Genomic DNA, 60,948 nt, shown 5'->3' with positions numbered 1-60,948 from the left:
GGAAGGAGTAAAACAAACAGGGAAAGAAGACTATCAAAAATAACCAGCAATCCCTGCACCAGCCAGCAGCCAAAAAAACAAAAACAAACAAAAAAACAGGCAGATTATAAAACAATCATATAAAACTGTAATTATAAAATGACAAGTTTTTTTAAAACTATATTTTTAAAACAATCCTTAAACTAAAAAATATTATCATTGGAATTAATATAGTTGAAGAGAGTATTAGTAAACTGAAAAACTGATATAGAGAAATTTCTCCAAATACAGAACAAGACAAGGAGATGAAAAATAGGAGATGTTAAGCAACATGGAGGAGAGAATGGAACAGTGATATTTTGCCAGGCTCCCATTAACAAACAAAATTTATCCGAGATGGTTCAAATAGACTTTAATGAAAGAAATAATCACAGAGGTATGGGCAGAGCTAAATGAGACCAATAACGAATGTTGAGGCACCCAGAGACTAGCAATGGTGGGAAAGCATTCCACCCGTAGGGCTGAAGAGGCAAATTTAGGAAATAGTGTTACCAGAGCCCAGTGAAAGTTGTAACTATGGAGAAGGGGCCATTTGGCAGGAAATGTGATCAGAAAGGGGCACAGCTGTTGCCCCAGACACAGTAGTAAACGGAGAGCATGAAAAAACATCCTCCTCTACCCCTCCAATTTCCTGCTGGTGGTTTTCATTGGCTAATCCCAACTGGAAACCAGAGAGTAAGCAACCTGGGTAATGCAGTCCACATCCAAGCAGCCAGCATCCAAAAGCACAGAGCGGGACAAAGACGTCGAGGATCTGGAGGCAAACGGAGGTTAACCACTTTGTTCTTGATCATGGATTTCAAGGCTTCCAGTCCTGGCAGTACATGTGTACTGTTCGAAGTTCTAAACACTTGGAGCATTTTCTTTCCCAACCATTTTTCAGTGGCACTCCTGATGGGTCTCTCACACTGCAGCAGTCCATTTCTATCTGGGGAACATATTATTGTTCAGAACCATCTATAACTCAGGCCTCAGATTTTTCTTCCTCTGTCAACTGGCCATAAAGAAATCCCCATGATGCCATAGGTGGGATCTGAGGGACAGGTAACAATGCAGCAGAACTACATGCCATGGAGGAGCCACCTGCTCATGCCTTCAGAACTGCTTGAGCTTGATACTGTATACACCATACCACTTCCACTTGCTGACAACACTCAACATGTTAGCCACACAATGGACTAGTTCATAATGGATGTACTGCTGTTCCTGCTACATGAAAGTAGCTTCCAGAAGCACCTGCTAACTAATATAAACCGAAAAAGCATTTTCTAGATTAATAGCTACTTCCCAAATGCCAAGAGCCATGTTGATTTTCTCCAGTAAGGATAGTACATTTGGAACAGTAGCAGCAATTGATTAAATTTACTATACTCTCTAAATGGATCTCGTTCTCTAAGACCTGTTTACTTTTTGCACAGGCCAAATAAGCAAGTTAAATGGAACAATAACAGCAGATTGCCTGGGTGGCACATTCTATCACCATTTGCCAAATATTCTGGATCCTTCCTTATGGAAGAATCATACTTCCTAGCCCCATTCAGTCTTTCCCATGTGACGTGCCTTAGCAAATGAAATGTGAACAGAAGTGACATGTATCATTTCTGGACAGAAGCTTTGAGAGCTGACGTTTGCTTTGCCATGATGTATTTTTCCTCTCCATAAGATTAGCAATGTTCCAGATAGAGGCTGCTCCACAGCCTGGATCCTGGAGTGAAGACAAAATGGAAAATAGCTTCAGTCAAATATGTAGTCAAACATGTAAACAGACATGTAGTGTGAGCAAGAAATTAACTTTTCTTGTTGTATGCCACTGACATATTTGATGTCACCAAAGTACAACCTGACCGAACCTAGCATGTAGTGTCCAGAGATTAGCATCAGTTTCAGAGTCAGTGTTCCGCAATCCCAAGACACTCCAAAGTATCTTCTTTTGCCATGGGTCTCTTAGAGTTTGAGGAAAGATTTCAGTATATATTGTACCGGTGTCAAAGAGCTCCAGGTTTGTGAAGTTGTTCAGATCTTGGAACTGGATGAGAAGCCATAACTCTATTTGATGACTCAAATTAGAACTCTGCTTACTTGATAATTTCCAATTATGTAGATTAAACTATATTTCAGTAGCTGACCATCTATTTCATTCCTAGGGACACACCAAAGATCCTCACAAGTCAAAGCACTCTTTCCCCTGTGGCCCTGCTGCTTATTAGAGCAACTGTGGCCAGTATGTCTCTGGTGTTAAACACTGTCCCTTGGTCTCTGAATCCCGGAAGCCCATTTAAATGGCAGCATTTCTTATCATCACCCCAGCATGCAGAGGATAACCATCACAGTTTCTGAAGGAAGTTAAGGCTCCCTCAGCACATTTCTTAATACCACACTGAAGGGAGTGTCCTCTGGGCTCTCCTGGGGGACACAGTCAGAGGAAGAATATTTTATAATCTTGGTATGGAGACCCACATTTTGTTATCGACAGGTCAGGCTCTGTAGAGGTAGAGATAACCCCCAACCTTTTTGGTAAACAATACCAGATACTTAGGACTTTCTGTTACCAGGTGCTTGAGACTTTCCGTCGCCAGAAGATTAGGACTTTCCGCTGCCAGGGGGAAGGGACTTTCCAAAGAGCCCAAAGTTCACCCAGTTCCAGGAGGGGCCTAACCGCAAAAGCGGTGGGCTATTAGTCAATTCCCCAGTTCCTCATCTGTGTACCACCCCACTGAAGGCCACCAATGAAATTAAAAGTTACCCCAGATGGCCAATAAGCTGTGCACAACTCACCCTGTTGCCAAAGTCTGCCTACCAAACTGTATAAAAAATGCTTGAGTTAAGAGCTCGGGGCCGCTTCTGTCCTGAAAACAGAGTGACCCCAGCATGCTGGAATAAAAACCTCTTGCTTGATTGCTCCGGTCTCAGTCTCATGGTCTTTGTGAGGTGAACCATCCTGGTGTGTGTGGGATTTGTGCATGGTGCACGGGTCTTACAGCTCGGCTTGCCCTCTCGCCTTAAACAAATGACCTAAATGTCCAAAAGTTGATGCAAGGATTGGAAGGTTTATTCAGATTACCAGTACTCAACTAAATGTCTAACCAAGCAAACAAACAAAGAGAAAAGAGGAGCAGTGGGGTCCAGTTTAGCCTAGTCCTAATCGGCGGCGCCAACCTATTCCATTAATAGTAATTGATAAAAGCAGTTCTCCCCACTGTTTTCCTCATAAAGAAAAGTATCAACTAGATTTAAATCAGAAAAATAAAGCATAGCCGGGAACCCTCCAAGGTGCACCTATACAGACGTGGACACAATCCAACCAAACAGAAGAGGGCTCAGAAAATCAGAGAAAAGTAGAGAATAAAGCATTGCCTTGTCAGAATTTAGGCCAGGGACTCCAGGAGAGATCTACCAGGAGCAGAGACATGGGAGCAAAATAGTCCCAGTGGCCACTTGCTTCTTGCAGCTGGAGTCCTCTCCAGTGCCCAAAGCTTTCCAATTTTTGCCAGTGATTAAATTAGGGTCTCGGATTCCAGAGTCATAGAAATGAACAATGTACCCAACAGTAAAACAAACAAGGCTTTATTAAAAGACGAAATAGACTTATGCATAAGGGGGGTAGGACAGTAAAGCTAGCGCCCCACCCCCACCCCCTGCCCCGGGGAGCTGTTCAGGGTCTTTTATAGGGAAAGGAGTTAAGGGGTGGCAGGCCAGCGTCACCGTAGGTGGTCCCTTCTGTTCTTCCTGGTTGCGTCTTGGGCTCATGCTCAGTAAGCAGTGGTGTTCATCATTGTCACCCCAGGAGGGACATTGTAGCAGTCACCTTGGTGCTTTGTGCGCAGGTGGGAATTCCTAAAGGGGTCTTACTTAAGGTTAATCTGTAACTTTTACATTTATAGCAAAAAAGCCTTAGGGAGGGGTTTTGTAACTCAGTAAATATCTGTTTCCTGTCTTATCTCAGTCTATTTTGTCAGGGCAGCCCATGGGTTATTATTTGCTCTGAGGGGTCTCATGACTGAGGAATGGAAAAGTAACAAAGTGTCCTCTGCAGGGAAAATGGAGTCAGTTTGGTTCATAGGCCTAGTCTTACTCTGTTTCAATATGAGGCATGCTCCCACCAGGCATAAATGACTAACTTCAGAGAATATTCTACATGGCTCTGTCTTTCCTCCTACCCAGTGGTGAATGGTGCACTGGTAAATGTTTAACAGCAGCTCTCAAGGGCAAAAACAAAACAAAACCAAAGCCCTGATCTGTAACATTTGTCAGTATCTACAGTGTAAGTGCTCCCATCATGGCCAACGTCAAGCTGTCAACAAGACATCACCCAGTATGGAGTTGGGAAGATATGCACTAGCTCATCATTATGCTGTATAGTATTTCTACCACACAGATACAACAGCCAGAAATAACCTCGACAGCGCAGATACTAGACAAAATAATAAGGAAGTGGTAAACTTTAGGTATTTATTCTCTTTAATATAACGTATTTAGCTGTAAGTGTATTAATTTTTAATAATGTCTGAAACAACCAGCTCACGAAATTCCTGAAAATTTGACAATCTGCTCTCCCACACTGCTGAACCATCTCTAGCACGCCACTGTTCCTGCCCCAGTTGTAGGGTCTGCAGCATGGAAATAGTTACAATTGCGGTATGGTGGGCAAACTTTTCCTGAATTGCTTGCCTGCAGCCACCAGTATTACAGAACTCAAAAGCAACTGGGTATTGGACCACTCTGTATTGTGTTTGGCAAAGCCTTGCCTTGTTTATGATATAGGAATACTCGGGCATAGCACTTTAGAGAGATCTAAACAGCAACCACTAATTTTGGTATTTGGCTTTATTCCTTATATGACATGATCAGAAAGAAACCCAGGGAACAGACTGGTTGAATAAAAAATATTTGCTTGACATAATGGTAGTTTCTCTTTCTAGATCAGTTCAGGGAATTGTGAGAACCTCTCACAAGTATGAGAAATTCAGAGTATTCAGATCCAAGTTCAGGCTTTTATCTTCCAGATTGGACCAGTCCCAGGGCCACAAGGACGCTAAACTGAATTTAGCACACTGCTAAATGAATTAAGGACCAAGATCCACTCAAAACCACCCATCTCAAAAAAATTCTGGAGATGGATGGTGCTGATGATTTCAGAACAATGTGAATATACTGAATGCCACAGAAATGAACATTTTAAAAATGGTTGAGATGGGGTTCGGATCCCTGTACTGGCCAGCCACAAAAAAAAAAAAAATAGTTAAGATGGTAAACTTTATGTTATGCATCTTTAACAAATTTTTAAAAATTTCATCTCAGCCTGAACTGAACACTAGCTGAGAAAAGTTCTGATTTCTTTGACTACAAAGAAATCTCAGCAGGCTGAGATCTAACCTATTCTTCTCATGAGCTACATGGTAGGCTTTTGTATGGATGAACCATCATTTAGTTAAGCAGGGCCTACTTATAGACATATAGGTTGTTTCCAGTTTTTTTCTCTTGGTACTTTTGGTCCCATTATTTGCAACAAGCTTTCTAGAAATAGATTTATATATTGCCTTTGTCCTGTAGTCCCCTGTACTTTGCTACAGAATGGATCTACTTATAATCCACTAAAAATTTACCCTGTCACATTTTCCCAGCTGCTAGTTAAAAAAAAAAAATGTATCCTGAATTTAAAGCCAAATGTGTCTAACATGTGCCATCACCCAAGTGAGAATTCCACTGTTGCAGGTATTTGAGACATACCAGAGCCATGTGTTCTCACTGACCTTCATATGTAGTCGACCATGTAAGGGTATGTCACTCAATCTCTTAGGTAGGAGAACTTAGACAATAAGTCTATGTCCTTTAGGGCAGTGAAATTACATATCATTTTACATGTGTCGTAACCCATAGAATGTACAACTCCAAGAATGAACCCTAATGTAAACTATGGACTCTGGGTGATAATGGTGTGTCAAAGTAGATTCATCGGGTACAACACGTGTACCACTCTGGTGGGGGATGATGATAACGGGGTAGGCTACGTGTGGGGGTGGTGGGCAGGGGATATGGGAAATCTCTGCACCTTCCACTCAATTTTGCTGTGAATCTAAAACTACTCTAAAAAATAATGTCTGTTAACAACAACAACAAAAAAATCTAAATTATACTTTCATTTTTTTTGTTTTTGTTTTTTGGTGGCTGGCCGGTACAGGGATCCAAACCCTTGGTCTTGGTGTTTAATTCTAGATTTTTAATAAACCACCATGTTTAATTCAAATATTAAGATGACAGGTAATATAGGAACCTAGAGAATACTTTTCAGTAAAAAAATGAATGAACCAAGTTCACATTTAGTTCGCTGCTTTCCTGCCAGCCAAGTGTCCCTGCTTGGTCCACAGCTGACCAAAGATCCCAGCTCCTGACTCTCACAACACCCAACATTGAAGGACTGAGGGAATGTGACAGTTCACAACACTGATGTCATCGCACTGGTGCTGTGAATACCTAGGTTGCCTTGAAACAAGTGAACCCAGCCCTTGAAACAAGTTCACTGACCTCTACTGAGCTGCAGGGTATTTCATGTAATAGGGAGGTTGGAACAGGGTGTCACACAAACATCGGGCAATGAGTAAGATGATCGCAATAACTTCTCCATGCAGAGAGAAGTGTTTGTAGCTACTTTCACAAACACTATTTCTACTCCAGCCTTCTGGATTCTCTGGAGTTTGCCTTTGTTTAAATGTTTTTATTTATCTGAAATAATCACAAATCATTTTTATCATTATATATTACTCCATTTTATTAAATAAATGAAATAAGGTTTATGCCACATATTCTAACAATGTATAAATAAAGAGCCTGCAATATAAAGGCTTATGAAAAATTTATACTCTTTATATAACGTATACTATTTCTAGCACATGAATAAATATGAATAGGAGCCATTTTTATATTATGAATCAGCAATATTTAGAACTGATAATTACACAAACCCATAAGCAAGCAAACAAACAAAAAAACACTTCTTCAACTTGGTTATAAAAACCAGAAATCCTTTTGCCACATTTAAGCAATATCCAAAGGCCGGGGGAGGGATTGTAGCCACACCACTGAAAACAAGGGGACCAAGTCTCCCAATTCCTTAAGTTGTTTCTTGGTTAGAAGTTTCAACTGCATTAGCTCTTCCAGGAAAACAGAAAAATCAGGTTAAGAAAAAAAGCAAGTTAGGTCCTGTTCTATAAGGCACTTAATAAATCTAAACTGAAGAAATACTGTATTTTTTTCTTAAAAGGTGCTTAAGCTTTACAGTGAGGTTCAAATCTCTTTTCATCCTGGTATGCATATGTCCATAATTTGAATAAATTGATAATAATGAATACTGTCTGACATTCACTCTTTATATGGTCTTCAAAATGAACATGCTTCTACTGTTTTAAAAATTATACACACTCTAAAAAATGTTTTCTACATTAAAAAAAAAGTGGTTCAAAAAAAGCAATCCTTTAAACTCAAAAAACTCAAAAGTGAAAGCCTCTCTATAGATAAAGTCTCTATCACATTAACGGAATGTTTTGCTTCAGTCCCAGGAGCGAGGCCTGAATGAACTCAGGGGTCCTCTACTGCCACCTGGAGACGGTCAGGTGAGGTGATCTCTCATGTCAGCCTTTCAGCAATAAACGCTTAAACGCCACGCTCCCTGCACCCCCTTCTTTCTTCTTTTTAATGACTTTGTCTTAGCCCCAACTTTTGGAAATAAAATTTTGCTTCACAAAATCTTTTTCAAAGGAAACATTAATAAAGCAAGCAAGGTGTAAATAGCTGGAAGGAAAACTGCCAGATCCCCAAGAAAAACCTGCATTCCTTCTATTCTGTCTCAACTGAGGAAGGAAACTCAGGCGCTAGACAAACTGGGAATTTGTCCCACACATATTGGAGGAGTGGTCTGCCATGGTGTCCCGGTTAGTATGTATTTAACGTTGTCCTCAAGGGGCAGAACTGAAGGGACCCAAGTAAATATATTCTTTTTCCTGGGACTGCTTTCTAGAAGGGTAAAGTTCTGGGGCTCTCAGATCACCTTTTGTTTTGAAAAAGAATAAGATAAAGATGAGAAAGAAGAGGGGGAATAAGCTTGTCTTTAGAAGAAAACAAAAAAGGAAAATATATACCTCTTATCAGAAACTAGACAAACAGATGCACTAAAGAACTCATTTTTAAAATTTCAAGCAAGTACTTTCCATCCAAACTAAGCTGGAAGTCCAAGACAGGAAATATTTCAACAAATATGACTCGAATTAAAATAAAAACTGGAAATCTGGAAAAATCAGCTCTTCTAACTCACCAGCAACATTTTGCTAAGGAAAATGTATTAGAACCTTAATTTGTGTTGTTTCTTTAACAAGGCCTTTAACAAAGGGCTCACTCATAATTAACGCAAGAAACCCATAATAATGACCCTCTTCTACATACACAGACTGTTTACTGAGGGATTAGAGCTGTAAAAAGTATGAGGTAAATAAACTTACCCTGAAAGTAGCAGCAGCTAATATTTTTTCTATATTTGATCCTTGACATCAATAGATGTTATCCCCACTTTACAGATTGAGAAATAATAAACTTTGCTAAATCATAGAACAAATTACTAACATTACCTAAGACAGAACACAAACCTCCTGGAAACACCTCCCACCAACACAGACCTTGCAACCTTCAAAGCCAACATACACCACCATCATGAATTTAGATATTAATATGTTGTAACAATCCCTCACAAAGGTCAAGTCTTCAAAGGCTTAAAATCACTTATTATAAGTGAAAGATTCTGCCAAAATAGGAAGTTATAGAACAGTGCAATACTTCAAGGATCTATTTCTCACACTGTTTATACCTGGGGTTGGAAATTCCAGGTCTCCACACATGAAATTTCTTCAGGTGACAAGACATGAAAGCTCCCAGAAGTTCAGGAATAATAATACTCTCTTGGAGGTGCCATTCCACAGTTCCAATGAGCTTCTTTAGAGCAGTCTGATATTCCCAGCTGTGAGCTGAGAGGCATCAGGAGCTACTACCCCCTGAAGAAAACAGTTTCACAGTTTCTGGTTTTCTTGCAAGTTTTCTTTAGCAAGAAACATGCACTTCATATATTATCTTTGATGTTGAATGGCACTTCAATGGTAAGGACTAGTTTATGTCATTAAATGTCTGATGAAGAACGTCCAAGGCCGACCCACAGCAATCAGAACTAACCCAGTCTCCGTCTGTTCACATCCCACAGTCTGCAATGAGCCAAGCAGTGAGAAGCAGAGTGAAACACAGGAAGCTTTACTACTTCGGAAGTTAGTATTTCCAGAGGGGTGACTCACGCAGCCTTGACTTGTCACAGATCCAATTTCTTCAACTGCTCATATGTCACAAAGAACTGTAGTTATGGGTTAAGGCTGACAAAGAAAAGGCCATCTTAACAAATCCAATGCATAAAAACAGATTTACAAAGAGCACATCTACTAATAAATGCAGATCCATGCCGTGGACACAATTAAATATGAGGGATCCATTCTTAACCCCCCCAAACATCTCCCCATCAGCCTTCTCGAGGTCAGCTGGGAACAAAAAAATATCACAGCTGAGACATTTACATCCCCTCACATCAGCCTCTTCCTAGATGACATCCATACTATTAGCTTTTGTGACTATGTGGTGGGAAGTCTTTCTGTAACAACTAACTTGTATGTGTGAGAGAGACAGTTAGCAAGCCCTGGGAAGCTCTCCTCAAGGGTTTCCACTAAGCAGCCTTCCTTTGGAGGGAGGAACAGATAAAGAGAACCAAGAGGATGGCAAAAACCAACATTTCGATTTCATAATTCTGCCCTTACATATCTAATGAACTGCTGGGCACTTCCCACCTCCCACTTCGGCACACAGGAATACTCCTGATCAGCCAAACAATTCCAGAGCCGATTCCTCTTCACTTCAGGCACTCTCTAAAAAAGGCATTCTAGGACACTGTTGCCAATGACATCCTTCTCAAAGGTGGCTAGGGAAACAAAATCAATCCTTGTCTCTCTCTGAAATCATAAATACTCTCAGCTTCTAAAATAGAGTCTGATTAAAAATTTTTATTGATATCATTACCTTTTCATAACACCACAGTTATTACTATTTTTTTTTTTTTTTGGTGGCCGACCTCAATAACACCATCATTAAACTAAGATCCATTGTGTCTAGCACAGACACTTTATATTTCCTAAAAAGCAACTGAGTAATTATTTCTTAGAAGCAGTGGAACTCAAAGGAATATACCATACTTTTAAATTATAATTAATAACATGATTGTCTATACAAACAATATTCTCTAGCTACATCTATTTTAGTATCTACTGCAACAGAAAAGGATACGATGATATTCCAAGGACCAAGTCTCAACCAATTTGGCCAAAACCCTTTATACAGAGCAAAAAACCCTTCATTCTTCCATGTCTGTTAAAACGGGGGAAAAAAAGTAAATTTACAATTTTCCAATTACATTAAATGCATTAATAATTAGTGGCCACACTGATCTATTTTTCTTAAAAACAAAATCCTGCTTGGAAGAATTATCCAAGAAATCTTTGCCATCTGTCTCTCTTTGTTTTTTAAAGGCTTCTGCATAGGTGGAAGACTAAAGTTCCATGCCAAAAAACGCACACAAAGGGCTGAATGAACCCCACACAAACCAGATGAACAGTAGTTAAATGAATAAGAAATGAGATTTAATTCTAATTAGGGTCTTTTGCTTCCATGCCATTTGGGCTCCTAAATAGGTCAGAAATAAAGAGGCAACGGTGGTAAAGATATTGTTCAGAGCACCACTATTTCCTAAGTTGTTCAGTGGAGAAAAATTACAAGTATTTTGGGCTGACCCCGTGGCTCACTCGGGAGAGTGCGGCGCTGGAAGCACAGCGGCGCTCCCGCCGCAGATTCGGATCCTGTATAGGGGTGGCCGGTGCGCTCACTGGCTGAGCGCGGTGCGGACGACACCAAGCCAAGGGTTGCGATCCCCTTACCGGTCACAAAAAAAAAAAAAAAAAGTAAAAAAATTACAAGTATTTTTTGCTTCATTAAGGCAACACTTGAAGTGCAGGGTGTGCTAGCATCATACCAAACAATGGGAACCACAAAAATGGTCTAATCTTTGGCTGCTGGCAATCTAGTAGGAGAGACAGCTGAAAACTTTCATTCACTCATGAACGATAGGCCCAATTACTCAAGCTGAGAATTACAGTAAAATTGATGTGTTCCTTTGAGAGAGATGTCTGAATGAGAAACATTCATTCCACTTTAACTCTATAGGAAAAGGCATATTTTAGAAGAAGACACAGTTCTACTATGACCACAGAAAATACCACTATTTTCTCCCTCCACAGTGGAGGCATAAAGAAAATGAACCTTCCTTTCTAAATATACATCTAGATTTTGTATTTATAAAAGTTAACCTCAGTGTGGCAAAAAAAATATGTACCATATGTACACCCCAAGACATTAGAGCAACACTCATCTCAGTTTTAATAGGTCTCATAATTTAGTTATTTCTTAGGCCAAAAAAATACCTAATTCACCACCCTGCACAGACAGACATTCATTCTCACCTGTAACAAGCAATCCAGGGTACCTGTGTAGCCAGAGCAGCTGCCATCCCGAAGGACTCTCTGATTCATCATACGTGTTCTCACAACATCAACAGGGTTGGAGGCCAGGGCCCCCGCCAGACCACAGGTGAAGCTTGAGCTGTGAAGAAGATACCATTGGAAAAAACAAAGTTAACCACCACTGAGCCACAACAACCACTATCAAAGGCAGGAAACAGCCTCTTCCCACCATAGACCACACTTGGTATCAATTAACTCAGGGCAAGGTTTCTCAACCTCAGCACTACTAAACATTTGGACTGGATCATTCTCTGTTGTGGAGGCCTGCCCTGTGCACAATGTGTTTAGCTGCATCCCTAGTCTCTACCCACTAGATGCTAGTAGTACTCCCCCTAGTCATGATCATCAGAACAGCCTTCACATATTACCAAATGTCCCCTTAGGGGCAAAATTATCCCACCCCAACAATGGATTAAATAAATTATGATATATCTATACAAAGTGATAATCTGCAGCTATTAAAAATAAATGAAGTCTGTATGTACTGACATAGATATTTAGAATATATTGTTAAATTTTAATTAAAGTACATGCAATATATACCTTTGTAGACATATTTGCATATACATAGAAAATGACTGTAAGGTACATATGCAACTCTTAATAATAGCTACCTATGTAAATGGATAAAGACATTTACTTTGTCCTGCTTCACTTCTGTATTGTAATCTTTCAAAGAGAATATACTACTTTTACAATAAACTTTCTTTAAAATTTCTATAATTTATACCAAATTTCCACTCTAAACTCATGTATATCTAAAATATTAATTTTAAAAATCCATAAACATACAGGAAGTGGGTACAGACAGTGTCTCCCATCAGGCCCGAGAGAATTAGATGCTTCTTGGTGATGTCATAGACTGGCAGCTCCACGCCAACAACAATAGCGGCCCTCTGAGCCGTAAGGGACACACCCTGGGTAAAAATATTAATAAAAATGATTCAGAATCCCTCCATAGAACAAGCCTTGCAAATGTGCAAAGGTTCTACTCCACAAACTACAACCAATTTTCACGTTTTCCTGCTGGTGGGTAGAAATGTAGAGTGACACAGAGGAACAAACCACAGGGCCAGGACTTGAAAGCCCTGCAATCTATTTCTGATTCTGGCACTCTAACTATACAACCTTGGGCCAGACCTTGCCAGGATAAGTCACCTCTCAGAGCCTCCAGTTCCCTTGTACATAGCAAGGAATCACACTGGATGACCTTTAGGGTCTATTCTATGAACTGACGAGTCATTGGAATACTAGGAAATAGCACTCCACATCAGCACGTGCCTGATAAATAACACAGACTTCACTGAAGAACCATGAAACCATATAGCTCAAAACACCCAGTGGAACTGTAACCTAGAAACCTTCTCCATAAGAATTAATAGGAAAAAAAAACCCACTCAAACAAAAAAAAAGTGCTCAACCTTCACAGAACTATTTAAGAATCATTTTAAAGACACTTTAAAATCATGACAAATTCCTTATGTTTCCATTTTGCAGAGAGAGAAATTAAAGAAGATATCTTCAAGAGAAAAACAAGCCACTGTTCTTCCCTCACTTCGCTATGTCACTTGGATTAAAATAAAGTGATGGAAATAAAATAAATTCAAAAAAAGGAAAAAAGGTAAGAACTAAGTAAATCAGATGGATCTGTTCCTCAAGCTTACCTTCCACAGTCCTCTTGTCCCCTCTTGCTGGTAAATGTTAATGAAGTTGCCTATCATTCCTCCTTGAATGGTGTTGTTTTGTGCTTGCATCCGAATCTAGAGATTATTTTCAAGACCAACATGAGAAGGAAACTAGCACATCCCTCCAACCAATGTATGCCTCAGAAAATAATTCAATCTGCTGCTTAATAACCATTAACAGAAAAAAGTGCAATATAAATATTACTATGATGCTACTTTAAAATGTCTTCAGTAGACTAAAATATAAAATAATAAAGATTGGTGCTTAGAAACTCTGAACTCTCCAAAAAGCATCTAGTAAAGTCCAGAGAGTCCTCCATACAGCAACCGATTAAGTTTCAAAAAAGAAGTTAATATTTTTTAAAAAGTCTTTTGAGAAGGATAGAAAATAGCCTCTTTCCCTATTGGTTACCACATAGGAAAGAGATGAAATGATGTTGATTCTAAAGATTTAATAATATAATTAATAATTATTATTGGTGTACTTGGCAGCACTGAGCATAGGCAAGCATAGTTCTTAAATTAGTTGCTCCTCCAAGCCACCATTATTTCCAACCAGCTGAACCAAAAGGTATGCAGGTCAGCTGGCCACAAGACGGCCACATGATGCCCGTTACACTGTTACACTTGAACTTACTAGTCACCTTCATGACGGCCATGGAACCCACATGACCAAGATTACAACATAAATATAGTGTTTGATGTAGCTCTTTGCATTGCTGAGAATGAAAAAGGATTTCTCACTAAAAATTGATACCTTATTTTGGTATAAGGAGCAAATACATTACTGATACATTCTAAAGGGAACTGTTATTGCCACACTAACATGGGAAAATAAACCAAGATACAGAAACTGCCTTCCCATAAGCCCTGAGATACACATAAGAAATTGATCAGAGTATGGATATTTTTCTCTAGCTCTCTTGCCGCAGCATAGGGTAAACCTGTGGCAAAAGAGCCTTGTATTTCTTTACACATGTGGTACCTTCACTACAGTGCATGTCAAACTGTAGTGTACTGAACACACTGCATACAATTTTGGTGCTTGTCAGAATCTGCTATTAGAATGAAGGTTCTCTGAGGACAGGGTCCTTGTCTTACTCATTTTTGGACACTAAATATGTAGTACACCAACTGTACAAGGTAGAGGCATAGAATACTAGTTTAATAATGGAGGGGGGGTAGGGAAGAACACCCTGAGAGGGTTCAAAATGTAACTCATGCGTAATTTTTATTTTATTTAGTTATTCCCTTGCCTTATTCCAAAAAAGATTTAAGGAGGCCATAGCCCTACCATTCTCAGTAAGGTCATCTAATGTGTTATATCTAATTGCGGTAAATAAATATTTTCACTTGTATTTTCTGAAATAAAATTAACAAGTAAGAAAATGTGTTCAGAAAGGCAATAATGAGCAGCCTAGATTTGTGTAAAACTTGCAGCCCATCTATTTTTTATGAACCAATAAAACGAGGGAGATTTTCAATGAAAAAAGAAATCAAATGCACCCAAGCCTAATTTTTTTTATTCTGCTCAGTCACCAAAAACCTTGTCTCCAAAATGAGGTAGCTGTACTTTGAGCTTGTCTGTACCAGTGGGAAATCCACCTAGTGGATTTTTAAAAGTTAGAGTCTTCGCGGCACTTAAATTATAAAGAGATTTACATATACGCAGTGTAGGATATTTTCACACGTTTTCATTAACTGAATGTTATTCTCAATAAGAAAATGTGAAACGTGCCTATGAGATACAGATAGCACAGCTTACTTTCAGAACATCAGTTGGATTAGCAATGGATGAGGATATGACTCCAGACAGAATTCCACACACGACATTCATCGGTAGGGTTTCATCTGCAAACAAACACATCTCATTTGACTTTTCATACAGAGTCCTTCCTGTGAGAAACTCAAACATAGTTGTAACTCATTTACATGCTACCTGTTCACCTTAACATATATTTAGGCGGGGGCGGGGGGGGGGGGGAGCCTGGCTGGGAGCCGCACGGGGACCGGGGCGGGCGGACGGACGCCGGGGGCCCGCGGGGCTGGCGTCAGTCCCCACAGGGACATGTGGCCACAGCGCTCTCTCTTAAGCAAGTGTTAAACCCAAGAAGAGGGGCCTCAGGGCGCGAGGCAGGACAAGAGGGCGGGGCTTCCCGGGGGCGTCGCCCGCCTGCCACCCCCACAGCAGGCGGAGCCACTTACTGCCCAGCCTGGGGTGTCCCCACGCCTGGATTCCCAACCCTGGGGTAAAAGCAGGCGACAGAAGCTTGGGAAGAAAAGTCGCTGGAGTTGATCAACGAGAAGAATTAGGAGAAGTCGGTGAAGAACCGAAGACTGGCCCAGGAAAAGACAAGTGAGACGCACTGTCTCGGCCCTCCCTCCCACGAGACCCTGACCTTTCTCCTTTCCGACCTTTTCCTCTTAGTTTAAGTCACGTGCTGTGAGTGACGCCAAACTTTCTCTTAGTTACAAACATGGATTGTCCATGTCTCAACCGACGGTACTGACGCCGTAAAATCATCGAGTTGGTTCTCACTGTATCTTCTCTGCTAATACGTCTGCATTACTGACCTACATTTTTCCCAATATAAATGCTGATAAATTAACAGGGTCAACCACACCTCTATGCAAGAAAGTTTTAAGCATTTCTTCGCAAAAAGAAAGAAGCTGTAAAATAACTTTTCCATTTTGTGCAGTAGGTATGTGCATAGGGGAACAATTTTTTCCAATTCCAGAGCTATATTCTGCTAACAATATTTCATGAAGGTGCTACAATAGTACTCACCCTGTGCTAAAGCTGTCCTAAGTACTATATAACTGTAAATGCATTTTAATACTCATACCAGGTGAGCAAGTTTCATACCACAGTGTTTCATGCTGTCTCTTGACTTTGTCTCAGGTTTTTTTCTAATATAATTTGTTTGGTCTCAATTACCATGCGAAAAAGATTGTTTGTTCTGAATGGAAGTCACATAAATTGCCAAGGGCAGTATGCTGAGACTCGGGTTAGGTTTCATTAACCATAATACACAAAACTAATTTGTTTTTAGTACTTCTTGCCTGTTAATGATGGATAGCATTTTCTAATTATGGGTTGTTATTCCTTCGTTGGCTTCCCCCCCCCCCATTGAAAGAATACATAGTATTCATTCATACAATGGAAAGTTTTGAGCCCCTATTATATATAACAGCTTGAGGTTACAAACATTAAGACTCAGTACATACATACTAAAGAAGCTAATAGGTAAGGTAGAAACCCATTTAAACAATTGTACCAGGTACTAAGGAGTGTATGAATTTACTTAACACCAGTAGTTCCAAGCTTGGCTGCTCATTGAAATCACCAGCAGAGCTTTAAAAAACACTGTTGTCTGTATCCTAAGCCCAGAGATTTAGATTTAACTGGTCAGGGTATGGCTTGGGCATCCTGATGTTTAAAAAAGTAACCCAGCTTATTCTAATGCACAACCAAGGTTAAAAGCTACTGATGGATTCATTCCTGAGGGAGGCCTTTTTTTGTGCCACTTACTATGACTACAAGATAATAATAAACTCATTGCCATTGGACACGTTTTAGTTTTTATCTTACTTTTCTATGATGTTTACGATGCTTATCCCCTCCTTCCTTTGTAATACTCTCTCCTCTAAAAAAGGGGGGAGGGAGATAAAGAAATTCATGCCTTATGAATTAAGTAATTTTAAGAGGATTAGGAATTTTGCTTAGCAAAATTTCTTGATACGTAAAGAGGCATGTGAAACATCATGCAAAGTAACCATCTACCAATTCACTTTTGTGTGTGAATTCAGACCATCATAATTGAGAGAAGGTATATGCATTAGCAGAATAAAAAAGATACATTGCTATGAAATAACATGGAGATTTATTTGGCATGGAACGTTTTAAAGTACATCATATGTATTTAGCTTGAAATACAATGAAGTATTTTCAAAGCTTCCATTCACCACTTATATAGCAGTGACTAGTGCACATCCCATTACAAAAAAGTGATAGAAAGTTCTGTGGGTTAAAACAAAGACAGAACTAACCAGCCATAGAGTATCAGAACTCAGAGTTCTAGATGCTAAGAAATATATCCACTGCTTTCCTGAAAGATAGGTGATAATTAATATGACTTTAGAAAATGTTAACTTGGATAGAACAGTAAGTAACAACATATCCTCTAGTCCAGGCATTGTGAAGATGAGGAAAACTAATTAAAATGTGTGCAGAGATTACTCCTTTTAAGTGTTATTCCCCTCAATTCAGCTGATAACCCATTTGCTTTAAGCACAATTCAGCTGATAACCCATTTGCTTTAAGCACAATTCATTTAGACTTTATACTCAGTTCTCTTTAGCAGTAAAGTCAAAAATAAGCTGAAGAAAATCTGCTCCAAAACCAGTTGAATAAAAAGATAACCCACCTCTGGTCCACAGTGGAAAACAGATTCCCCACTCACCTTCTGGGCATTCAACGAATAATCGCTTCAAGCTCTGGTACGTGCCTATCTTGATGGTGCCATAGGAAGCCTGGCGTAACATTGCAGGAGCAATCCTGTTAAACCGATGCACAAAGGGACAAAAGCAATCTAAAAATCACTTAAAATCCTCTGGAAGACCAACATGCAGAGTGCCTTCCAAAATAACACTAAAACGGATTTCTTAAAATTCAAAATCCAGCAAAACTATAGGTGGGTTCAGTTAAATTTGTGCAAATTATTAGTTCACTAAGTAAAAGCTCGGCCCCTCATTTATCCTCACTGAAAATGTAAGTGAACGTGGAGTTCCCTCGCCCATTCACGTTAAAATGCAAGGAGAGCTTTCCTTCCTCAGTACAAAGCACCTGGAGAACTAGGCATACCGTAAGCATCTGTAATTCTTCGGCTGTGCTCTGGAGCTCATCTCCTACCTCCTTGGGAGCCCTGTTCCAGTTATTTCCTCTCCCTAAAAGTCTTCCTTCCCACCATGATACTGAAACAAGCTCAAGACAGTATCAGGAAAAACAAGCCAAGCTTCCTCCATCCTATACACCCTTGCAATTATCCTCCCCACCCACAACCACCCTGCAGCATTCACATTCCCAGCTCTTTCTGCAAATCCCACTTCCTTCCTGAATTGCAACCTGGGTTCCCTCTATCCTCTCCCTCAAAACTCCCCTCACAAAGGTGCAAGGTCACCAACTGACATCTTTGATGCTAAATTAAACAATGCCGGCTGGCCAATTAACTCACTTGGGAGAACATGGTGCTGATAACAGCAAGGTTTGGATCCCCATAACCGCCAGCTGCCAAAAAACACAAACCTTAGAGCACAGCCTTATAATATCAAGGTCAGATTCCCATATCTGCCAGCCACCAAAAAAAACAAAACAGAAAAACCCCTGATGCTTTTCAAGTGGTATCTCATATAAACATTTTGCAATATTTGCTACTGTCTGCCCTTTATACTACTTTTAGCTGTCTCCTCCTCTATCTGCTGTAATGTCACCCTCTTCCTCTTTTCTTTTCTCTGCAGCATCCTACCTGTGTCCTCTGGGGTTCCCCAGGATTCTATCCTACGCTGCTTCTCTCCTTACTCCACACTCTCCCTGGGTAAGCTCATCTACTCCTAGGACTTCAACGACTATGGACTGACTGCTCCTAAATTCATGTTTCCAACACTGATCCAAAGACACATTTCAAACTGCTTCCTAGATTCTCAGTTTAGATGTCCTACACATACCTCCAGATCAAGTGTCTCACATTAAACTAATTATGTTCCTTTTCTAATCAGCTCTCCTCTTCTGTTTCCTAGACCAGGGAATGGAACCTCCAGCTACACATTGGCTGAAACCAGAAATCGAGACATTAGTGTTGTCTGCTCGTTCCCCACTACCCCCCCCCATATATGGGGACCTCATATATGAGGTCACAGATACTATAGATCCTACACCCTAAATTCTCTTTTTCTCCATCCCAAGACCAATACCTCAATTCAGATCCTCGTCATCTCTGCTTTCTACATGACAGCCCTGCTTCTAGTGTCACCTACTCAGCTCTTTCTCCCCATGGCAGGCAGGCAGGTTTTACAGTGGAAACCTGATCATGTCAGTCCTCTTACTTAAAACCCTCCAATGGCTTCTGTCTGCCACAGGTGTAGCAAACTCAAATGGTACAGGTACCAGGCAAATGCCGCAAGTAAATGAAGCAGATGGATCCAGCTGCACACACATATACTATGTGAGTGTCAGAAGTTTTATAAACTGGGGAAAGTATTCTTAACAGCAGTAACTACTGTCATAAGTGAATGAATCTGGGCCCAATATTGATTTTTCTTGAGAAGATGAAATCCCAGATTTTTGTGTGCAATTTCTCATTTTTAAAGTATTTTAAAGTATTAAAAATAAAAATCTTCACAGACTGGTGGGTCCATGGAGGGGCTGTGGCCACCAGTTTGAGACCTGTAGTGTACTGGATAAAATCAAGATGCTTAGCGTGACGTGAAGCCGTCCAAGTCCTGACTCCAGCTCCAACTTCCACAGTACATCCATGCTGAGTTACTCACAGTTCCAAGAAGTACCATGCTCTCTTGCACAGACTACTGGCTCTGTATGAATACAGTTCCCCTCTAACTTCACCTGGCTGTCTCTTCTCAATCCTTCAAGATCTGGCCCAGTGCCTCCTGGACTGAACAGTGACAGTCAAACTGAGGCCCTCTCTCTACCCAACTCTAGTACTTATCAGACTCCATTGTAATTCCCTGTTTACACATCTGCAGCCCCACTAAACCATAGCTCCTTAAGTACACAATGCTGCTACTGATCCCCATCTGTCCTCCCAGATCCATTCTCACCCTTCTCTGTGCCTTGAGAGGCTCCCCTGACAGCCGACCTCCAGGTGGGTTCAGCCAGTAGGAGGGGGGAGTAGGGAGAAAGAAGTAGAGGACTTCTTCCCTCCCTGGGCACTACCAAAGCATCCCTCAACAATACCGTGGCTGCTGTCTCTCCTTCAAGGCCTCAGCTCCACTGGGCTCTAGTAACACTATTCCTGCCCTTGCCCCTGTAGTCTAGGGTTGGTAACAATTTCTCACTTTCTAGGTACCTCAATATCTATCCTCATGTATTCCCTTAACCCTTCAATAGTCTCTTCATTTAAGTCTCTTCATTCAAACCACCTGAGTGAATTCTCTCTCCTGCAGGGACTCTGACTGATGTGGGCAAGGCCTTCTCTTATCCACTTTCCTACCCAGCACCTATAGCACACTGTTAAATGTTGAATGAGTGAAAACTAGCTCACTGCACCTCTTACCCATGCTACATCATTCTCATTGCAGCAAAAACCTCAATAATTCAGAAGAGCTAAGGGAAAGGGTTATTTTCAAAGAACGTAAAAATGAATAACAGGACGTTTTAAAACAAACGTAATTTTTACATACCTGCTCTTGAATATAATAAAAACATACTTTCACCAAAACATTTGCTACTTAAAATATATATTCAGAAAATAAAGTTGAAGTTAAAAGTGAAGAATCTACCATGCTAATTGTTCTTTTCAAACATACTTCAAACTTTTACTTTCTCTCTGTGAAGTCTTAGCCTTAAGTCTATCCATTTGAAAGGGTTAACAGTGAAACATAAATGTACAAAGTTCTACTCACCCCGAATACAGGGCTTTCAGCCCTTCTTCTCTGCCTATCCTCACTAATGCGTGCAACATTCCTCGATACCTAATTTCTTTAAAGTTTGCATCATTCGTCTGGCCTTGAATCTGGAGCCGTGTCTTGGTTAAATCAATTGGAAATGTACCTTAAAATTTTAAAGAAAGGAATGTTTCACTTGAAAGAAATTCCACTAAGAATGCATAGTGCTATATTACTCAAAAAACATTCAAAGTATAATGTGACTTAAGAAATGGCAGATACTTTGCAATCTTTATTTATAAAACAATTTAGGAACCAAAATATTAATTACAAAATGCATAAATGTATTTTCCTTTTTTTATATTCTTTATATTTTTATGCCCATCTTAAGTATGCCCATCTTACTCTACATAGGATGTGAGGAAGCTGCTGTTGCTGCAGAAAGTAGACACATGGAATGATCTATACACACAAGAAATCCATTTAAAAACATAAATTGCTACTCTGTACGTATGTGAAGGCTAAAAATAGGTTCCAATGTGAATGAAGAGAGATAAAAAAATTCATTTTCTAAAGGAGTTTCTCAATTAGGAAGGAATGTTTTATAGTCTAAAATTAAATCTGATAATGCAGGTAAATATGTTTAATATAGTACCTAACAAATAGTCCACCCAAACATATAAAACCCATCCTCAGAGAGTAAGTAACCTCGATCCATTGTGTCAATGGGAAAGCCCCCCTCGACCCACACAGAGGACCTAAGCCGGTGGGTGGTAAATGTGCTTACCCCTCGGCCCTGGTCCTCACCAGTTCCTTAGGGGCAGCGTCTGTCCTAGGACAGCAGCAACTGAGCCCTGGAAGCAATGACGTGTCCAGCCCAGCACCGGGCACTCAGCAGCTGCTCAACGAATATTTGTGGAATGAATGATTCCAGGGAACAAAGAAACAGGAACAAACAGGATCTGATGTGGAACCCAACTGATGAGGAAGTCACAAGTAGGACATGGATGATGGGCATAATTAGAAAGTGACTGAATAATTACAGTCAATCAATCTAAGGTGGCTCGGGAAAGACCCCTGAGCTTCTCAAACCTCCCTCCAGCCAAATGGGTTAACAGTGGCAAAGTGGGGGGAGGGACAAGTAAAATAGGGACAGATGCAATCCAAAAATGGCTCATAAAACTTCTGGTCTGGTCAATAGGCTCAACTTTCTCCCCATGAACTTTGAACCCTAAACTGCTAATACGTAGCCAAAATGACAATTTTGTCTTAAAAACATACCAAAATGAGTTATTTTAGAATACTGAGGTTAGTGTTTCATAAGCTCACATGCTGCACCTGAACAACCTTCACATCAAATACCAAAGCTCCTCCAGTACCCTGGCTCCTTACCGCACTCGGCCGTGATGGAGGCCAGCCCCCCATACACAAATGGCTTCCAGTTGACAGCTGACATGCTCATGCTGTCCCTCCTCCTTTGATTTATGGAAACATCACCTCCCACAGGGCTTTTCCTGGACACAAAAGGAAGACATTTCAAAGTTGTGACTTCTCACACAGGCAGTTTCTTCTCTAAACTCTTTCTCTGCATTTTATTTGGAGAATTCTGTCAGGTGCTGCTGTGGATGGATGTCCCCCACCAAAACTTAACCCCCACTGTGACAGTGTAAAGAGAGTGGGAAATCCTATTAGGTAATTGAAAGGTGGGGCCTTGAAGAGGTGATTGGACTGTGAGGACTATGCCTAGTGAATGCATTGATCCATTCACTGAGTAATAAGTTGGATAGAGTAATGATGATCATGGGCACAGTGCTGAGGGCTTTAAAAGGAGAACACATGAGGAGCACTGTCTCTGCTTCCACCATTTCACAATGTCATAGCCTGTGTTGCGAAGCCACCAGCAAAGAAGACCCTCACCAGATGTGTTTTCTGGACTTTGGACTTCCCAGCCTCAGAAACTGTAAGCAACACATTTTGTTTTCTTACAAATTACCCAGTTCTTGATATTTTGCTATAAGCAAAAGAAATGGACTAATACAGGTGCAATCATTGAAATCCTCCTGCAACAGTTCCCCAGGGGAGCCTTGCCTTAATAAAGCAAAGCATCCCTATCTTCTAAACTCCAAGTCAGCAAAATGATAAAGCAAATTTCACTTTATCAGGTGCCTGAATATTCACTCAGGCCTCAAGAAGTAATCCACTATGCTGATACCTTGATGTGTGTGTATGTATTCAGCACAGTACAATAGAGACTATTTTTATCTTAAATCTGTTCTCTTCACCCAATGAATATCTGCTACTCATTGCCACTGTCTTAGTGAGTCCCCACAGGAAGGCATCACATTCCTCAGGTGCACTAGTGCATCTTTTTACATGTAAAATAAAAAAAAAAAATTTAAAAAAAAAGAAAAAATATATATATATACATATATATATATATATATATATATAAAAGATTTACTCCCCAAAATAGGCCTAAAGTGAGGCATTTATTCAGCTTAGTATGGGCTCTTCCCCCTAATTGATTGTGTTGGCTGCTATAATGAGGGTGCTGTTGGTGAGGAACAAACATAGACTCAGAGGTTAACAGGAGCTTCCCTAGGCAGGCAGTCTGCCCCCTTCCTTCATGCCAGGCTGTTAACATCATGAGTATAAACTAGAAGCAATATGACTGACAAGCAATATGCCCAATGTTTTTAATTCACATGTACTTAGGAATTTCCCAAGTTTACTTTTTTCAAGAGAGGCCTACCACAAATCCCGACTGCCTAGAATGTCAGTTCTCAACAAGGCCAAGGAGCTTGCTAAAGCTAAGAGAAAACATAAAGAACCCAAAGAGGACCTTAAATAAATCTACCAATAGTTGTTCCTTGTTTATGGATATTAACCAAATTCAGAGTAGTTACAAATGAGTAAGGAAGAAGACTCTTGAAGCATGGAACTTGAAAATCATCATATGTTCTTATGTATTTCAGTACCAAAGAGCAAGCCCTGCTCCAAAAACTCCTCTCATCTCCCTGTTTATTCTTGAAAATATTTAATAATACCTGTACTTAACTAATTCTTAGCCTTACTAAAGTCATAACATATAATAATTAACACTAAGTTACAGACTATAAGAATACATTAATAATAAATCCATTACACTCCCCACTGCAGGCTAAAACATAATAATTATATCCCCATACTGGACAACTGCCAATAATAATAATAATAATAATAATAATAATAATAATAATAATAATAACAACAACAACAACAGTAATAAATCCAGTAATTCATTTATACGCCGTACTAACTTCCTCAACCCATTCTCGGATTTTGCTAATTCCAAGTTAAAAAGCAAAACAATAACTACTTACCAGGGACATGTGGAAGTGCTGTAACTAACAAAATGTTCTATATAAATGATCTGTGGATCCCCTCAACAAGTTTTGGATAGAACAAATACTACCATTCCCACAAACTATGAAGCCCAATCTCACCAAGATGTTTTGCCTAAGGCCACACAGTTGATGGGGGCAGAACTGGGCCTCCAACCCCAAGTGTTCTTTCTGCAATGACTGAGGCTGTACACTATCATAAAGGAGTAAAAGCATCTTAAAAATAAAGTATCAGGTTGGCCGGTTAGCTCGATTAGTAGTGCTGATAACACCAAGGTCCAGGGTTTGATCTCTATACCAGCCAGTCGCCAAAAATAAATAAAATAAAAAATCCACAAGGAGGTTGTGATGATCTAAGATATTCTGTCAATTTTAATTAAGGAGAAAATATTACTAAGCAGAATGACAAAGGTAATGCTGATAGGGTACACATCTTATAAACAATAAAAATGTGCGTAATTTAAGAGAAAAATCTTGAGAAAATATAATATTCAGAACTTAGTTAGTCAATCTAAACAGCAATTATTTTTCCAACAAATAGTATTTTTTCAGGTTTTGTTTTATTTTTTGTTTTTGTTTTTTTTTGGTGGCTGGCCAGTACAGGGATCTGAACCCTTGACCTTGGTGTTATCAACACTGCACTGTAACCAACTGAGCTAACTGGCCAGCCCCCAGGGTTTTTTATTAAAGTGAAATTCATGTAACACACAACAAACCATTTCAGAGTGAACAATTCCATGGCACTTAATACATTCACTATGTTGTGCAACCATCACTCTATCTAGTTCCAAAACATACGCATCACTCCAAAAGGAAACCACTAAGCAGTTGCCCCCAAGCCCCCCAACCCCCGTAAGATACTTATTTTGGGGGGTGTGAGACTATACATACATCAAACATCTGTATGGAACACAGGACTCCTTATTAGTAGTTCTTAACCTGGCTGCAGAACGTCTTAAAAGTATAGAAACCAAGGGGAAGGGGAAAGGGATATATGATAGGTTGGTTAATGAACACAAAATAACTTGATAGGAAAAACAAGTTTTATTGGTGTATAGTTGAATGAGGCATCTATAATTAACAATAATTTACTGCATGTTATCAAATGGCTAGAAAAGAGATCAAATGTCCTCATCACAAAGAAATGATTCAGTTTTGCAATAATGAATACGCTAATGATGTTGATATGATCATCACACATTGTACACATGTATTGAAATATAACTCTGTACCCCACAAACATGTATAATCAATATGTTTCAATAAAAAAAAATCTGGATGTAAGTAAAATATTAAATTTAAAAAAGGTATAGAAACCAGGACCCCACCTACTGAATGATGCTCTCGAGAACACAGTCCAAGTATCTGTTTTTACTAAAAAATCAGTGAATTAAGTAAATGAAGGCCAATTCATGCCATGGACACTGTAATCACCTAAGTTCTTGTTTTAAGTAGTTAATTTTCGGTGACATTACAGCTGATTCTTCCTTTTAATCTTATTTAGTAGGGATTTTTTTCTACAGTGAATATATATGTATGTAAGTATGTGGAGATGCACACACAAGATATCGTCCAAAATGTCAGCAAAAATTTATGGGAAATGAGATTATAATTGATCACCAATTTTAAAAAATGTTTTAACTACTTTGTCATATAACCACATGTCATCTTACTAACTGACTTTCTAGTACTCTGCCATTACTTTTATTTGTTTTGCTAGTTTGGTTTTAATATGATTTGGCTTTTTCCTCTAATGGTTTTGATATTAAGTTTTTAGTTAGTTAAATTAAAACCCAGAAGTTCTGGGTTAATACTCATAAGCAAATACTCAGCTAGAGCTCAAAATTGTTGTGGAATTGCTTCCTCATAGTTTTGAAACACGTGGATGGATCACATACTCATTAATTCCTATTCAGATGTACCACCAAAAACAGTTTTTAAAGGTGAGCTAGTAAGAGGATAAAATCTTTTCGGCTCTTCCCTTTTCCTTTCCAAATGATAGGACTAGATCCCTGAGCAGTTAAGAATATTGTGCCTTCCCAAGTTAATGTTCGCCGAGTACAGGAAAGAACAATTTGACTTACATAAACAACCAGAAGGCCTCAGTAGTAGAATAAACACCCAAACAAAAAAAGGTTCTAGTTAAGACTGAAATAGGCAAGCATATGCGCACTAAGCTACACTGGCCACAGCAAGCTGTGACAGGGCTTCAGTTACCTTGGGCTGAAGTCTCAGTTCACGAAACTAACCCGTTTCTTTGTTTTTGAGCTCTCTTTGGAGAAGCTTGCCTCACATACATTCCTTAACTTCCAAATACTGTTTTTCTGGAAAAATCCCAACTCTATCTACTGAACTGCCAAGACATTCAGAGATCCATGTGTCCTTAATGGTAGATAGTATCTGGGCAGCATCTCAGCCCAAGATCCAGGGAAGGGATTACAACTTTGCAGAAATTCCAGGGTCAGGCAGTGGTTGTAGATCACTTTGCACTTTGAGCTCCTCTTTTGGCCACACTCTCAGAAGCCAGACTAAAACCCAGTGACCACTTCTCTTTGCTGCATTACGAACACAACACTAACAATAGTTGTTAAGAATACCTGATGTCAGGAATTGCTATACATTTTCCACACAAAGGATTTTATTTAATCATCACAACCCTATGAAATAGATATTATTATCCACATTTCACAACTGAGCAAACAGCCTCAGAGAAGAAAAGTGACTTTCCCTAGTCATAGCACAGAGTATGAAGGACGAGGTGATCTTTCTTCTATGAGCTACAGCCAAACACTGTCTTCCAAAGGTTGTTAAAAAATATTGGTGGGTGAGAAGGTCAGGAATTCTACACATTCAGAATAAATGTAGGATTTTTCTTCAGGGGAAATACAAAACTTTCCATTTAAAAAAGTGTTTTCTGAATGGAAATGTCTATACAAACTAAGAGTTTCAAAGGATTCTTCCTACCCTTAAGATACATGCCAAAGGGAGCAGACCTATTAGTTCAGTTGGTAAATAACTGAGAGTTGGCGCTGATAACACCAAGGTCCAGGGTTCGATCCCTGTACCGGCCACCCACCAAAAAGAAAGGAAAAAAAAAAGATATATGCTAAGTTCAACATCCTATCAATTACATTTTCTCTTACATGGTTACTCAATATTTATTTTCTCCTGACCTCATTTGAACAGCTGTAAAGAGAGGTAACTAAACATAGTACTTGCTCCTGGTACTTCTGGAAGCTTCCTAAGTTTCTGATATAATTAATTAATTCTTCATAAATTATTTCCACTTCACTTGGTGTTTTCCCTTTTCAGTCTGCAGTCTTAAACCGTAATCCCAGTCTCTAAACTTCTGTGTTCACATAAATCTTCTCCCTGCCGGACTGCCCTTTCATGAACTTTTCCTATGTCCTATTCTTTTTAAAGGTGCAGAACGAAAAATAAGCTCACCAGACTTAGGAAACGTGGGGTTTAAAAGAAATCTTAGAAATCATATCCCATTCCATGAGACACATGAATTAACTGAGCCCATGGTCACAAAACGTGGCAGGAGCAAAACCAAAACCAGAATTCATGCTTTTCAACTTTCTCACTACACAAGTAGGACAAACCTAGAATGTGCAGGCCAGTTCCTACACTGTTCTGCTATTCTTTACGCAGGAATAATAATGCTGATCATTACACTGCTTTACATGAAATTACACCTACTAAGGTCCTAAAACCCAGAGCTACATTAACTGCCTGAGCAAATTCATTTGACCCGTCCTCACAAATGTGAGCCAACCTGACAAGTTCTACGAGCGATTCAAAGTGCAGCGTGCCGTTTCCCGAGTCCGAAGCTCGCCGGCGCTGGGGCTGCGGTCTGAATGAACCCAGGAGGGGGAGGAACGCAGAGGCAGGAGGAACAGACCGCGGAGCCAGGGGCGAGCGCGGGATGCCAGAACCGGCTTCACACTCGGGTCTTAACGACGCGGATACAGGAACCACCCCACACCGCCAACAGTGGTTCCTGCGGAAGAGGCCCGACCCAAGGCAGCTGCAGCAGCCGGAGGAGGGGGGCCCAGTCCCCGTCCCCGTCCCCGGAACCTCGCGCCCCACCGAGCCCTCCCTGCACGCGAACCCGAGAGTACCGGCAACCCTGAATATGCCCGGCCGCATCGGGGCCCTCCGGAGACCGCGGTCACAATGACATTCCCAGCTCCGGGCTCCGGGAGAGAGGAGGCCGCAGACACTTACCCGGCGGCGACCCTCACCTTCACCAACCCACGTCCAGCGGCGACCAGAGCCAGAGCCCGCACCAGAGGTGCAAAACAGGCGGCAAGCGGCTGGGGCGGCCCAGGAGCCCCCGCGCGACCCCGCCCTCAGCCTCGGCTCCCATTGGTCGTTTCCGGCACCAGTCACGCGCAAGCCACGCCCCTGGCCCCCCGCGGAAGGGCGGGGGCGGGGCTGCGGGGGCGGGGCTGCGGGGGGCGGGGCTGCGGGGGGCGGGGCTGCGGGGGCGGGGCTGCGGGGGCGGGGCGGAGCCCGGGGCGGGGCAGAGACCTAGCCGAGTCCCACACCGGATAGCCAGCCGGCCCTTGCTGGGGAGGGAGCTGGCGGGGACTCAGTGACTCCTCCCGTGGCTTCTGGTCTCCGCTCTTCCGTGAAAGAGAAACTTGGGGAGCTCACCGAGAGCCACGGAAAAGGAGCCTCCTCAAGGGGCTGGTTCTCTGTGTCCACGTGAACTTCCACAGTAGGAAGTAAATTGCACTTATTTTTTATATCCCAGTTTGTAGTTTGAAAATGTACAAACTGACCGAAATATTGAAAGAACCGTGTTATGAACAGCATACCCTTTATCCAGATGCACAAATGGTAACATTTTGCAACATTTGCGTTCTTGCTCAATATATAGTTTTTTTTCCCCCTCAACCACTGGAAAGTTGAAAACAGCCCAGCTTCGTCCATAAATGCCTCACCACACTCACAAATTTAATACCATTTGAATCACGTCATCCAGTATACCGTCCATATTTAAATTCCTTTCTTGTCCCCTAAATGTCACACACACACGCTCAATTCAGGATCTACTGAGGATCATTAATCCGTTGCATTTGATTTCATGTCGCTGTATAAACTCCTTAGTCTAGAACAGTACTCTCGGTTTTTTTAATCTTTCATAAGATTGACATAGTTGAAGTCCAGGCTAATGGTATGGTAGACTGTGTCACGTTCTGGATTTATGGGTTTGTTTCCTCATTATTAGATTCCGGTTAAACATTTTAGTGAGAAAAGTAGGAGGTGATGGTGTGTCCTTCCCAATGCTTCACATCGGGAGAAACATGTCGTTCTCACATCATTATCCGTGATGCCAGGTTCAATCACAAAACCACCCTCTGCAACCGATCATTACTGTCTGTGGGGATAGGCTGAAAGTAGGCGGATGTTTTGTCTAACAATCCTTCACCCAATGGATGGAGCACACATTGATGAACACTTAGTTACACAGGTTATAAAACGCCGTCTTTCCATCTACATTTTTTAGCTGGCGTTCCTGTCTAAAGAAGAGTAGAAGCTTTTTCCCCTTTTATCTCTTCTTTTCTCCTCCTCATCTTCCTTCCATTCACAATTCCCCTCTTCTTCCTCCTTTTTGAGTAGTAATGTGGACTCCTGGATTCTTTTTAATTCAATTATTAAGTCAAATACCATTATTATTTTTGTGCTCAAATTGCCCATATTCGGCCAGTGAAAGCCCCCTCACCAGGCTCCTTTGTCCTTTTATATGTCCTACCAATCTTTGAACAACAATTTCTGGCACAAGACCTACTGTTTGCTGCACTTTCCTTCATATTTTATACACACACACCCACACACACATATGATGAACAGTATACCCTTATATATTTTTAGCTCCATAAAGCATTTTACTGTAAAAATATGTACAGATCTTTAACAGAAAAGAAAATGTATACTTCTTCACAGTAAAATAATATTTTTTTTTTTGTGACCAGTAAGGGGAACGTAACCCTTGGCTTGGTGTCGCCAGCACCGCCCTCAGCCAGTGAGTGCACCGGCCATCCCTATATAGGATCCGAACCCATGGCCTCGACGCTCCCAGCGCCACACTCTCCCAAGTGAGCCACGGGGCCAGCCCGTAAAATAATAATATTTTTGACAAATAGTCAAATAAATGTTCTTTTCTGGGGCCAGGGGAGCTGGCTGGTGTAGGATCTGAAACTGTGACCTTGATGTTATAAGGCTGTGCTGTAACCAACTGAGATAATCAGCCAGCCCCTCAAATAAATATTCTTAAAATACAAAAATTCAAATGTAACATACTGCTTATAAACAACATATTTAGCTAATACTAAATCTAGTTGTTAGCAAGAACTAATTTCTAAGTATGTATGTATGATGTATGAATTTACTCAACTGGTGTTTAGAAGCTCTTCAAGATCTATTCGTACAAAATCGTCTTTGCCTCTTCAGTTTAGAGCTGCAGCAGATCAATTGACAGTACCCAACTGTACAGGCAGCTTTCATGGTAACCTCCAACTGCAGGGTGGGCCTGTCACAGAGAGGCTGCTGTCTGGGTTACTATCCCTTTGGCTGTTTATGGTGTATGTGCGTGGAGAGTTCTATCTTAGCCTGGAAAGAATACAATGCACTGAAAGTCTCTGAAAAAGTGAAGAGACAAAAGGCACGCAATGTTGTGCTTACTTCAGAGCAATGGTGCTAATCCAGGAGGGTCCTCACCAGGCTGATTTTTAAGGGCCTTTTTTGGTTTAGGATTAGGCTTCCTCATTATCACTTTCATCATCATTGTCATTTTCCTCCTCATCGTCTTCTTCCTTCTTCTCCTCTCCAAGCACTTTCAAGTATTTACTAGCTAAAATCTTCGGTAATACACTCTAATCTGCAAGAAACTGCAAAGTTCCAATTCCTATGCAGTATTTGCTAAATCACTGCAAGTCAGTGCTTTCTTCTCCTTTCCACTGCCATGTCGGTAGGAATAGGCAATAGATATTGAACAAAGAGTTCCACTACAGTGTAGGGCCGGCCTGTGGCTCACTCGGGAGAGTGCAGTGCTGATAACAACAAGTCAAGGGTTAAGATCCCCTCACCAGTCATCTTTAAAAAAAAAAAAAGAGTTCCACTATAGTGAAAGAAAGAAGCAAAAGACCATTCAAGAATTCCATTTGCTCAGAAACAAAATTTTAGTATCCCACTTGAATACGTTGTTTCTTTTTTTTTTTTTTTTTGTCGTTTAATTTCGTGACCGGCACTCAGCTAGTGAGTGCACCGGTCAGTCCTATATAGGATCCGAACCCACGGCGGGAGCGTCGCCACACTGCCAGCGCAGCACTCTACCAAGTGCGCCACGGGCTCGGCCCAAATACATTGTTTCTAAGTGGTTCACCTACAGCTATAGCGGAGTCAACAACCTGAAGCTGAATATTGACCAAATTTCCCATTTTACCCAAACACCTTTTCTTTCTTTTTTCCTTTCTTTTCTTTTATTTAATATGAGAGGGAGGCCGGCCGGTGGCTCACTTGGTAGAGTGCGGTGCTGATAACACCAAGGCCACAGGTTCGGATCCTATATAGGGATGGCCGGTTTGCTCACTGGCTGAGCGTGGTGCTGACAACACCAAGCCAAGGGTTGAGATTCCCTTACCCGTTATCTTTTTTAAAAAATTTTTTAAAAAAAATAATAGATATATGAGAGGGGATTTATTAGGCGAATTGGCTCATGCAATTGTAGAAGCTGAAGAGTCCCACGATAGGCAGTCTGCAAACTGGATGCCAGTAACATGGCTCAGTCCAAGTCCAGAGGCCTCAGAAGCAGGGAAGTTGATGGTGCCAGTGGTGTTATGTCCCGGCCAAACAACTTTTCTATGCTGGGAACTTACATACAACCTTCAGTCTGAACTGAAGCAACGACCTAAACTGAGACTCTTTCTTTCTCAAGGGTTTGACTTTATTTAACGCATATAGTTCAGTTAGTAAGGGATCAAAGAAGTGCCTGCATAAATCTTATTTCCTTAATACTAACAGAATGAAATTGTACACAAAAACACAAACATTCCAAGAGGCAATTATTTTGGGGGGCTCTGAGAAAGCATGGCTCTGGCATAAAGCAGGCAAGAAAATCTCTGGTTTTCCACTCCCCATAGCTCTAGTCCAACATGTTGTAGGGACACTACTGAACTAGAAGTAGGGGCTGAAAAACAGAATCTAAGGAAAGTTGAAGCAATTAACTGTGTAGCTTAAACACGGCCTATCACTACCAAGACCAAATCAAAAAAGACAAAATTATCTATTTTGCACCCAGAAGGGGGCTAGTACAGTTGTAAAACTGAGTTCCCTCGAATTACTATATTCTGGCTAGGGGATGTCCTGCCTAGATGTGGGGCAAAGTTTCGTGGGCAGGCAGGTTCCAGAGCCCCAGACCACCTGGATCCTGCTTCCCGCAGGCCGGACGAAAGACCTAGAGCTGTGGGTGGGCGCCTGCCGCCTCCCCAGACCCTGGGACTGCCCACCACGAGGCATTGGAGGAGTTGGGGCCCCCAAGCACAGTGAGGAAAGAGAAGGCTTTGCAGCAGCTGGAGTACAGAGATGCATATAGAGACACAGCAAAGAATCCAGAAGCCCGCGCCACCGCCCACGGACCCAGTGCTGGTTGGCTACCCACACGTGGAGTATTTTTAAATCATGAGTGCATACTGATACCTCCAATTCAAAATCCAGCACCATAGGGCTCATTCTAGCCTTTCTCTTTCGATATTGGTGTCTTCCTTCTCCCACAGTGAATACCCTGGTCCTGTCAGCATCGATATATTTACTCATTTATTCTATCCTACACAAAATCGGTGAGACTCACATTCCAGTACTCCTGCCAGCAACAAACCTACTTTCAAGATTTCTTGGCAGTTCTTTTAGTCTTTATAATATATCCTCCTAAACTGTGTGCAGTGTTATGCTCCGAAGTTGCTTGAATTAATTTGCTTTTCAATATAGTTATCAATTTGATACAGTGTTAGATTTGCCATTTTTATTTGCATCAATTTTAGAGTTTTTTTATATTTTTCAATTTTTTTAATGAATAAAGCATTCGTATGTTCAAAATCAAACGTTGTAAGTTATACTCAGAGAAGTCTCAATCTTCCTATTTCTGCACCACATTCCCATTCACCCTGTTTGTACCATCAGTAACCAGTTACCACCTCCTATCAGTAAATAACCATCATTAGTTTCTAGATTGTTCTGTTAACAAAAGAGATCACAGGATCCATTAAAAAGAAAAGGGAGATTTTATTTTCCAGAAAAAGGAAAAAAAGCAATGTTGGAGGAAGGGTCTGGAGAACCCGATAGTTGGCCCCAACCCACCCCATGCTCCCAGGTTCATGACTCTGCCACAGGAAAGAATTTGGGCCGACCCCGTGGCTCACTCAGGAGAGTGCGGCGCTGGGAGTGCAGCAACGCTCCCACCGCAGGTTCGGATCCTATATAGGGATGGCCAGTGCGCTCACTGGCTGAGCGCAGTGCGGACGACACCAAGCCAAGGGTTCCGATCCCCTTACCAGTCGCAAAAAAAAAAAAAAAAAGAATTTAAGGGCAGAGTCACAGTAGACAGTGAGAACAGGTTTAATATAATAAATAAGAGATACGCATTTCACAGAGAAAGTGCAGCATAGCTCCAGAGACTGAGCAGAGCCCACTGCAAATTTAGCACAAAAGTAAGAAATACACACTTAAAGTTTAGTACAGGGTGCAGGCTGGCCCAGGAGAGTGAGCAGCCACCTGCTAAAAGTTAAGTTTCACACAATAGTGAACCATAATAGTAAAGCACCTCAACCAGTGAAGTACAGGTTCACCCCAGGAAAGTGAGCAACAACCTCGCCTTCTGCTGGGATTCGGCCTTTATAGTTTGGCTATATAATGAATATTCAATTAAGGGGTGGTTCCCAGTTATGTAACATAGTCTTGCACATGCTCATTTGGTCCCTTCTTGGAGCATGTTCATTGGTCAAATTCTGTCACATGTACGGGACACTTTCAAGAATATTAGGTGCTCTTGAGCACCTCTAGTGGAAGGTCAGTCAAAGGATAAACTCCCCTCTGCTGTGCATGCTGGGTTAGCAGAGTTATATAACCCTTCTCTACTGAGCATGCCCAGCCACTAGATTTGTATAAGCCAGCCCTTTGTGGTCTCATTTTCCCCTTGTTGGTGCCCAAAATGGGTCTAACTAGCAACTGTAACTTTCCTCTAGGAAAGGGCCTAAAGGGGAAGCCTGAAACCTTGGGGAGTGGCTTGTAACCCAGAGGTGTGTCCTGTAACCCGAGCCCAGGGAAATGGAGCACCTCCTATCTCAAAAGAGAAAAAGGACAATCTTTAGATTGGGGAACACAGGCCCTGGCTAGACCGAAGACAAGCATGCGGGGAACAAAGGAAGAAAGCTAGTAGTTATGCCTCCTAATATCAGGTCACATGCATATTTAGTGAGCTTAGAGGAATGCTATACTATGCAGAAGACTGTACATATGCACAACAAGTGAACACATCACAAAGGCGTGTTATTTCACTGGCTACATAAGCTGGCCGCCGTGGCTGGTTTTGATGCGGCCTCTCATCAGAGAAGAGGGAGAAGAATGTCCTTGGAGTCCGTTTTCTGTCTAATTGGAGCCATAGTGGGCCCGTGAGAACGAGAAGGAGGGGGTCGCTGGCTGGTGCCAGCTGGACTTGTTGAAGGTCCGTGTAGAATTCTCAGCTGTAGATGATTTGGCCTTACCCTCTGAGAGTTGCCTTTATTTAGTTACAGAAAAGAAAACTACATGACAGTGAGATGCATGCTTGCAAGCCAAGAAATACGTATCTGCTCTTTACATCCCTCTGTGGCCATTTTGCTCTGTTTAACAATTTGAATGTCTCTTTTAACCACAGGAGTCCATTTTGTCTGTCCTTTGGGTGCATTTTAACACTTCCATTCCCCTCAAATTAAGAGAGAGAGAGAATATATGTTGTGTGTGTGTGTGTGTGTGTGTGTGTGTGTGTGTGTGTGTGTGTGTGTGTGTGTGTGTGTGTGTGTGGTACTAAAAAAAGTTCATGGAAAGGGCTGGCCCGTGGCTCACTCGGGAGAGTGTGGTGCTGATAACACCAAGGCCATGGGTTCGGATCCCTATATAGGGATGGCCAGTTAGCTCATTTGGGTGAGCGTGGTGCTGACAACACCAAGTCAAGGGTTAAGATCCCCTTACCGGTCATCTTTAAAAAAAAAAAAAAGTTCATGGAAAGATTCGTGCTATCTTTTAGATCTATTTTTCCACGAGCTTTCTGAAATATATGTCATCTATTGCTGTATAACGAGTTACTCCAAAACTTAGCAGCTTAAAACAACAAACTTTTATTATCTCGCAGTTTCTGTGGGTCAGAAATCCAGGAGTGGCTTAGGTAGGTGCCTCTGGCTCCAGGTTTCTCACAAAGCTGCAATCCAGGTGTCGCTCAGGGCTGCAGCCATCTTAAGGCTTTCCTGGTGGAGAGCTGCTTCCAAGTTCACTGGCTGTTGGCAGGCCTCTGAAGATCCTCTTTCTTTCAAGCTCACCCACATGACTGTTGGCAGGCTTTAGGTCCTCGCTGACCATTGGCCAATGTATTGGTTTCTGGGGCTGCCATAACAAATTACCACAGACTGGACAGCTCAAAAAAAACCCCAGGAATTTATTCTCTTACAGTTCTGAAGGCTGGAAGTTTGAAATCAAGATGTCGGCAGGACCATGTTCTCTCTGAAGGCTCTAGGGGAAAATCTTTCTTTGCATCTCTGCCTCTCTCTAGCTTCTGGCAGCTGCCAGTGATCCTTGGCATTCGTTGGCTTGCATCAGCATCTCTCCAGTCTCTGCCTCTACCTCCACGTGATGTTCTTCCCTCTGTGTGTGTGTCTCTATGTCCAAATTTCCTTCTTATAAGGACACCAGTCATTTGATTAGGACCCACCCTAATCCAGTAAGACTTTATCTAACTTAATCACCTGTGCGAAGACCCTATCTCCAAATATGGTCATAGTCACAAGAATCTGGTGGGTTAAGACTTCAACATATTTTGGGGGAGAACACAGTTCAATACATAACAGCCAAAAATATGAGTTTCTTGTATCATGGGCCTCTCCATAAAACTGCTCACAACAAAGCAGCTTACTTCACCCTAGAGACAGAAAGAGAGAAAGAGCTTTCAAGACAGAAGCTACAGTTTTTTGGACATAATCAAATATTGACATTACACTGCTTCTGCTGTATTCTATTTGCTGGAAAAAAGTCAGTAAGTTCACCCCACATTCAAGGGGAAAGGATTGCATACAGGCATGAATATCAGGAAGCAGGAATCCTTAGGTGACGTTTTAGAGGCTGCTTATCACAATGTATATATTTTTTTCTTACATAAAAAGTAGCACACTTTATTCCCCCTTGCTCTTTTCACTTAATATACAACATACCCTGGAAATCACTCCAGAGGTCCCAGAAGCCTTCCTCATCCTTTATTACTGCAGCACATTCTCCATGGTGTGGATGGACCCCCGTCAGCTTCCTGTGGTGCAACAGGTAGAATTCCAAGATATCTCTCAAGTTTCTTGGCCCCTGATGTACACACACCTTCTCCCAGTTATTCAACCAAGCACTAATCTAGGTTCTGCTGTGAAAGGATTTTTCATATGTAATTAAGGTCCGAAATCAGTTGACCCTGTGATAAGGAGATTATCCAGTGGGCCTAATCACATTAGCCCTTTAAAAGCAAAGAGTTTTCTCTTGCTGATCACAGAAAGGTGAAAGGTTTGGAAAAATTTGGTACTGAGATGAGAAATCAGGCTAGAAAGTGTTTAATGGCACAGGCAGCGCTGTGAGGCATGGGGACAGAACCTAGCCTGCCCTCCCCCTGGGGGCTGGGCTTATATTTCTTCTTGTGGTGAGTTCTGTTGTTCTGATTGGCAATAGCTTATGTTAATGAGGAGTTAAATGAAATGTCCAATGGGAGTTGTTGAGGCCTTATATTAATTAGGTGATTTTTAGGTTAGTGATTATTGTTTCCCTTAGTATGCAAAGTAGGGTTTCAGAGGTGACTAATAGCATGGAATTCTGTCGTGGTTATGAGCTCCTTTGTCTTTAATTTACAGAAAAGTCCTATAAAGGCAGGAACCACCATTCTGAGTATCTTTGGGTGGTCCTTCCCAAATCTAATAAAGAGGAAGTCAGAGATTCTTTTATTTATTTATTTTTCCTGAAGAAAATCGGAGATTTAAATCATAAGAAGGATTTGAGGCACCATTGCTGACTTGAATATGGAGGAGTATCATGGCAAGGAATGCAGGTGGCCTCTAGGAGCTGAGTGGCCCCAATTGACACCAGCAAGGAAACAGCAACCTTAATCCTACTGCCACAAGAAACTAAATCCTGCCAACAGTAAGGAGGAGTTTGGAAGCAGATTCATCATCCTTAGTTTTCTACAGGAGAACTAAGCCCAGGCAACACCTTGAATTCAGTCTTGTGGTACCCTGAGCACAGAACCTAGCCATGACATGCCATGCCAGACTTCTGATCTAAAGGCTGTGAACTAATAAATGGCTGTGGTTTTAAGCTGCTAAGTTTGTGGCAAAGTATTATGCAGCAGTCAAAAGCTAATATATATATACATGGCTTATAGGTTGTTTACAATATTTTGCTATAACAAATAATGTATAATGAATAAACTTTTGTGTATATCGTTTTTGTTGCAGGAGGTATAGCTTCAGAATTCCTGCAAGGGGGATTGCTGGGTTAAAGAGTAACTGCTTATGTATAAAACTACATTTATTGATGCAAAGTGCTACTCCAGGAATGTTTACATTCAGACCTGTTATTTCCACTTTACAGATGAGGGAACAAAGGTTTCATAAGGGAACTGGCCTGTGCCAGAACCAGGGCCCAGAACTATCTCTCACCCATTTCCTTCTCCTGTTTCTCTAGTTCAGGCCTCATGATTGGCTTAAACAATCCCTTTTCTGTCCTCCAACTTGAACTCTAGGTGAGTCCCTGGAATTTCACCCACAAACTGTTTTGAAATCAATACAGTTTAGGCCCATTTAAGGTGTCACCTGAATCCTGACCATCAAAACAAATACAATCCCAGCCTGTGGGGGACAGTCATTGGAATGCTTTCCTTTCTAGGGCAGGAAAATAAGTACGTGGCTTTTTCCACCTCTACTCTCACCTCACCAGGTGAGCAGTAATGAATCATAGCTGCTCCTAATAAGAACACCTGGATAGGCAAGTATTCCCAGCTGGTGTATTGGAAATGGGCCAGTAAAATGCTTTATCATTATATCTTACAGCAGTGGTATAGCAGTGGTTCTCAATCAGGAGGTTTTGCCCCCCAGGAGATATTTGGCAATGTCTGGAGTTTTTTGATTTTCACAACTGGGTGCTTCCTATTGGTGTCAAGTGGGTGGAGACCAGGGATGCTGCTAAGCATCCTACAATGCCCAGGGCAGACTCCCACAATAAAGGATTATCAGATTGGCAATAGCATTGAAGTTTGAGAAATCCTGTTGCGTAGGAACGTTGTTTTGGCATGTTTTTCTTGGCTACAGGTGCTTTGTTGAGAACGCAGCTTTTGTGTAAGCCAGAAAGTGGTTGTATAAAATACTCGCAGCTCCCCAAACATGCAAATACCCGCTTTCAGCTCTGCAACTTAGCACATGCTACGTTGCACCTGCTGAGTTGTTGCTCTTGCTAATTCCTTCCTATCCTTCAGGCCTCTTTGGACATCGTCTCTTCCCGGAGGTCTCTCTTACTCCCCTAAAACTAGGCGAAGTAGGTGCTCCCTATGTGCATCCATGCTGCTATCAGAACAGTTACCACACTTCAGTAGAATGATCGGGGTTGCTTGTCAGTCGTCCCACCAGCCAGTGAGCTCCCTGGGGTAGGGACCCAGCCTTGCTCACTACAGTATTCCAAGTGCTCAGCACAGCACCCAGCATGGAAGACACCCAATGATTATGAGCACATTTGAGGAGTCTACATAATTTGGGAGCTGGCGGGGAGATGGAGGTCCTTCCCCATTGATATCACCACAGTTGCGAGCCCTGCTCAAAGTACATCTGCTTCCTTAGGTGTGTTCCAGTAGAGAAAAATGTTAAGAATACTTCAGGGAATCCCACAGGAAGTCTGGTGAGCTGTACTTGGAAATCTAGTTTATTTAATTTTATGTTGTTCTCTGCATTTGTTTATTTTAATGTCCTTCTTATGTTTACGCCCAGGTGTAAGCAAACTACAGCTCATGGGCCAAATCCACCCAGCTGCCTTTTTTCGTATGGCCCTGGAGCTAAGAATAGTTTTTACATTTTTTAATGGTTACATCTTAAGTGTAATATTCTTGATTTTGCCTTCTGGCCCGCAAAGAGTAAAATCCTTAACAATCTGGTTCTTCTAGAGAAAATGTTTGCTGACCACTTCACTAGCCTTTAGCAAAATTTGCATTTAAATACTATAGTCAGGTCTCAGCTGTGCTTTGGCTATTCCGGTCTTTTGGTAAAGGGAGCTTTGTGATAGCCTGTAGTAACAGAAGCAACTGTCATGAGATCCTCATGAGACCTCCTGGCAGCCTGACAGGACAGACTTGCAACACAATTCTCTTTATACAATCAGTGCACTTTACACACCTACCCAAATTCTCTTGCACCTTTAATTTAAAATTACAAGTATGAGGGGCCAGCCCATGGCTCACTTGGGAGAGTGTGGTGCTGATAACACCAAGGCCACGGGTTCGTATCCCTATATGGGGACAGCCAGTTAGCTCTCTTGGGAGAGAGTGGTGCTGACAACACCAAGTCAAGGGTTAAGATCTCCTTACCGGTCATCTTTAAAAAAAAAAAATTGCAAGTACAAAACCAATTGCACATTTCAAATTGAAATCAAAAGGTAATCCGTCAGACTCTCTAAAAAGGATACTATCACACTTGTTGCGAAAATAGAATAATTTAATCAGGTGCCCCTCGCATTAGGTCCAGTTGGGGGTGGTGAGGCGCATTCTTTGTAAGCAAGTTGTTTGTGGGTGGAGTTAGTGTGTATGTGCAGCGCCAGCACCTGGCTGGTGTTTTGGAATTATCCCACGTATTTTCTCAGACCACAATGGATTAAAATTAGAAATCAATAACAAATGAAATTCTGGAAACTATACAAACATATGGAAATTAAACAGCATTCTACTTAATGACATATGGGTCCAAGAAGAAATCAAACAGGAAATCAAAAAATTTATTGAAATTAATGAAAATAATGATACATCATACCAAAACCTGTGGGATACTGCAAAAGCAGTACTAAGGGGGAAATTTATCACATTAAATGCTTACTTCAGAAGAATGGAAAGATGGCAAGTGAACAACCTAACACTTCTCCTTAAAGAACTAGAAAAACAAGAACAATCCAAACCCAAACTTAGCAGATGGAAAGAAATCATTAAGATCACAGCAGAACTCAATAAAATTGAAACCCAAAAAGCAATACAAAAGATCAATGAATCAAAAAGTTGTCTTTTAAAAAGATAAATAAAATTGACAAACCATTAGCATGGCTAACTAAAAAAAGAAGAAAGAAGATCCAAATAACACAAACTAGAAATGAAAAAGGTGATATTACAACTGATTCATCTGAAATGCAAGGAATCATTTGAGACTACTATAAACAACTATACGCCAACAAATTTGAAAATCTGGAGGAAATGGATAAACTTCTGGACACACACAAGCTCCCAAAACTGAGCCAAGAAGACGTAGAAAATCTGAACAAACCAATAACAATAAAGGAGATTGAAGCTGTTATCACAAGGCGCCCAACAAAGAAAAGCCCAGGACCAGATGGATTCACAGCAGAATTTTACCAAACATTCAAAGAGGATTTGACACCAATTCTTTACAAACTCTTCCAAAAGATTGAAACAGAGGCAAATCTCCCAAACTCATTCTATGAAGCAAACATCATTCTGATACCAAACCAGGTAAAGATACAACTAAAAAGGAAAACTACAGGCCAATATCCTTGATGAATATAGATGCAAAAATCCTCAATAAAATACTAGCTAACAGAATACAGCAACACATACATAAAATTATTCACCATGATCAAGTGGGATTCATCCCAGGGATGCAAGGCTGGTTCAACATACGCAAATCAATAAATGTGTTACACCATATTAATAAAATCAAACACAAGGACCATATGATCTTCTCTATAGATGCTGAAAAAGCATTTGATAAAATTCAACACTCATTCATGACAAAGACCCTCTATAATTTAGATATGGATGGAAAGTATCTCAACATAATCAAAGCCATATATGATAAACCCACTGCCAATATCATCCTGAATGGGGAAAAGCTGAAAGCTTTTCCTTTAAGAACAGGAACTAGACAAGGATGCCCACTCTCACCACTCCTATTCAACATAGTGCTGGAAGTACTAGCCTGAGCTATCAGAGAAGAGAAGGAAATAAAGGGCATCCAGATTGGAAAAGATGAAGTCAAGCTGTCCCTGTTTGCAGATTACATGATCCTATATATCGAACAGCCTAAAGTGTCTATAAAAAAACTCTTGGAGTTGATAAATGATTTCAGCACAGTAGCAGGATACAAAATCAACACACAAAAATCAGTAGCATTTCTATTCTCCAATAGTGAACATGCAGAAAGAGAAATCAAGAAAGCTTGCCCATTTACAATAGCCACCAAAAAATAAAATACTTAGGAATTGAGTTAACCAAGAATGTGAAAAATCTCTATAATGAGAACTAAAACCACTGTTGAGAGAAATTAGAGAGAAGGATACAAGAAGATGGAAAGATATCCCATGCTCTTGGATTGGAAGAATCAACATAGTGAAAATGTCCATACTACCCAAAGTGATATACAAATTCAATGCAATCCCCATCTAAATTCCAATGACATTTTTATCAGAAATGGAAAAAACTATCCAGACATTCATATGGAATAACAAAATATCATGCATAGCCAAAGCAATGCTGAGCAAAAAAAATAAAGCTGGAGGCATAACACTACCTGACTTTAAACTATACTGCAAAGCTATAATAACCAAAACAGCATGGTACTGGCATAAAAACAGACACACTGATCAACAGAATAGAATAGAGAACCCAGAAATCAACCCACACACCTACAGCCATCTGATCTTTGACAAAGGCACCAAGCCTATACACTGGGAAAGAGACTGCCTCTTCAGCATATGGTGCTGGGAGAACTGGATATCAATATGCAGGAGAATGAAACTAGACCCATACCTTTCACCATATACTAAAGTGAACTCAAAATGGATTGAAGAATTAAATATACACCCTGAAACAATAAAACTTCTTAAGGAAAACATAGGAGAAAAACTTCAGGAAGTAGGACTGGACACAGACTTCATGAATATGACCCCAAAAGCACGGGCAACCAAAGGAAAAGTAAACAAATGGGATTATATCAAACTTAAAAGCTTCTGCACTGCAAAAGAAACATTTGACAGAGTTAAAAGACAACCAACAGAATGGGAGAAAATATTTGCAAAATATACATCTGACAAAGGATTAATATCCAGAATATACAAGGAACTCAAACAACTTTACAAGAAAAAAACAAGCAACCCAATTTAAAAATGGGCATAAGAGGTAAATAGGCATTTCTCAGAGGAAGATATACAAATGGCCAACAGACATATGAAAAAATGCTCAACATCACTCAGCATTCTGGAAATGCAAATCAAAACCACACTGAGATACCATCTCACCCCAGTTAGGGTGGCTAAAATCCAAAAGACTCTGAACGATAAATGCTGGCAAGGTTGCGGAGAAAAAGGAACTCTCATACATTGTTGGTGGGACTGCAAAATGGTGCAGCCTCTATGGAAAATGGTATGGAGGTTCCTCAAACAATTGCAGATAGATCTACCATATGGCTCAGCTATCCCACTGCTGGGAATATACCCAGAGAAATGGAAATCATCAAGTCAAAGGTATACCTGTTCCCCAATGTTCATCGCAGCACTCTTTACAATAGCCAAGAGTTGGAACCAGCCCAAATGTCCATCATCGGATGAGTGGATACGGAAAATGTGTTATATTTACACAATGGAATACTACTCAGCTATAAAAAAGAATGAAATACTGCCATTTGCAATGACATGGATGGTCCTAGAGAGCATTATATTAAGTGAAACAAGTCAGGCACAGAAAGAGAAATACTGCATGTTCTCACTTATTTGTGGGAGCTAAAAATAAATAAATAAATACACAAAAGAAACGGGGGAGGGGGAGGGAAGAAGACATAACAATTACAATTCCTTGAAGTTGATATGACAAGCAAATAGAAAGGACATTGTTGAGAGGGAGTGGGGAGAGGGAGGAGGGAGGGAAGTTTCAAGTTAATTGGCCACAATAATCAACCACATTGTAAATTGACAAAATAAAATAAAATTCGGAAGAAAAAAAAAATTGCAAGTACAAAACCAATTGCACATTTCAAATTGAAATCAAAAGGTAATCTGTCAGACTCTCTAAAAAGGATACTATCACACTTGTTGCGAAAATAGAATAATTTAATCAGGCCCCCCTCTCATTAGGTCCAGTTGGGGGTGGTGAGGCGAATTCTTTGTAAGCAAGTTGTTTGTGGGTGGAGTTAGTGTGTATGTGCAGCGCCACCACCTGGCTGGTGTTGGCTGCCTCCGACATCCGCTCCATGTGGCCATGCTCTCAAACCTTAGGCTCCAAGGACCTTTTTGCCGGTTACCTAGCTCATAGACCTGCATGTGAGAGGTCTGGTGACCCAGTCTGTGAGCTCCAGACCCAGGTCTAGCTCAACAACACTTCACATAAATAACAAACATATGCAGATTGCCTTACATGTAATGTTTAGTACAAAAATATCAGTACTATGGGTTTGATTTATCTTATTATTTCTCTATTTAATTCTAAACCTTTCTGGAGTTATTTAATCATCTAACTAACAACAGATTAACCGGCTCAGATCAGCTAAGTAATTGGATAATGAAAAAAATCAGGGTATTAATTAGATTGTTGATCTTGAAGAGACGTGAGACAGGGACCCAGGACCTGGGAGCATACACTGTTGTGTGTCCCCTTTATATAGAGTAACTGTGTCTGATATATCAGCAGGGACCTCAAGTCTAAGCATTTTTGTTGGAATTTAGTGTCTTTACCTTCATCCCTGGGCATTTTCCTCCCAGTTACACCCTTACCTTACCTTCTGTCCTGTTTTTTCGTTTTTTTATTTTTTTTGGTTGTTATTGTTTTGTGTAATTAAAGATCACAATTGGGCTTATTGCAATTCTAGAATTGGGCAACATGTTACTCCATAAAACAGAATAAGTGTTCCAATGAGCTGAGTAAAAGAGGGTGGCTTTATAGACAGAAAATGGGCTGAAGAAAGCAGGAACAAAGAACAAACTGTAGATTGGTCATTTCAAAGTTTCTTTCCCTGTAAAGTACACAGAGACAGAACAATAGAAAAGTAACTGATCATTCAACATCAAGTTACTTCAGGTTACTGCTCTTGTGTAAGGATTAAAACAGAAGGATCTCTTTTATCATGCCTATTGAAGATTTAAACTGACCTGTTTGGGAAATTGGCTGTTAGCTTTCTCTCCTGATTTCTCAGAAGGTCAGACAACAATTTAGCTTGGATTGGTGATGTGGAATTTTAGCAGGGGTGACTCTATTTTGATTTTTTAGTCTGGTCTGTTGGGATCTAGTACAAGAACATAGTCCAAAACAATGGCTTCCCATAATTTTTATTTAACAAGTCTCCTCAATTTTTATTTAATGATGAGGGTATCAGTGCTACTCTCAGTTACCATCATTCTGAGTTGACAGTCTCAGCATGCCATGCATAGGTCAAGGTGTCTTCCTCATTGTCATGCATTTCTTTGAGTTTTTGTCATCCCAGCACATTTTACATTGAACCATTTGATAAGACCATTTGATGTTGGATGATGGCTGCATACAAACATTTAAAGCTTTTGAGAGAATACAGTGCACCAGGGAGACTACTAGAATCACTATCAGGAGGAAAATACCAATAGTTTGGAGCATGCTCCTTAGCCAGGGTCCCCATGAAGAAAACCAACTACAATTGAAAGGGCAGATGAAGAGTCTACCCATTGGTGACTGTGGGAGAGAGTGATGCTGGGTACTGTCTACTCTGCCATCTTGACCGGAAATCCTCAAATTGAACTTTTAAAAACCTCTCGATGTTAGGAAACCAAACCAGGGCAGACATTAGACTTTGCCTGCTGCGTCTAATATCTAGAAGTTCTTGGGTTTGCCAGGAAGTGACAACTTTTTACTCACTCTCTGTAAGACTGAAAACCCTTGAAGCCAGGCATTCTATGCACATTTTCAAATATGACATTCCAGTCAAAGCTTTGGTAATATAACTAATATTTCCAATTGTATCCTATTAAAGAGAACAAATGTTGCCATAAAAATAGAAATACTCACAAATAGTTTCCAAATTCTGCAGGGATAGGGTAGAGAGGAAAAGAAAATGTTTCTGTTTTTGTTTACATAAATATGCTTTCCAAATTTCTGTAAGCTATAGGTAGCTTTTAAAAAAGTTTTCTTTGATCTGCAAAACAAAACATTAAAAGAATCAGCAATGTTTTAAATTAAAGAAGACTTTAAAACCCATAATTCTTCATGAGTTCATTCAGTATCATGTAATTAATTCTTGCTGTGATCTTGGTTAGTGGTTTCACAGACTCATCAGTTTCTTCACCAGAATTTTAGAAATTCAGCCCAATGGTATGAACTCAAAGTTACTTGAAACCTATACTTGTCAGAGTTCATTCTTTCCATGAAGTTCCTTGAAGTCACAACACTTTAGGAGAATAATGTATCCTGCTTTAATATTTATAGCCTAATTTAGGTGGAAGGAGAGAGAAAGAGAAACAGATCACATTTAAAAGACTAAAAAGAATAACAGGTCTGACTGGTTAGCTCAGTTGTTTAGAGCGCAGTGACCTTTTATAACAAAAAGGTCAACGGTTCAAATCCCCTTACCGGCCAGCCACCAAAAAAATAAAAAAAGAAGACAGGGTAAAGAAATCTCAGGAAAACAGCAACCAGTCCAGACTGGAGCAAAGAGATCCCTCTCCTCCTACAAAGAGATCCCGAAAATAAATTGCCAAGAAAAAAAGTGAAACTGATAACATCACCTGATATTTGTGAAGATTTTTTTTTTTTTATTAAAAGATGACCGGTAAGGGGATCTTAACCCTTGACTTGGTGTTGTCAGCACCACGCTCTCCCAAGTGAGCCACGGGGCCAGCCTGTGAAGATGTTAATAAAGAGGGTTTATACTTCTAAGGACAGTATGAGGTTGAATTAGAAATAGGTACCCAGAAAATTAGGCCAAAAAAATTTTAATGAAGGCAATTATTAATTCCAGGAAGAGCTGGCTGGTTAGCTCAATTGGTTAGAGTGTGGTGTTATAACACCAAGATCAAAGGTTCAAATCCCCATACCTGCCAGCTGCCAAAGAAGTAAACAAAAAAGCTTGATTCCAGGAAAAGCCAGAGGTTATATAAAAAAAGAAAAATAATTATAGTATACTACATGGTTCAGCTATGAATAACACTTACAAAGCCAGAGTAATAAAAACACTACCTATTGATTTAACCAAAAAATTGTGATATAATTATAATTAGAAGATAGTGATGAACTCTGTGTGTCTGTGTGAGAGTGCATGTGTGAGTGTGTGTGAGGGGTGTGTGAGCTGGCATAAAAAGTAAATCTTTGAAGGGTTCAGTTGGTCAGAACATGGTGTTATAACACCAACGTCAAGGGTTTGGAACCCCGGCCTTTTTTTTTTTTGGCAGATTCCAGCCACCAAAAAAAAAAAAAAGACCATTCCAAAATGTCAGTGGCTTAGGCCGGCCTGTGGCTCACTTGGTAGAGTGCAGTGCTGATAACACCAAGGCCACGGGTTCGGATCCTATATAGGGATGGCCAGTTTGCTCACTGGCTGAGCGTGGTGCTGACAACACCAAGCCAAGGGTTGAGATCCCCTTACCGGTCATCTTTAAAAAAAAAAAAATGTCAGTGGCTTGACAAAGTGAAGTTTATTGGTCCCTCTTTCCCACACCCATCAGAACAGTAATGGGGCTCTGCTCCATAGTGTCACTAAGGGACACAGGCTCCTTCCTTCTTGTAATGCAGCATCTTTATACATGGCATCCAAGGTCATTGTGGTAAAGGAAGAGAAAGTGCATGGAGAAGGCACACTTGCTCTTTTACCACCTCTGGTCACAACCCATTGGCAAGAACTAGTCACAAAACCTCACTTAAATACAAGGATGCTGGGAAATGTCTAGCTGTATATACAGGGAGGGGAAATGGATTTTGGTGAACATATGGCCCGTGTCTGTCCAATTTTGGTGACATGTAGTTCCATGAGGGCAGGCTTATGAGAGTAACTAGTCACCTATGCTCACTCTTGTCTCCCCTATCCACCTCCACAGAGAGCAGAGTGATCTGGATCAAGTCTTCCCATTGCTTAAAAGTCTATAATAATTTTCCATTGTAGTTAACATAAAACTCTAAACCCTTAACATGACCTGGGGGCCTGTATGATCTGGATTCTCTCACCAATTTCCCCTTCCTCACACTCTGAACTCCAGCTATAGTCTTACTTCCAGCCTGTCAGGTGCGCCAACCTCTTCTTTATTCCGTAAGTCATGCGCAGGTTGTTCCCTCTGCTTGGCATCCGCCCTGCTCCCTCTTTTCACAAACTGATATTTACTTGTCCTTTAATCTCAGGTCTAATATTGTTTCCCCCAAAAGGCCCATTGTGGTAGGCAGAATAATGGCCCCTAGAGATGTCTATGTCCTAATCCCCAGACTCTATGACTACATTAGGTTACATGGCAAAGGGGAGTCAAGATTGTAGATGGTATTAAGGTGGCCAATCAGCTGACCTTAAAGTGGGAGGATTATCCAGTGAGCCCAATGTGATTACAGGGTCCTTATAAATGGGAGAGGGAGGCAGAAGAGTCAGAGAAAGAGATGTGACTATGGAGTCAGGTTAGAGTAATTTGATGTGAGAAGAACTCAACCCGCCATTGCTGACTTTGAAGATGGAAGGAAGCCATGAGCGAAAGAATGTGGGCAGCCTCGAGAAGGTGGAAAAGACAGGGAAACAGTTTCTCCCCTCGAGCCCTCGAGAGGAAGGAACACAGCCCTCCTGACACCTTGGTTTTAGCCCAGTGAATCCCATTTCGGACTTCTGACCTCCAGAACTATAAGAGAATAAATCTGTGTGGGTTTGTTTGTTTGTTTTTAAAGATGATCAGTATAAGGGGATCTCAACCCTTGACTTGGTGTTATCAGCACCACGCTCTCCCAAGTGAGCCATGGGCCGGCCCTAAATCTGTGTTATTTTAATCCACTAAATTTGTAAATTTTTACAGCAACAGTAGAAAACTGATCCACCCTTCCTCACCTCTGACTCTCCCCTCTCCCTGCCATGTTAACTGGGCACACATCTCCTTTGCTCTCGCAGTAAGCCCTCTGTTCTTCTCCCCTTGCTGGCGTGGATCTTAGGCAGGCCCATGCCTGGGCTTTCTGGGGCACAGACCTCCACTTCACCCAGTCTCATGGCAAACACTCAAGAATGTGTTGGGTTCCCCCAACCACCACGGAGTTTTTTGCACCCGTTGAATTGACAGGCAGAACAGTCAGACAGGGCAAAAGAATACAAGCCCCACCATGAAGACGGCTGAGAAGGCTCATGCCTGCTGAATCCTCTCCCTCGATAAACTTTCAGCATGTAGATTTGTCACCCTAGTAGTGAAAACTTAAAAGGTTACTTATCTTCTTTATGACTCTCAGTTTCCTTAAAAGTAAAATAAATGGTCGTATTTTCTTCAGAAGGTTTTGGTAAGAATTAAAGGCGATAAATGAAATAATTACCACAGTGCTCTGCGTGTCATAACCATTACTGCTGCCATCGCTATTATTACCATCGTCACGATCATCATCCCATATGTCTCTTTCATGTTGTACACAAAAGATCACTACATTTAGCCAGAACCAATATTGCGAGACAGCCGAGTCTAAAATCAATCCAATGTCTTAAAAAAAAAATCCATCTGAGCCTTAACTGGAATTGAGCCAGTACAGAATAGGGACACGCCCCAGGGAGGCTGTCATACATCTTCAGACTGGCTCGGCCAGAGCCTGCGCACTAGGAGGAACAAAAGTGCAGGTGACCTAGACAGCCTTCCACCCAAGACACCAAACTGGAAAGGACAAACTTATGGGAAAGTGACCCCACTGCACCTGTGCCAAAACTTTCAGAAACTCAGGGACACATGACAGGAAGCTGATGCAACCTCGCATTGGCCTATTAGGACTTAATTACTTAGATCCTCCCCCACAGCTAAATATTCCACCCCCATCTCTGAACAACATATAAACCCTCCCCCTAAGAATCTGGGGGCCTGCATTTCTCCTTTGTGGGGACACCCACACACAATTTCCACACGTACCCTGGGCTTGAGCTTTGTAATAAAGTCATATTATGTTCCGTTTCTCTGTCCCTCTCTTCCTTTCCTTTCGCCGTCCCGTGAAAGATTGTTTTTTCAAGGATAGACCAAGAACCTGGAACTGCCGCCCGGTAACAGAATTGTCTTCATTAATTTTTTAGCCTATCATCTGGGTTAATATTTTACTCTCTTTCTCAGTTGCCTTCATGTAGATATGGCCAAAGCAAACCATCCGACTTAAGTTTATCAGAAGCAAAATTTAAAAGGCAAATCGCAACCTCTGGCAGATGGAATAGATGGGTTTTTCCATGAAAAAGAACATGGGGAACTGTAAGTGATCTGGGGCACCTAATGCTGAGAGGCACAAGTATCAAAGGAACTGAACAGGTGGCTCCCGTGGGGTAATTTTAGCCAGCATGTTCTGCAGCATGACCTTAGGAGTGTATCAGAGTAAGTGCCCAGGCCTGTGGCTCAGAAATGCCCTGGAGTGTAAAAGTACATTCATGAAATAACTAGAAATAGCAAAGCCAGAACTGACATCATTTTAACAATTAGAAAACTGAAAAGTTGTACAATCCTAGCAGGGCTGTGTTCTCAGTTCTTGGAATTTGCATTCAGTGACAATGCCAGGTTGGGGTAAAGGGCTTTGCATACAACAGTTGCAGGGTTGAATGGCACTGATCCTCTGGTAACTCACCTTGAGGTCTTAAGCTGGAACATTCCTCTCCTAACAGGTGAGTCAAGGGAGAGCTGCTATTTTCATGTCAGATGTAGACACCACGACCTCGATGCTGACTCAGCTTAGTCATCATTTATTTGCTTTTGTGTGAATTTAACTGCTACCTAAGCTACCGTATAATGGTTAAACAATAAATCCTCAGCAAGCAAACAGCTTCTCACTGCAACTTGTGCTGCTGAGGGACACTTGAGAATGGGAGCGCAAGAAGCTCCTGAGAATTAGGAGAGTTGCCTGGTGACATTGGGCCAGAAAGATATCTTTTTCTTGTGTAAAGTCTGTGAAGAAATTTAGGTCCTTAGACCTACAGCTCTTGGGGTCAGTCTTGCAGGCAGCATGGACAGAGTTTTTTCTATACAGGGCACGAGATCATCTCCAACATTCATGCACATTTGTTCCACAGCATATCATTTGGAACTAGGTAGAGGAGATGTTTGCACAACATTGTGGATACACTAAATGCAACCAAATTGTGCACTTTAAAAATGGTTAAATTTTATTTTTTGCAGATATCACGTACATTTTTTTATTTTTTTACTTTATTTTATTTTTTAAAGATGACTGGTAAGGGGATCTTAACCCTTGACTTGCTGTTGTCAGCACCATGCTCTCCCAAGTGAGCCACAGGCTGGCCCTCACCTAAATTTTTTAAAATAAAAAATCATATAAGAACACACCACCAGAGCAATAAAAATGTGGGTGTTTCTGTGGTTTTATTTTTTTGTTCTGGTTTTCTGGCACTCTGGATAGTCAAAGCAGAAAGCTTTTAGGGCTTTAATTTTGAGCAAATGAAGACAGAAAGATGAATAACTCTTTGTAAACAGTGAAACAAATGCAATAGGAAAAATGGCCAGTTTGATAGGGCTTAGCAGATGGCCTCAAACCAGGAGTTCAGGACTAGCCGTTTTTTCATTAGCTCCTCTGCAAAGCCTCAGGGATCCTGTCCCAGCCACAGTCTCCTCTGAGGGTGACCAAGAGTAGTGCACGTGGTCCATCACCCGGTCACACAAATAGGCTAAGGGAACCTGAGGTGGCCTTCAGAGCTCCACCCAATAGGGGCACCTCCCCTGGATGGTGAAGGCTGTCCAACAGGAACTCTCCCGTAATGTTTGGTATGAGACATAAGGAACAGTCTGCTGGTGAAGGCAGGAGAAGTAGATTCAGAGGCAAAATATCTGCGTTGCCATCATGGGGGAGCCGCAGAGTAGGGATTCACAGCTGCCCACTTTTGAAGAGTCACCCAGCAGGTATTGTGCTGCTGTCAACAAGAGCTGCTGTTGGAGGAAAGGGGCTACAAGTGCATCCCATACCACGTACTACATGGCCTGACAATGTGGCCTTAGACAAAGTCTCATCTCCTTTCCTTCCCTAGGTAGACTTATAACTGGCCCTCATTAGTTGAAATAGTCTGAGGATGTGTCTGCCCTTGGAACCTCCCCCGCCCCCCAAAGAATCTAATTTATATATAAATGCCACAAAAAGAAGCAACAGAGAGGACTCTGGCCCCTCTCTAGACATTATTGGTAGGGCAGTTTATTCCTAATCCTCCCCTGCTTTGCCCGCGTCCACTCTAGAAGCTAAAATACTTCTTCTCCAGCCAAGCATGACCAAGTGAGAAGTTCTGGCCAATGACAGCAAAGTGGAACTCTTGAGGGGGCAAGGTGGAATGTTTGAGAAAGGTTTTACTTCTACATAAAAGGGCCAGGCACAGGAGCAGTGGTTGCTGGCTCTGCCCCTTCCCCCTCCTCCTGCCTTAAATACAAACACAGGACCTACAGCCATGGCCTCCTTCTTGCTATCTCAAAGTGATAAATAAGCATGTTAACAAAAGACCCACATGCTAAGAAGGGCAGGATCGAGAGAGAGACAGAGAGAGAGAGAGAGAGAGAGAGAGTCAGCATCCTTATTGACTTTGTTGAGCAGCTAAACCAATGCCAGCAACTTCCTACCTCCAGACTTCTTGTTCCATGAGAAAAATGCCACTTATCTGTTTTGTTACTTGTAGTTTTCCTAACTGATAAGATTTTCATTGTAAAATTAATAACAAAATATGGATCATTGACTTATAATTTCTTTAAGTAGACTTTTCAGCAAATTGCATGCTATTCATTCCACACTAGGATCCAGTCACTCCAACTATGTCTTATACAATCTCAAGTTTAAAAATCAGTTTAGGTTTTGTTAAGGAGAGGCATAGGGGACCTTTGCTCTGCACATGCCAGTGCCCAAGCTCTGCGGACATGCCGAAAGGGAATGCTTTCTATTTGAATGCACCTCCTCCTGCACTGACACTACTCACGTGGGCTGCTGTACAGAGTTGCATGCGGTGAGAATGTGACGACTCGAATCATATACACAATTAAGCAAACCGTATCACTTCTCATGTGAAAGGGAACCCTGCATAAAATTGTTAGGGGATGATTTACAACCATATGGATGCACCTGAAAGACATTATGCTAAGTGAAATAAGTCAGTCACAGAAGCACAAATACTGCATGATACCTCTTATATGAGGCATCTAAAGTAATCAGACTTATAGAAGCAGGAAATAGAATGGAGGTTGCCAGGGGATGGGGGAAGGGGAAATGCAGAGTTGCTGTTGGATGGGTATAAAGTTACAGTTACACAGGATGATTAAGTTCTAGATATCTGCTGTACAATATAGTGCCTCTTGTCAATAATACGGTGTTGTGCTTTTAAAAGTTTGTTTAAAGAACAGATCTCGGGCGGCCCGTGGCTCACTCGGTAGAGTGCGGTGCTGATAACACCAAGGCCCCGGGTTCGGATCCCATATACGGATGGCCGGTTCACTCACTGGCTGAGTGTGGTGCTGACAACACCAAGTCAAGGGTTAAGATCCCCTTACTGGTCATCTTTAAAATAAATAAATAAATAAATAAATAAAATAAAGAACAGATCTCATGTTAAATGTTCTTACCACACACACACACAAAAAGCAATCAAAGGGACACAAGGAAACTTTTGAACATGATGAATATTTGTTACCTTGATAGTGGTGATTATGTCCAAACTCATCAAATTATATACATTAAATATGTGCAGTTTTTTGTATATCAGTTATACCTCAATAAAGTTGTAAAAGAACTAAAACACTGTGGGTAAGAAGAAAAAAAACAAGAAGAGAGCCCTGTGCAGAGTCTAACATGGACATCATGTAAAAAAAAAAAGTGTTAGGAATGGTTCTTAAAGAAATACATAGCCACACACATATTAAATGTCTTCTTAAAATGCTCAATGTATTTATGACCTAAAGAGCTGCAGTGGATTGAATTATGTCCCCCCCAAACTCACTGGAACTTGAATTGTGTCCCCAAAGTTTCATATATTAGAAACTTGGCCCCCATTGTGACTGTTAAGAGGGTGGGAAATCCTATTATGGTAATCAAAAAGTGGAGTCTTGAAGAGGTGATTGGATTGTAGGACCATGCTGTAGTGAATGGATTAATAATGGTGGTCAGGGGCGTGGTTCTGGGGGCTTTCAAAAGAGTAAATGAGAAGCTCTCTCTCTGTTCTCTCTGCTTCCACCATCTTGCAATGTGAGACCCCTGGGTCACTGTCACCACCACCAGATGGGCTTTGGACTTCCCAGGCTCAGAAACTGTAAGAAATAAATTTAGTTTTTCTTTCTAAATTACCCAGTTCCAGATATTTTGTTTTAAGTGACGGAAATGGACTGATACAAGAGCTCATAGTTAAGTAGCCTGCACAACAGAAGCTCTAAATAAGTGAGACACCCAACAAACGCTTGTTAACTAACCAAGTCCTCTGCAGAAGGTCAGCTCCCACAGCAGGCTTCAACCACATGCTACATCAAAGCTGATAACAATGTCTGTTGGCTTTCTCTCCTCCTCACATCCTTCCCTCAGGTCAAGGCCAGTTCTCATTTGACGGTTTGAGTTACATGCACATGCATTCCCCATATAGTGGGTAAATGTCGAACTTGCGCTATGAACACCTGGGAAGAATTTTGAATTCTAGAGGTCCCTATATGACCAGGAATCCCTGTTCTTAATTTGGATTTTCTAATGGCCTAGAAAAAAGTACCCACATTGCCACCATCACCCTTTCACCTACTTACCTAAGAAGAGATAACTAGACCTTGGCTGGGGCTTATTGATCTGGCCAAGAGACTGCCCTTTATGTCTTGACATGGTGTCTCTTTCCCTAATTTAGTAAAATGTCCTACATAAATAAACAGAATGACCTTTTTCCCAAATATGTTTCCTTTAATCAGAGTTCACTGAAAAATAAAAACTAAGGATGATTTGGCAAAGTGGTTTGTGTGTGGTGCTAATTGTCCTCTTTCCATTCATGCTAAAAAGAAAAAAATCTTGATTGGATGGTCAGATGGCTTTTTTAGCTGTGACTCTATCGTACACAGCAGGATGTGAATGCTTAATAAATGTTAGATAAATTATAATCAGGAAAGCCAGTCTAGACATTTACAAGACTTGGCTGAGATTTGTTTTCTGTCCCTTGGTTTTCTCTGAGAATACCACGGGAACACCCTGGAGACTTGTCCAGGATGAAGGTCTCCAACTGGACGCTTTATTACTTGCTCTCACCCGCTAACACTTCACCTTAAAATGAAGCACATCCGCAAACTTTCCAGCAAAACAGGAAGGAAGGTAAACTGTCTAACCGTGGTGTTTCCACAGCCAGCCACAGGAGGGATGCCAAGCGGTTCTCCTGCCTAGGGCTATGGTATTTCTGATGGCTAATTTTGTCTGACGGTGCTTTACAAATTCAACTTCCTTTGAAATTCATCTTCACTCGATTCTCTGTCCCAGGAAACTAGAACTGAATTTCTAGCCATTGGTGGGTGTCCTACATCTTGAGTCTTGTTTCTTCTTGAGTTTAGTAGAGAATGAAACAAAATCACAGAGAAAATATGCCCAGAAAAAAACCCGATAAATCTATAACAGCAGGACCCCCATAATTGATCCTCTGATCCTTTTCCCTAGAGCTGGAGCAAGCCTTAACCTTGTGTTAAGGTCAGTAGGGGTTGGGGCGTCCCTTAGAGGAAGTTTTCAAGGCAAACTTGCTGGCTGAATCCCCAGAAATAGGAGTACATTTGTCTAGTAGAATATAAGAAAAACATAAAGCCTAGCTTAGCGTGCATTTCTCTGAGTTTCCTCTTTTCCCACAGTTATTTGATATCTTGAACCTTGGTTAGGGGGCGGGATGACATTATCTACATGTGTCTAGATATTTTCTGGACAACCTGGAGCCGCAGCCTTGCTATAGGGCACGTACTATCCAGACCCTGAGAAGGCAAGGAAGGCATCAGTCAAGCTGTGCTGATTGATTTGTAACCCTATCAAAACCCAGCACGATCCCAGACCGCTACTCTCAAATTTTACCATATAAATGCTCGCGATTCTCACCTTTTGGGAATTTCAAGTACAACATTACCCGGCTTGTTGCCCTTGGTTGGCACCCTCCAATAAATGCCAAACTTTCCTACTGAAATTCTTGGCGTACAGATTTATTGGCTGCAGGAATTCCTTTCTGTTTGATACCAAAACCTGTGGAGAGTGGTAGAGAAAAATGGAAATATCCCACATTTGACCTTGAATCTTACATGTAGATGTAGGAAATAAATATTATTTTCTCACTTGGTTCATTTTTTACCTGTGCATTCATGCATTTAACAATTGGGTGCCATGCTGGGTACAAAGAAGAAAAAATGTCTTTGCTTTTAGGGATTAAAAGTCTGATGGAAGAGAAAAAAAAAAATCACCCAACAGTTACATAATGACCTGAGCAGGCTCTTGAGAGGCTCCCTGGGATACTTGAGGTGATCAAGTCTTGAAGCATGAATGTTGGTCCCCCGGTACAAGAGCTAAATTAAGAGAGTGATAGTGGAAGTGGGGAGAGTAGATTCAAGAGAAATCGAGGAGGTGGAATCCACAGAAGGCGACTGATCCACTGTGGAGGTGGAGGAGAAGTAATTGAGGCAAACACATGCGTTCCTGGCTTATGGCCAAAGATGCCTGGTGGTGCCACTCACAGAGCAGAGACTGTGGGAAAAGGGGAAGTTTAGAAGTAAAGGTGATGGTTTTGGTTCACCACATGCTGTTGAAGGTGTCTAACACACTTTAAGTGGAAGTGTCTGGGAGTCAATTTGCTATATGGGTCTAGAGTTCTGGAAATAGGTATGAGCTACAAATAAATGTGGAATCATTGACGTTACACAAGCAGTAGCTGAATCCATAGCTCTGGACAAGGCTTCCCAGGGGCAGGGAGATGAACAGTGGGTGAGGACCCACTCAGGAGATGCCACAAAGCAGGGTGTGAGCCAGAGAGCCGGGGACAGGGCAGTGCCTTCAAAGCCCAGGAGGGAGTGATCAACACATCACATACCAAAAGGACTGCCACAGACTGAATGTTTGTGTCCCCCCAAATTCACATGTTGAAACCCTAATCCCAATGTGATGATATTAGGAGGTGGGGCCTCTGGGAGGTGCTATGGTTTGAATGTATGTATCCCTCCAAGATTCATATGTAGGAGATAATACCCTATGTGACAGTATTAAGACATGGGGACCTTTGGGAAGCGATTGAGTCATGAGTCCTCACAAATGGAATTAGTGCTCCTATGAAAGAGGTTAACGGAGTGCCCTACCTAGTCCTTTCTGCCCTTCCATCTCTTCCACCATGTGAAGGCACGGAGCTCCTTCCCTGCGGATGACGAAACAACAGGGAGCCATCTCGGAAGAAGAGCACGAGCCCTCGCCAGACACCGAACCTGCAGCGCCGTGATCTTGGACTTCAGCCTCCAGAATTGTGAGAAATAAATGTTTGTTTTTTAAGCCACCCAGTGTATAGTAATTTGTTATAGCATCTGAACTGACTAAAACAGGACAAATAAGATGAACTAGGGAATACAGGATATTCCCTTTTCTTCTAAGAAAGAAGTGAAGGACGAAAGGAGGATACCGGATGATCTGCAGAGATAGAAATAGGCCAGTTATAGCATCAGAGACACAGGGAAGATGAGATTACCCAGGACAGTTCATGGTGCACACTAGATTAGAAGTTGAACAACACCACATTTCCACAAGAGACAAGGATGCATGGTAGAGATGAGGGCCAGATCTGTCACTACAAGCTGGGTGACCCTGTGTCTGACCATTTAGTAAAGATGTAAGCCTGGGTAGCCTCTAAGTTTCCTTTTCTCCTAAGATGTTGGACTCCCTGAACATGAATGCTGTCCCAGACCTCTCTGCATCAGCCTTCTCAAAGCCAAGATGGGTCCTACTGAGCCCCAAGGACTGAATCATACCAGGCGCGGTGATGGGGGGGACGAGGTCTATTCACATAGGTCTCCCACCCCTCAAGAATCCTGAAGCTCCTCGTGTCCTTGTTGCAATAGGAAAAGCCACCCCAGCTCAGCAGGGCCACTTACTCCCGCAGATAGAACCCAGGGTGTGGGAGTGGGATCTGTGGCTGGCGCAGGCCCATGGTTGCTGGTCTGCAGAGCTGCTGAGGGGCTGGGTCCAAACAGGTGTCAGTTCCCACCTTGCTCCCAGCTTTTCACAAGCTCATCCCAGACCTCTTGTTTGTTTGGTTGGTTGGGGGGGGGGGGTTGTTGTTTTTGTTTTGTTTTGTTTTGTTTGTTGTTGTTTTTGGCAGCTGGCCAGGACAGGGGATCCAAACCCTTGACCTTGCTGTTATAATCATCCCAGACCATTATCCTTCATGTCATGCCAGGTTCCAGCACAACAGAGACCTTTTCCAACCAAAAAGTAAAAGCAACTGATCTTATTTTGGAGAACTTGGAGCTGCTCTGTTAAAAATTAAGCCTCTTAACAGTTTCCTTTCATTCTGGCTTTTAAAAGGATCCAGGTCCGGCTGATCCATTTGGAAGAAATAATTCAAATGATTTACTCACAGTCTCATAAATCCATTTTGGATTTTTCACATTGTCACTTCCCTCCTTCCTCTTTTTTTTTTTTGGTCTTTTTTGTGACCGGCACTCAGCCAGTGAGTGCACTGGCCATTCCTATATAGGATCCGAACCCACGGCGGGAGCGTCACCGCGCTACCAGCGCTGCACTCTCCCAAGTGCGCCACGGGCTCGGCCCCCTCCTTCCTCTTTTAAGTTAGAATTCCAGGCCCAGTCAAACCTCCCAACCTCTGGAAAGCCTCACCAAATGCTTTGTTCATCAAGAAACCTTGGGCCCAGATGCCTAGGACCAAGTGTTATGAGTGAATGAATCTGACTCCATCAAAGGTTTTGTTGATGCTATTACTTCAGCAATTAATATCATCAGCCATCAACCTATCTTAGTACATCTCATATATATTGTATGTGCGTGGGGAATTTTTTTTTTTTTTTTTTTTTTGGTGGCGGGCTGGTGCAGGGATCAAACCCTGGACCTTGGTGTTTCCAGTAACACACTGTAACCAACTGAACTAACCAGCCAGCTCTCATCTCTTATGTTATGTAACTTTATAAAAGTTTATATCTCATCTCCCATATTTAGTGTTATCATGTCTTTATGCTTCTCTTTAAGATCAGTGAGCTGTATTAATCCATTTTTGTGTTGCTATACCAGAATACCAGAATACCTGAGACTGGGTAATTTGTAAAGAAAAGAGGTTTACTTGGCTCACCATTCTAGGACAGATGCATCTGGCACAGGCCTCAGGCTGCTTCTACTCACAGCGGAAAGTGGCAGGCAGCCCGTAGGTACAAGCAGATCACATGGTGAGAGGAAGCAAGAGAGAGGGGGGAGGTGCCAGGCTCCTTTTATTTATTTATTTATTTATTATTTTTTTTAAAAGATGACTGCTTAGGGGATCTTAACCCTTGACTTGGTGTTGTCAGCACCACGCTCTCCCAAGTGAGCTATGGGGCCGGACCTGCCAGGCTCCTTTTAAACAACCAGTTCTTGTGGGAACTAACTGAGGGAGATCTCACTCATGAACCTCCCCACCACCCCCCACCACCGCCCCAGAGCAAGCATGAGAAATCCACCTCTATGACCCAAACCGCTCTCAACACTTCCACATTGGGGATCAGATTTACACATGAGTTTGGGGGAGACAACACTTCCAAACCCTATCAGTGTGCACAGTATTTTGTACATAATAGAGGCTCAATAATATTTGTTGTTTGATGAACAATCTAGAATTTTGCCAAAGGGCTTCCTTCCCCTCAACTCCTTCAGGCTCAGCCTTACTCTATACCTGTTTATTCTCTGACCTTAAACACTATCTTCTAATAAAACTTCTCATCTCCAAAAAAAACCCAGAAGAGTCAGGAGAAAACAGTAAGATTCAAGGAGAGCAGCTAAATGGAATTAACGTTCCCTGAGAAAACATTTTGGATGACTGAAGAAAACAAGCTGAGAATAATTCTTCCAAGCTGAAAAAGTGCTGAGACCAAATAACTACTTTGTACTGTCAACTGAATCATAAGGCACTATTAACTGGGAGGTGACTTTAACGTAAGCAGAGCAGTAAAGCAAAGGCAGTAAAATGCAAAAACTACAGAGGAATTCATCTAAAGAGGCTATTGGTTTAAAGTTTTCCAGGGAATTACCAGAAAACAAAGTGAGACCATGCAATTTTAAAGCCTTGCTTATAAGAATACAAACACTACACCAAGCAAATTGTTACCTCAAGGAGGATTTTAGAAGTTAGCTTTGATGAGCTTATGCATTTTTTTCTTATGTGTTGCCTTTGTTAGATACTTCAGAAATCAACTTGGTAAGGGTCCAGTTTTTCTAACTTCTGAACTAATCAGGCCTGATTGTCAAAAATTCAGTTAACTGATATGGCTAGTCATATTGTTATTCATTGTAAAATGGTACATTCTCAGTTTAAAATGTATTTCAAGCTGGCTGGTTAGCTCAGTTGGTTAGAGTATGGTACTGACACCACCAAGATCCAGGGTTCAATCCCTGTGCCAGCCACCAACAATTAAATAAATAAATATTAATAAACTAGATTTCAGCAATTAATTCTTGGGAATGATATGTATATTAATGTCTGTGTGCTATGTGTGTCATATACTTTATTTTGTTTAATCCTTGTAACAACCCATGGGAGAAAGGAATTATTACCCCCATTTTCCAGGCAGGGAAACTGAAGCTCAGGAGATGGATTTATTGAGACCCTGATGATCATTTATCATCCTGTGTTGTAACAACCCGAACAGAAGTGACTCCATTTTGTTAAACCTTTGAGTTTAAAAACTTGTTCTCTCCTGTAACCTAAAGGACATAGTCTGCAGCTAATTGCCAGA

The 60,948-nt window shown here is 41.4% G+C and overlaps 1 protein-coding gene across 5 annotated transcripts; it reads right to left on the bottom strand.

Annotated features, from left to right (window-relative positions):
• Nucleotides 1-376: 376 nt before the first annotated feature.
• On the bottom strand, nt 377-28,720 carry SLC25A30 (solute carrier family 25 member 30). Of its 5 annotated transcripts, none has more exons than XR_010024046.1 (11): nt 28,609-28,718; nt 22,385-22,506; nt 21,011-21,158; nt 17,836-17,930; nt 15,138-15,223; nt 13,352-13,447; nt 12,480-12,604; nt 11,628-11,766; nt 10,399-10,479; nt 8,891-9,421; nt 1,658-1,744 (listed from the first exon to the last, which is right to left on the bottom strand). XR_010024046.1 is itself a non-coding variant. In XM_063102303.1 (11 exons), exons 2-10 carry the CDS (start codon nt 22,452-22,454, stop codon nt 9,380-9,382), a joined length of 882 nt encoding a protein of 293 aa, XP_062958373.1. In that variant the 5' UTR covers nt 22,455-22,506; nt 28,609-28,719; the 3' UTR covers nt 1,674-1,744; nt 9,366-9,379. The 5 variants fall into 5 exon arrangements, 4 of the variants coding, with proteins under 4 accessions (XP_062958370.1, XP_062958371.1, XP_062958372.1 ...); XM_063102303.1 differs by having other exon boundaries at nt 1,674-1,744; nt 9,366-9,421; nt 28,609-28,719; XM_063102300.1 differs by lacking the exons at nt 8,891-9,421; nt 10,399-10,479 and having other exon boundaries at nt 377-1,744; nt 28,609-28,720.
• Between the last annotated feature and the right edge of the window lie 32,228 nt (nt 28,721-60,948).

Source organism: Cynocephalus volans, chromosome 7 (genome assembly GCF_027409185.1).
Source record: "Cynocephalus volans isolate mCynVol1 chromosome 7, mCynVol1.pri, whole genome shotgun sequence".
In the NCBI taxonomy this organism is placed as follows: Eukaryota; Metazoa; Chordata; class Mammalia; order Dermoptera; family Cynocephalidae; genus Cynocephalus; species Cynocephalus volans.
This window is presented reverse-complemented; position numbering and strand designations above follow the sequence as displayed.

Coding starts and splice junctions, on each gene's coding strand:
- SLC25A30 (XM_063102300.1), bottom strand. CDS start 22,454: ATGAGCATGTCAGCTGTCAACTGGAAGCCATTTGTGTATGGGGGGCTG. Junction 12,605..13,351: donor GGACAAGAGGACTGTGGAAG/GTAAGCTTGAGG, acceptor ATTTTTACCCAG/GGTGTGTCCCTTACGGCTCA. Junction 11,767..12,479: donor ACTGTCTGTACCCACTTCCT/GTATGTTTATGG, acceptor TCTTCTTCACAG/CTCAAGCTTCACCTGTGGTC.